Source organism: Musa acuminata, chromosome BXJ2-1 (genome assembly GCF_036884655.1).
Source record: "Musa acuminata AAA Group cultivar baxijiao chromosome BXJ2-1, Cavendish_Baxijiao_AAA, whole genome shotgun sequence".
Classification (NCBI taxonomy): domain Eukaryota; kingdom Viridiplantae; phylum Streptophyta; class Magnoliopsida; order Zingiberales; family Musaceae; genus Musa; species Musa acuminata.
The window spans coordinates 18,145,448-18,217,120 of NC_088338.1; the positions used below are offsets into that span (position 1 = coordinate 18,145,448).

At 40.4% G+C, this 71,673-nt stretch overlaps 4 protein-coding genes across 8 annotated transcripts; 2 read left to right on the forward strand and 2 right to left on the reverse strand.

Annotated features, from left to right (window-relative positions):
- Positions 1-15,639: 15,639 nt before the first annotated feature.
- LOC135599043 (TATA-box-binding protein-like) lies at positions 15,640-27,500 on the reverse strand. Of its 3 annotated transcripts, none has more exons than XM_065093705.1 (10): positions 27,276-27,500; positions 26,865-27,152; positions 25,304-25,391; positions 24,600-24,671; positions 16,936-16,986; positions 16,736-16,780; positions 16,560-16,652; positions 16,059-16,160; positions 15,903-15,976; positions 15,640-15,816 (listed from the first exon to the last, which is right to left on the reverse strand). In XM_065093705.1, coding segments are annotated over exons 2-10 (603 nt in total). In that variant the 5' UTR covers positions 26,942-27,152; positions 27,276-27,500; the 3' UTR covers positions 15,640-15,815. The 3 variants fall into 3 exon arrangements, with proteins under 3 accessions (XP_064949777.1, XP_064949776.1, XP_064949778.1); XM_065093704.1 differs by having other exon boundaries at positions 27,242-27,500; XM_065093706.1 differs by lacking the exon at positions 24,600-24,671 and having other exon boundaries at positions 27,242-27,500.
- Positions 27,501-27,677: 177 nt separating this feature from the next.
- On the forward strand, positions 27,678-42,885 carry LOC135599042 (PHD finger protein ING2-like). 2 transcript variants are annotated; one of them, XM_065093702.1, is made up of 8 exons: positions 27,678-27,986; positions 28,085-28,176; positions 28,275-28,346; positions 30,565-30,755; positions 40,554-40,617; positions 41,011-41,261; positions 41,385-41,423; positions 42,400-42,885. In XM_065093702.1, the coding sequence occupies exons 2-8, from the start codon at positions 28,131-28,133 to the stop codon at positions 42,499-42,501; spliced, it is 765 nt and encodes a 254-aa protein (XP_064949774.1). In that variant the 5' UTR covers positions 27,678-27,986; positions 28,085-28,130; the 3' UTR covers positions 42,502-42,885. The 2 variants fall into 2 exon arrangements, with proteins under 2 accessions (XP_064949774.1, XP_064949775.1); XM_065093703.1 differs by lacking the exon at positions 28,275-28,346.
- A 1,770-nt stretch (positions 42,886-44,655) lies between these two features.
- LOC135599044 (uncharacterized) lies at positions 44,656-54,859 on the forward strand. 2 transcript variants are annotated; one of them, XM_065093709.1, is made up of 5 exons: positions 44,670-44,795; positions 53,015-53,042; positions 53,130-53,240; positions 53,348-53,385; positions 54,404-54,859. In XM_065093709.1, exons 1-5 carry the CDS (start codon positions 44,730-44,732, stop codon positions 54,587-54,589), a joined length of 429 nt encoding a protein of 142 aa, XP_064949781.1. In that variant the 5' UTR covers positions 44,670-44,729; the 3' UTR covers positions 54,590-54,859. The 2 variants fall into 2 exon arrangements, with proteins under 2 accessions (XP_064949779.1, XP_064949781.1); XM_065093707.1 differs by having other exon boundaries at positions 44,656-44,795; positions 53,015-53,240.
- Positions 54,860-57,782: 2,923 nt separating this feature from the next.
- LOC135598138 (inactive protein RESTRICTED TEV MOVEMENT 2-like) lies at positions 57,783-58,736 on the reverse strand. The gene is made up of 2 exons (XM_065091680.1): positions 58,577-58,736; positions 57,783-58,474 (listed from the first exon to the last, which is right to left on the reverse strand). Exons 1-2 carry the CDS (start codon positions 58,686-58,688, stop codon positions 57,891-57,893), a joined length of 696 nt encoding a protein of 231 aa, XP_064947752.1. The 5' UTR covers positions 58,689-58,736; the 3' UTR covers positions 57,783-57,890.
- Between the last annotated feature and the right edge of the window lie 12,937 nt (positions 58,737-71,673).

Consider the following 71,673-nt stretch of genomic DNA (forward strand, 5'->3'; position numbering starts at 1 on the left):
AAATAGAGACTGATCATGAATGTACCTGAAGCTTCTCCAAGCTTCTGTTTCGCCCTCTCTATAAGATACTTTTTGTAGTTCCTCTTCCAATGCCCATCTTTTCTGTAGTGGAAGCACTGGCCTTTGTCCTTTACCAGGTCTTTCTTAGAAACCTTTGTTTTACCTGGTCTGCCCTTGCCCTTGCCCTTGCCCTTTTTAAGAGACTTTTCTGCTTTCCTTTTCTTTCTAGTCTTATTAGTGTAGAGAACTGGCTTCTCTTTCTTGATAGCGTTCTCAGCTGCCCCCAATATATTGTGGAGCTCCGAGAGAGTCACTTCAAGCTTGTTTATATTAAAATTCATTATGAACTGTGAAAATGAATCTAGTAGGGACTGAAGCATAAGATCCACACACAAGTTATCCTCTAAGACTATTCCTAGACCTATGAGTTTCTCTATCCACTCAATCATCTTTAGGACATGGTTCTAAACTAGAGTCCCCTCAGTCATCTTAGAGCTGAAGAGGTTCTTGGATATCTCATATCGTTGAGTCCTTCATTGTTTCTCAAATTATTTGTGGACATATAGGAGAATAGATCTGGCATCCATCTTTTCATATTGTCTTTGTAACTCAGGAGTCATGGAGCCCAATATGTAACACTGAGATCAGTGCACTTCACGTAGCGAGCGATCTCATCCTCGCTTGCCCCTTCATCAGGCGTAGGCATCACTGTATCTGCTCCAACATCTGATTCTCCTGCTTCAATCGATTGACCTTTCCATAATCGAAGTTAGTCTTGCATCACTTAAATACTGATTAAATCATAATTTTATGAATTGATTTTATTATCAAAATCTGATATTCAATAGCTTGGAGAGCACTAGTGTGATAATGATAGGGGATCTGCGACAATAAGTAAGAAAAAGAGAATGGCCTAGTGGATCACAGTCGCTATAAGAGAAGGTGCAGAACTGTTGGGGAAGGGCTTCTTGTAGGTGAAGAATAGGTGCAGCCGCTTATGTGGATCAAACGAGAAGGAGGAGAGAGTGTCAACCGTAGAACTCACACTTGGACTCTCGATAGGGGAGCAGTAGAGGAGGCCGGCTAGAAGCCTTCAGAGCTTCGACCAAAGTGGTGGCACCATTACTCATTGGAGCTGGTGCGATAGTGGTGGAGCTCAAGGACTTTGGAGGTGTCATGGGAGCAACGACAGATTACGTCCATAGGGAAAGTCGATTGTTGCGATAAGACAGAGAAGAGGAGCATTGACAGCGAAGAAGTAATGGTAAGTCTTGCTCTAAAGTAAGAGCTCTGATACTATGATAAACTAGAGTATGGTACAAAAGTTTATGAGAAGTTTATTAATATGTTTCTTATTTATACATATTAGGAGGAAGGATTTCCCTCAACAAAGTAACGAGATTTCCTTGTACAGTTAGAGAAATCTTATTTGTTATTAAATCAAACAAGCAAAAGTGGGGATAAGAAAAAAGTGCAGATTCAATCAATAGATTTTGTACAAAAGTTCATGAGTCTAAGAGTGACTTTATTAAGAGATGAAATTGAAGGTATTTTTGAGGTCAAGCTTCAATAATATATATGGGGTTTTAGATTTAGAGTGACACATGGAGTGGATAAGTTTGGTAGCAATGAATATGTTGTCATGGATATTTTTGCCCATGATGCCCATGATGAAGATAGATTATGCTTGGCCAATAAGATGATTGATATGGATGTTGATTTGGCTTTAAAGGACTTTAGAGAGAATTGTATAGATAACATTATAAAGTACTATTTGATACGGTATATTTTGGTGGCCTGAACACGTCACAGCCGACACAGCATACCAAGTCAGAGCCCTACGCCACACATCCAGTCCCGGGAGCTCGTACTAAGAAGATATGCCACACGTCCCATCCTGGGAGCTCGTACCAAGAAGATATGTCACACGTCCCATCCCGGGAGCTTGGGGCGGTGCCGTCTGATGTTGCTCTGCACGTCCCGAAACGACGATCGATCAGAAGGGTCATCCTATCCCTCAAGGGTCAGCGGCGATGCCAAATCGATGCACCATCAACCCTTGCGCCATAGTATAAAACCCCTGGCTGGCCTCCGTCTAGGGGAGAGGCAGAAAATAAAAGGGGAAAAAGAAAAGCAATCCCTCTTGTTACTAACTTTCTTGTCGGAAGGGCCACAACCAGGGATCACCCGGCAAAGGCCATTTATACAGAAGGGCGACCACTTGTTGATGGCGAGGGACTCGGCACGGGAGCGCCAACCACCTGGCAATGTGGAATTGTTAATCAGCCCCAATCTTAACCAACGCCAATAGCACTCCTTCCCGAGGGCCCGGCCACCTCATCACCCAAATCACCCCACAGTAGGCTTCCGACATTGACCCGCGGACCTAGCCGTGCTAACTCATCGGCCACGGCATATTCGTTCGCTAACATTTTGGCACTAGAAGGAGGGTCATATTGTAGGAGCATATGGCTAGAGCTCTCCCTGAGAGAGAACCACATATCGACCTCCCTTCCATCGAACCCGAAAGTTAGGTCCTCCCCACTCCCGAAGATGGTGGGATTCCGACCTCAACACCAGATCGCTATTGGTGCCTGTTCAATGACCCGGGGTTGTCGCCCCCCGGATTCGTCATAGGACCCTCGGCTGTGACACCTGAGGCATTCCTTGGCCTATCCAAGCAAGTGCAGGCCATGGCAGGCATGATGCAGACGCTCGCTCTGCTCATTCCTTAGATCGTGCGGCTAGCGACTCCCCCGACTAACCTAACCCGGCAGAGGCCTAGCGGGGAGCAGGTCAGGACTGGAGAAGCTCGAGAGCAAGCGACGGACCAGAGAGGTCCGCTCGGACAGAACATACCCGCAACCTGTTGAGTCACCTTAACCCACCTTGAGCCTGACACCGTATCATCTGATTCGGTGGACGACTTGCTTAGGGCCCAACTGTCCCGAGTCAATCAACGCCTGGATGAGTTCCAGCCTGAGTTTCGAAAGTCACGGAGCGAGTCCAATGAAGATGGCTCAGGCGGGTCCCCTTTCACTTAGGAAGTACAGGACAAGCCAGTACCCCTTAACTTCAGGCTGTCGACATTAGAGACATACGACGGCGGCTCCGATCCCACGGAGCACGTCTCTGCATTCCAGGCTTAGATGGCCCTCTATAGCACCTCTGATGCATTAATGTGTCGGGCATTCCCGACCACCTTGAGGGGACCGACGCGAGCATGGTTTAGCCGGCTACGTCAATCCTCGGTCTCATCCTTCGACCAGCTTGCCAGGGAGTTCGAGCAGAACTTCCTTGCCAACATGCGACCTAGGCCTTCCATGGTCACCCTGCTCGCGTTATCCCAACTCAAAGATGAGCTGCTTTCTTAGTTCGTGGCACGTTTTGCCACTGAGATCTGGGGATTCCCGGACGCTCACCCCTCTTTAATTATGCAGGCATTTCTGATGGGTTTGAAGCCTTCGAGGTTTTTCTGGTCGCTGATCAAGAAGTCGCCAGTGACCGTCTCCAAAATTCTCCAACACGCTAACCAATATGTTACCGCCGAAGCGTTGGTGGCGGGGAAGTGTATGGAAGGCAAGAGGCCAAGGGTTGAACAATCCCGGGGAACAACCTCAGCAACCCTGGCGCCACCCCGTCGGGGGCCTAATCGACAAGAGCTACTCCCGAGGCCCCCGCCTCTTCCCCTGAAAACCTCCCGCACCAAGATCTTCCTCCAAATTAGGGAAAAAGGTCTCTTGCGACATCCATGTCCCATGAGGGCCACTCATTAGGATCGGTCCAAATATTGCAGGTTCCACCGAGACTACGACCATGATATGGAGGACTGCCATGACCTCCAAAATCAAATAGAGGGACTGATCCACAAAGGCCACCTCATATGCTATCTCAGGGAACCCCGGGAAGCAACTCCGCGCCCAAGGAACCCGTCAAAAGATAAATCGACGTTATCTCCGGGGGATCTGCGGTCGACAGCAATAGCTCTGCGGCGAGAAAAGCCTAAGCCCGCAGCACGGTCGAGAAGCATCCCTGGCCTGAGCTCGAGCCTGAAATCACCTTCGGGGCTAGAGAAGTCGAGTGCTCCCACCACGATGACGCGTTGGTGATCTCCATCCAAGTCGCCAACGCTCGAGTAAAAAGGGTGATGGTCGACACCGAGAGCTCCGCCGACGTTCTTTACTTCAACGCCTTCAGAAGGCTTGGCTTGACTGAGGGAGATCTCACCCCCATGGCGTTAGCACTCATAGGATTCATAAGGAATTCTATATCCCCGCTCGGGACTACGACCCTCCCTGTCACCATTGGGGAGGAGCCGAGAGTGAAGACAATGATAACCACCTTTATGGCGGTTGATCTACCCTTGGCTTACAACATCATCCTCAGCCGATCGACGCTGAACAAGTTAAAGGCAGTGGTTTCCATTTACCACCGGGCCATCAAGTTTCCGACCTCGGCAGGGATCGGGGAGACTCGAAGCGACCCGAGAGAGTCAAGGCAGTGCTATCTCATGGCGGTTACTCTCTCGGAAAAATTGCACCCCGCTCAGGTCCCCGACCCCCGTGAAGGACCCACAGCACCAATGCCATTGGAGCCTCCCGAACGGCTCACCGAGGTACCCCTAAAAAAGAGCCGACCTGACCAGACTGTCAAGGTTGGAACCGCACTCCCCGAAGCAGACCAGCTCCACCTCATTGACTTTCTGAGGAGGAACGCTGATATATTCGCATGGTCCCTCGAGGAGATGCCCGGGATCAGCTCGGAAGTGGCCCAACACCGGCTCAACATCGACCCCGGAGCTAGGCCGGTAAGACAAAGGCCGAGGAAGTTTACTCTCAACTGATTGAAGGCGATCGGTGACAAGGTCGACCGCCTTAAAAAGGCCAGATTTATTACCGAGGTCCAATACCCTTGGTGGCTATCAAATGTAGTCCTCGTTAAGAAATCTAATGGAAGTTGGAGGATGTGTGTTGATTACACCGATCTTAACCAGGCATGCCCCAAGGACTGCTATCTGCTCCCCAGGGTGGATCAATTGGTCGACGCCACCGTGGGCCACGAGCTCCTTACATTCATGGACGCATTCTTCGGCTACAACCAAATCTGAATGGCGACTCAGGATCAAGAGGACACAACCTTTATCACCCACAGAGGAGCATACTATTATAAAGTAATGCCGCAACCTACCAAAGGATGGTCAACAAACTTTTTAAACACCAGCTTGGGAGGAATATGGAAGTATACATAGACGACATGATCGTAAAGAGCAAGGCCGCAAGTGCACACCTAACCGACCTGGCAAAGACATTCTAGATGCTCCGGCGATTCAACATGCATCTAAATCCTGCGAAGTGCGTCTTCAGAGTCAGCTTAGGGAGGTTTCTTGGCTTTATCATTCACCAAAGGGGGATATACGCTAACCCGAAAAAGGTATAGGCCATAGCCGAGATGCACTCCCCCCGCTCGGTCAAGGAGGTACAACGACTTGCCGGGAGGATGGCAGTGCTCAATAGGTTCGTGTCGCGATCAGGAGATAAGTGCCTCCCCTTTTTTCAAGCTCTACGACGGGCTGACAACTGTACATGGACCTTGGAGTGCGAGGAAGCCTTCCAAAAGCTAAAGGTGTGCCTCGCCCACTTACCCCGACTCACCTCGCTCGAACCGGGCGAAACCCTTAGTCTCTACTTGGTAGCCTTGCCAAAAGCAGTCGGCTCAGTGTTAGTCCAGGAGGTGCCACCTACTCAGCAACTCATATATTATGTTAGCCATATTCTCGTCGGGCCCGAGGCGCGGTACCCCCCGATCGAGAGGCTAGCTCTCGCCCTCATGAAGACGACCCGAAAGTTGCGGCCCTACTTCCAAGCCCACACGATTACGACTAGCTGCTACGACAGATCCTTTCCAACTTCGACGCGACAGGTCCAATGCTGCGATGGTCAATCGAGCTCAACGAATTCGACATTTAGTACTCCCTCAGGACCGCCATCAAAGCTCAGGTACTAGCTGATTTCGTTTCCGAGCTAACCCTTGAAGACCTTAACGTGGGGCAGGACAACAACCAGAGCACATGGACCCTGCACGTGGATAGCTCATCCACTACCGGAGCGGTCGATATCAGGCTTATCCTCAAGGACCCGTTAGGAGAAACCTACGAGAGGTCGGTCCAATTATAATTTTGAGCTACCAATAACGAGGCCGAGTACGAGGCGTTACTCCATGGCTTGCACCTCGCTCTGGAGATGCATGTTAATGACCTTGAGGTTTTTAGCGACTCCCAGTTGGTGACGAGACATGTCAATGGGAGCTACGAAGCCAGCGACCCAACGATGGCACTATATCTCATGGAGGCGAAGCGACTCGCCCACCACTTCAACTGTTTCTCAATCGCTAGAATACCTCAGGCACAGAATGTGCAAGTCAACGTGCTAGCCAGGTCGGCCTCTACCCACGACCCAACGTCGGTCCCAGCGATTGAATCCATAATGGCACCGACGGTGGCGACTCACAAGGTCGCCGAAACAGGTATACTACCCAACTAGATGGAGGAAATCCTTTGCTTCAAGACCGACGGAAGGGAGCCCAATGACCCGATGACCATGAGAAAATTGAGGCAAACCCAAGCCTGGTACTGCGTCGTCGGTGGAAGGCTGTACCGAAGGGCCTTCTCCCAACCTCTCTTACGCTGTCTCACCCCATCAAAAGCTGAGACGGTCCTCGCCGAGCTCCATGAGGGGATCTGTGGGGAGCACATCGGGGGACGAACCTTGGCCTTCAAGATTTTTTGGCAGGGATACTATTGGCTAACCATGCGCCAGGATGCCCTGTCATATGTACAGTAGTGCCCGCAATGCCAAAGGCACGCCCCGACTGCGACACCAGCCAGTGATTCCCCTTACCTTGATGGACGCGGCCTGGCCCTTCGCCCAATGGGGGCTTGATCTTCTCAGACCTTTCCCTCTAGCATTGGGACAACGGCGCTTTTTTTAGTCAGCGTCGACTACTTCACAAAGTGGGTTGAAGCCGAACCCTTGGCCGCCATTACTGAGAAGTAAGTCCAAAGCTTCACATGGAAGAATAATCACTCGATTCGAGATCCCGAAGGCTATCATCGGCAACAATGGAGCTCAATTCAACAATGCTAAGTTCAAGGCCTATTGCCAATCATACTGGATCTAGCTGAAGTTTAGCTCTACCACGCACCCCCAGACCAATGGCCAAACCGAGGTAATAAACCAGGCGATTTTGGAAGGCCTCAAGAGGAGGATCTCGAGCATGCATGGAGCTTGGGTGGAGGAGCTTCCCAACATCTTATGGGCAATGTGGATGACTCCCAAAACCGCCTCGGGGGAGTCTTCGTTCAGCCTCACGTATGGGACTGAAGCGGTCCTTCCGCCCGAGATGGTGTTCCCGACCCTGCGCACCTCCAGTTATGAACAAAGGGCTTCCAAGGAGGGCCTCTGAGCAAACTTAGACCTCCTCGAAGAAAGGAGAGCCAAGGCACATCTATGTACCTTAGCATACAAGAAGGCAACAACCCAAGTGTACAATCGCAAAGTCTGCCCGCGGCCGATCAAAGTCAGGGACCTTGTCCTCCGAAGGGCAGAGGTGAGCAACCTGACTCGAGCAAGAGGAAAGCTTGCACCTAATTGGGAAGGCCCATATTTGAGAGGGGACCTACTGACTCGAAACCATGGAGGGAATCCCCCTGCCAAGAACTTAGAACGCAGCAAACCTAAAGAAATTCTACTTGTGAGAAAAGCAGGTCGGGGTGCGGAGAAGACATGTGAAGTACATGCACATGCGACTAGGAAAAAACCAAGGCAGAATTTCAAAATGAAAACACTTCTTAGCAAAAAAGGCATTACATGAGGAGGTCGGGCGGGACAGCCCCAAACCCGACTAGCAAAAAAGAGGGGATCCATCAACAAAGGAGGGGAAGCATAGCCCCTAGCTCGGGGGGGGGGGAGAGTCTCGGGCCCATCATCGAAGGGGCCGTTCATCGGCATGTCAACGTTCTGGTCCACCAGATTGTCGGCAAAGGGATCCGACTCAAGCTCCAAGTCCGGGTACTTTGCCCAGAAGCGAGCGCAGGCCACCCGGTACCCGTACTCGTACGTGGCCCATCCCGACCGCACTAGGCCACGTTCGAACCTGGCGGATGCCTTATACCCGGTGATCGCCTCCTCAATCCTTTTGGGTAGCCCAGCCGCTCCTTCAGGACCTCCTCAACGCCCCAGGCAGTGGACCTAGTGGTCTCGACGTCATGGGAAAGGGTCAGTAGCTTGTCATCTAATGATTGGATGTGTGACCGGCTTTCTTCCAGCTCGGTCTTCAAACGAGCCACCTCCTTGCCCAGTGTCGAGGCATGCTCCTCAGCCACGACAACGACCTCTGGCCCCCCTCGGGCCCTCAGTTCCAGGTTCTCCTTTTGGAGGGCGACGTCGACCTCCAACCGGTGCCCAATCACGCGTCCGGCATCGAGGACCCGGTCGACCAACGCCATACCATAGTGTTGACTCTGCGTGAAGGTCGGTGTTAGCACGCAGGCAGAAAGGGGTCAAGTAGGAAAAGGAAGCCACCACTTACCCAAACGAGCGACTTGGTTGCTCGCTCTACTAGCTCTTCAGAACTGGAGCCGTATAGATCCTTAGCTATGGATGGGTGGAGCGCCCCCCAGAGGAACTCCTAGGTAGTAGGCCCGTTGCCCCAGATGCGACTTTTGGCCCTAAGGGTCAACCACCGGGTGGCATAGGGGGCCCCTGGCTCCTCGGCAAGAAGATCGACCATACTTGGAGCCTGGTACTACTCACCGTCGACCTAGGAGTGGACGCAACATAGCTCCCGTATCGGCAATGGGTGCAACGGCACCCTCTTGGAAGGGTCGCCACCGGACGACCCAGCCGATCCCTTCCCCTTCACATCCCCCGAGCCCTCACCCTGGGGGGCAGCCCCGAGCAATCCTAGGATGGCACTCGAGCGAGTGGTGGGGCCTGTAGGTGTTTTTCAAGCCAAAGTCTTAGTCCTCTTCGGAGGGCGCCCCTCTATTGGAGATGCCGACACCCTCTTCGGAGTGCCCTCCTACGGGGGCTCCCTACCTCCGGAGCCCTCCCCGTCTCGAGACAGGGGCATGACAGTCTTGATGCTGGCCGTCTTCTTCACCGAACGAAGATCCACTATCACTGCAAAAGAAGACTGATCGGTCAGATAAGTCAAGACAAGCGAACAAGCCATCATAAGCGAATGACCATACCCCTAGTGGCGGGGCTCATCTCTGCTTCAACCATTCCCCCCTCGGTCATCTCCTTAATTGCCTGAGAGGAGGATAGGATACCCCTCAGTTGATCCACGACCACATTTTCCCCATCGGAGAGCATCGGGGGGCAATTATTGATGGTCCGAAAGGCCCACCCAGTGCTGAAGCCCCACTCTTCGTTGTAGCTAATAAAGAAGAAACGCCTCTTTCAACCCTTGTTGTTGGAAGGCGTACCACTGATATTAAAACCGTTACGAGCAGTCAGGTAGTACCCGCCTGGCCCCTTGCCCAAGCGGAAGCAAGCCAGAAAGAGGGCCTGGGACGGCTCGATCCCAGCCCCCCGACACTCCCAGATGAAGGCCACCAGGTATCGCCATGAGTTTGACGACACCTGGGAGGGCAAGATCCCCCAAAGGCAAAGACAGTCCCTAATGACAAGGTGCAACAGGAACCGCAGCCCCGCCTCAAGTACCCCCATAGTCAGCCCAAACCCATCGGGAAACCGATCATACAGCCGCTGCCCAAACCGAGGGACATGTAGACCGTAACACTCCAGGATGTGGTAGCGATCCCGGAGCACTCTCAAAAGGTCCTCGGTCACCACCGAGTCCACGTCATGCCACGACTTGAGAACCTCAAGCATGGCCAAACTCCTTAAGGACTTTGAGGAGGCGCTACCTGAAGACACACAGACCACCTCATCCTGAGAACCCCCATAGGAAGAAGAAGAAGAAGAAGGAGAAGGAGAAGGAGAAGGGGAAGGAGATGAAGACAACAATGAGGACAATGACGGAGATATCTCGACCTCAAAATTGCAAGCAAAAGCTAGGGCGCAAGATGAAGGATGGAAGCAGGAAGGATGACTGAGTTGCAAGAAGGGAGCCGAGGCACGGGACGAGGGGTTGAAGGCAAATGTGATGATAACCACCTTGGGTAGGGTTTATAAAAGGCGGGCTATCCATAGCAAAGTATCAGTTGTGGTTTCCCAAGGAGAGAAATAGTCACCGCATTTAAGACCCGTCATAACCCCTTGGATCCGCCAGATTCGCTTGCCTCGGAACCCGCACCAGAAGTGTCCCATCGCCCGAGGACCACCGACGAAGGCCGTTTAAATAAAAAGTTTCCCGCAAGGCCAAAGTGACACTTCGCCCAGCCCGCCACATGGCACGATGGCATGAACCGGCATCCAGGTAATAGTCGCTCGACCTGCAGGTTAGGCTCTTGCCCGAGTCGCTCCAGATCGCTCTCGACAGGTGACCCGCTGGCACCAAGGTCCGAGTCCGAATATAATCACTCAGCTCGCGATTCCAACTCCTGCCTAGGTCACTCCAAATCGCTCTCGGTAAGCGACCCGCTGGCACCGAAACTTGAGCACGAGCATAGTCGCTCGGCCCGTAAGTAAGGCTCTTGCCCGGGTCGCTCTAGATCGCTCTCGACAGGCGACCCACCAGCATTAAGGCCCGAGCCTGAGTATAATCACTCAGCTCACGATTCTATCTCTTGCCCGAGTCGCTCCAGATCGCTCTCGACAGGTGACATGCTGGCACCGAAACCTGAGCATAGTCGCTCGGCCCGCAGGTTAGGCTCTTGCCCGGGTCGTTCCAGATCGCTCTCGATAGGCGATCCGCCGACACCAAGGCCCGAGCTCGAGTATAATCACTCGAATCACGATTCCAGCTCCTGCCCGGGTCGCTCCAGATTACTCTCGATAGGCGACCTGTCGTCACCGAAACCTAAGCACGAGCATAGTCACTCGGCACAGAAGTAAGGCTCTTGCTCGGGTCGCTCCAGATCGCTCTCGATAGGCGACCCGCTGCCACCAAGGCCCAAGCCCGAGTATAATCACTCGGCTCGCAATTTCAGCTCCTACCCGGGTCGCTCCAGATCCCTCTCGACAGGCGACCCGCCGGCACCGAAACCTTAGCACGAGCATAGTCGCTTGGCCCACAGGTAAGGCTCTTGCCCGAGTTGCTCCAGATTGCTCTCGACAGGCGACCCACCAGCACCAAGGCCCAAGCCCGAGTATAATCACTCGGCTCACGATTCCAGCTCCTACCCAAGTCGCTCTAGATCGCTCTCGACAGGCGACCCATCGGCACCGAAACCTGAACATGAGCATAGTCGCTCGGCCCGCAGGTTAGGCTCTTACTCGGGTCGCTCCGAATCGCTCTCGACAAGCAACCCGCCGGCACCCATTTGAAGAAGAGTGTTCTTGATTTTAGTAATAGAGAAATAACAGATAAGATAATTATGATTAGATAAGGATAATGATGGAAGATTCATGCACAGATCAAGAGGACTGGTATGACCGGGGAGTATTTGAGATTTTTATAAGATGAATTAATTTCTTTCATCTTCTAAGGGTATAGATTATCTGGAAATACTTAATATTTCTGTCCCTCTTATAATTTCATTGAGTCTTAGCTTTAGTCTACTATTTTAAATGTAACTATCTATTGAGGGCAAATAATTTGTTGGAGAGATTGTGAATAGTTATGAGTTCAGAGTCAAAAAGGGGGCAAGGGACTATTTCTACTTGAGTAGTGAAATCTCATGGTTATAGATTTAATCTAATTCTCTAGATTCATACTCTTGAAGAATATAATTCCTTAGATTCCTACTCTTGGAGTGCACTCAACATATAATAGTAGAAGTGAGGGTAAAAAGATCCTTGTGTAAGAGCATCGGGTCTCTTCTGGGGTTGACACTAGTCCAATGAACTTGACAAAGTCTTTGAATTCATCATCAAGAGCCAGTGAGGATCAAACTGATAATTGGTAGAGTTTCTATTGGGTCTTGGGAGGTTATTTAATCTAACCATAAAGGGAGAGTCATTAGAAGCCATCCTAGGAAAATGAGTGATAGAAATACCATTATAAACAGAAACATAAATTTAAGATAATCCTATCCAATCTAGTAGCAATATGTGAAATGACCAAAATGATTGTTGTACTAGGTATATTTAGATTCAGCAAAAATAGTGTATGAAAGATTATTGTTGAATAAGAAATAGTTAAAAATAGAAATTGACAAAGAAAAAGTGAAAAGGTGAACCCCTAACTTTTCTTTAATAGATAGAATTATGATGAAATCTCCACAAGAAGCCATAGTAGACATATCTAATAAGGAGAATAAATTTTAAATTTTATTTTATATAGAAGAAATAGTACTAGTGTATATAGTCAAGAGGAGCTAAGGGGACATATTTATTTCTTCAATTACTAAATTATCAGTTTGCTTGGTTTTATAGATTAGAAAAACTTATATTTTATATTATCTCCATGCCACTAAGATTTTGCTTCTATTAACATTCCTAGCCGATTTCTTCTCAACCAACATAAGAGAAAGATAATTGATGTTCCTACATGTGAGTTTCTAATAAGATGAATATGTCTAGATTATGAATTTTTATAATACTAAAAAGGCATCTTTGATTCCCTTTTTATAATACTTCTATAGTTCTAAGATATCATGTTAATAATTATATATTAATAGAAGATTCAAGAATATAGTGAGATCCCTAGGTAGGGACAAAAGATAACAAGTTTATAATCTTTTGTTTCTTGTTCTTATGGTTAATAGAGAAGAGGGAAAGAAAAGAACTTGAGAAGGGTAACAATACTCTTTAAGAGTTTCTTGCTAGAGGAGAATGTTCCATTCTAGATCTGTCTTTCTATGTCACTTCTCCTTGCTCCTTGACATTGTTCTCCATCATTTATCAAGGAATTTTAAACTTTAGATCTACAAGTATATAAAAAATATGAGGATTTGACTTAGGGTGGGAGTTCTTTACTATTAGAGGCTTCAAAGTTAAAAGCCTCTTTGGATTATCATATATGAATCATGTTCACCTCAAATATTTTTGAGTTTAGGACCAAGAAAGGGTTAGGAGGAGATCATCGAGGGAGAGGGGAATAACCTTCAAACTTGAAGGTAGAGGATCTTTTGCCACTAGCGATGAAGGTTCCTTAGAAGAAGAAGCACCGGTAGTCATAGGGACCATTGCCAGCAAAAAGGTGCCAACTTCAATAATCTCTATTGCCAAGCCAACACCTAGGGTAAAAAAAAAAAAAAGCTTTAGAGGAGCCTCGGGGAAGGAGAAGGGGGGCATTGTTTGGAATAATAATTATATCTAGAGATAAGATAGAGTGTTTAAGAGCTTTCTCCTAACCCCAGAGGGATTAACGATAATAGAGATGAAAGGTGATAGAATATTGTCTGTCTTAATTATCTCTGCTATCACGTTTCTACTTAGGGCTAAGGAGAAACTACTTTAGGAGTTGATAGAAGTAGAGCAATTTTAAGAAACTTTGAATGAGGGGTACCATGCTAGATACATAAGAACTTGGAGGAACCAAATTTGGGTCTCTAGGTGACAACCTTATCCGGGATAACTTTTAGGGCCAACAAGACATCTAAATAGATCAAATTTTGTTGCATAATACTAGGTGGCTCAACAATTTGGTCAAAATGATGTTAGACTAGAGTATTTTGTCTGTTGCATCTTCTATTAGGCTACTTTTGGACCTTGACCAAAGGTCTATAGGTCAAGTCGTCTTCTACCTCCGAACAAGGCTTAGGAACCCTAGAGGCGGTCTTAAGATTTGGCTGAGTTTTTGAGGAAAAAGTACAAAGGTCAATCTTATGATCCACCCTACTATATTTAAAGTATATATTTAGAAGATTCAATAAAGCTATGGATCGAAAGAACTGAGAACTTCCCTCCTTAGTTTAGGAGTCCTAAGGAAGAGGGTGAGAGAGATAAAAAAGAATGCAAACTTTTACAAACTTATCGTAAGTGCACAAGAGAGTTCATCGATTTTGAGGAATTGGATAATTTTTTAGGCAATTTGGTAGAGAATGTTAGGCTATAACTTTCCAAGATGAAGGCTAGGGAATTGGATCTATGTGATAGTTTTTTAAAATTTTTTAATAATGAATTAAAAATTTGACTTTCAAGGGATTAACGCTAGGGCTTACCCTTTAATGAACTAGAGGTCACCAAGGAGGACATAAACCTTTTTTGTCTTAAAGTTAAAATAAAAATAAAAGAAGTTGACGGCTAGGTCAATGATTTGACATTTCAAGGATAAACCCTATAACTTAGGAGAAAAAAAAACTTGAAAGGAATGATTTTACTAAGAAACTTATCATAAATTGTATTCTTTTAGATCCTCCCGAATAAAGAAAAGTTCTGTCGGGTCAAGTTCAATGGTTAGGGAAGACATGATTTTCTGAAGCTAAGCCTCAAGGGCAAAGTGCGGCCCCAAGCTCCCACACTATGGGCTCCTCAAAAAGAGTCCACAAAACTATAGCCGAAAGGAGGGACTTGTGAAGGTATTTTAAGGAGGGGAGGCTTACGAAGGAGTAGGGACTTGTGGAGGACCGAGGGAAGTAGCGGGAGGTTTGTGCCTAAAAAAGTCTCACTCATGAAATGAGAGCCAAAGCCATTATTGAGGTAGTTTGAGGCTTCCAAAGGACTCGGACTTATGGAGGACCGTAAGAGTAGTGAGGGATTCAGGCCTTGAAGGGGAGACGTTACCAGGTCGGGAGCCAGCAGGGCTGTAGTTCAAGGAAGAGGGCGAAGTGACTGAGGGCAGGAATTTGAGAACAATGGGTTGTGCAGGGAGAAACGGAGGGTTTCGTAGTGAGAACTAACCATGACCTTTTACCCAGATTTCGTAGTGAGAACTTTGGAGGGTGTAAAGGATGAAGACATTTGAACAAGGCAAAGATATCTTTATATGAAGCCGGAGATCTAGACATGAAAAAAGTCTGTCACCGAGGGCAGAAATAATTAGAATAGAAAAGCAAGAGAGAGAGAGAGAGAGAGATAGTTGTCCCCGTTGAATAAGCAGTGAACTTTGGACCTAAGCCCTGAGCATGAAAGGACGGGGGAAGCGAGGAAGAGGAAGGTTCCGCAGGCAGCACAACTGCATGAAGTTGTATCAGCACATCACTTTATTTCATATTGCTGCAAATATACACTTGTTTGTATGTCATCTCTTACCTTCAGTTGGGATCTCAACATCCTTCCTTTCTTTCAAAGAAGTACTAACAGTATACAAATCCAGATGATAATGTTGAGTGAATTCCACTCGCCAAAAAACGAAACAATCCTGAACGAATACAAACAAAATTTGCCAACCTGTGAGCTGCACTATTAGCAGTTCTATGTAGATATTTTCATCCAACAAAATTCCAAGAGTTAACATACATCAAAATACTCCCGATGAAACATCAAGACTTAACTGAGGAATTGGGACATGGATAAGCTATCGAAATTAGTGAACAACAACGAGCAAACCTACCTAATGATCTCTGGCCAGACCAAATATTATGCATACATGGAAAGAAACCCTGCAGATGTGGAAATAACAACACCGGGGGAAACATTAGATGATAGGTTTTTATTGACGTTATGCCTTGGAGTTTCAGAATGGAACATGCTGTTTTACAACTCAAGCAAGGCAAAACCTCGGATACAACTCAGTACAGGTTCCGGACATCATCTTTATGTACAGATCTGACTCCAGAATATTAGCACCAAAATGCAACAGCATCTGCACGGAGAACACATCTCACATCAATATAGGCAGGGTGGATTGAGAATAAAAGGGTGAAACAACTTGTATATGCATGGATATACCATTGCTGGCTTTTCCTGAACTCTGTTAGAACTGGATATATGTTCTCAAATGCGGTGTATGTCTCCTCTCTCACCTGAGATGGAAATCCAGTATATGTAATAGTCATTACCAACTTAGCTAATAGGTTTGTAAAGAGTGTCATGCAAAGTTTTAACCTTAGCTCCAGTGATAACAATTTTTCCTGAGACAAAAATGAGGAGCACAATCTTTGGTTGCTTCATCCGGTAGATCAGACCCGGGAAGAGCTCTGGTTCATACTGTTAGAAGTAACAATCATCAATAGAGAATGTTAAAAACATTGCAACTTGGAAAGATCACAAGGTTTCTGCACAGGTGATTTGAGGAAAAATTTCAGCGAAGAAATAAAAAGAGTCATGTGCTTTGTCGGTCCAGCTAAATCTACTTAACTCAAAAGGAGTGTTTTAAGACAACTCAGTATTAATGATTGGCTTTACAAGATCGAGCATAGCTTCTTCAACCAAAGACGATTAAGCTTATTTTTTATTGAACTTACTAAGATGAGAATTAATACAAGTAGATGATCCAACATAGAGGAAAAGAAGAAAATTGAAACAATTAGAGATCAAATAGTGCAAACACCTGCAAAATCAACTAAAACCAACAATAGAGCTGAGCCACATAGATCATTTACATACACTGCAGAAGGCACCATGAGAGTATGCAAGGCCTTCTAGTCTTATTGGAAATTTGACGTCACATGAACCAACAATATTCTGAATCTTGAAATCCTAGACATCACATAGAATGTCAGATAGAAATATGCATAAACAACAAAATGACATAGCAAAATGAAAAACCTGTGAGCAATTACCTTAAATTTAGCAGGAAAACCAAGTTTCTGAATTATTCGAGCATACTGAAAAAACAAAGATGTCAAGTCAGATTACAATTCCAATTGCGGTGGCACACACGTAAACTCATACAATACATAATCTTAATACTCTGCCAATACTGAAGTAAAGCTTTAGAGCATTCAATACAAAAGACGGTCACTTGTACAAGTCATCAGACCTTCCTTGCTGCAAGTTTGGATTGATGCTCGCTCTTAGCTCCGGTACATACCTGCCACGTGGATCTAGAATGTCAGCAGAAAAATCACAACCAACAGATGTGTTCAGAAGTTTGCAAATAGAAGGCAACAATGATAGAATAATGGTTGTAAAGCCAATTTAACTACTCCACAAGATAATGGATGCAAAATTATACCATTGCACTCAACCCTAGTTTAGACTTCAGATAATGCAGGTAGTTTAAATAACTTAAGATAGCGCATACATAAGACAATTGACAAATAAATATTCACTTCTTAAAAGATCTAATACAATGGGAACATGACTACACAAAATGCGTTTACGCAGCTAATAATCAGCAGCATGATGCATTTTACTTGTGATATACAATAAATAGTAGGCAATCAGATATTGCTATTCTCCTTAAAAGAAGGTACAATGTAGGTGCTATTAATCCACTTAAGATATTGCTAAGAAAAAAAGTAACAATTGAGACTTGTACAGCTTCTAATCTGAAGTCCTTAATAACGAGAGGAACCATCAGCACGATAAAGAATTTGAGGATGATAAACAGTCAATAAGGTAGCAACAATAGCAGTGTATGACAACACAATAAAGCTCACATCATGCTTCCATTCTCAAGACCAAATGTACCATATTTTCTTGACCTTCCAATTGACAGTGGATATTGAGAATGAAAGGTGGAGTCTCAACTGTTGAATCCCGTATTTTGATGATGAAACCAATTGATAAGTGTTTATGTTTTAATATGCGTTTTGAGTGACGCAGGATGCTTCGATCAGGATGAGACAATTAAAGCAGGAAGAATCATGTTGTGTCGGAGGAAAACATGTCAGAAGATTGGACGTCGGGCCGGAGGATCGGTCGACGTATCGACAGAAGGCTTCGGGCATCGGGCCAAGAAGAGCGGATATTGCGCCAAGAATATCGGAGTTGCAGAGTCAACTGGCCGATTGGACAATAGGCCGCAAGAGAGGATGATGCGCCGAAGAATCGGACGAAGCGTCGAGGGACCAATGACATACCGGACAACATGATTAATGCTTAGCATTAATTGTCTAGATCGAAGTGTATTTTACATGTGCAGGATTAATTGCGATAGCAAGGCATGAAGCAAAATGAAGTCCCGGAGTCAAGGACGCAATTTCGTTGGGAGTTCGAGAATTCTTCGGAAGTCCGGACATTCGTCGGAAGTTCTGGCGGAACCAGCCGAGAAGTCTCGGAGCTTGCCAGAGAAGCTCGTCGGAACTCGCCAAGAAGATCGTCGTGAAGTCCAGGAGCTTGCCGGGAGTCCGCCGGAACATTGCCGGAAGATCACCGGAAGCTCGTCGGAAGAATAGACTTACGGACTTGTGTAGCTCAGATTATGTCTTAGATTTCGTAGTTAGCACGTAATTGGGTTTGGATTTGGGCCAACCTAATTAGGGGCCAGCAAGGCCCATATAAGGACTGTGTTGGGCCCAATGAGAGGCGCAAACAGTGCCCCAAGAAGTCTCACTGTCATGGCACAATCTTCGAGACTATGTCAGGCGGTGGTACCGCCAATCTAGGCGATTGTACCGCCCCTGGCAAGGTGCCAGGTGGTGGTACCGCCCAGACTGACACTGGGCGGTGGTACCGCCCAACGCAGGCGTGGTACCGCCTGTGCCCAGGAAACCCGAGATGAGATATTTTTAGGCTTCAAGTTTGAATCAACTTGAAGCCTATAAATACCCCTCTCATCTCTGATTAAAAGACACAAGCATAGAGAGTTTAAAAGTAGAAAAACGCTGTAGAAATCTCTTGTGAGAATCCTCCTCTAGTCTAAGTGTTAGAATTCTGTAAGAGAGGAGTGAGTGCTTGTAAGGGTTGTCTCCTAAACCCGATAAAAGGAGAAGAGGGGTGCAAGAAGGAGGTTGATCTTCGCCTATTAAAGGAAGATCGATAGTGGATGCCGGTGGCCTCGATGGAGGAGGAATCGGCGGAGTGGATGTAGGTCACGACGATCGAACCACTATAAAATTGGCGTGTTCTCTGGTTTGCATTTACTTCCTGCCATTTACATACTGCAGACTGAATCTTTACTTGCCTACTGCGTTCACTTCATAAACGTACGCTTTCAAAGTTAAGTTTCCGAAATCGGTTTTCATCGGAATCAGTTTTAATCGAAACGAAAAGTTTTGAAGACGTGATTTTACCGCTGCACTAATTCACCCCCCCCTCTTAATGCTGACCCTGATCTTAACAATTGATATCAGAGCCTCGTGATTTCTCAGTTGGTTTAACACCCAAGAAAAATGACTCTTTTCGACTTTCAAGAGGGTCACTCTCTCATTCGTCCTCCCTTTTCCAATTGGATGGACTACATATATTGGAAAACTCGAATGAGAGTTTTCTTGCTTTCTTTGGATTTGAACTTATGGAACATTGTTGAATCCGATTTTAAAAGGTCTTCTCTTCCAATGAAAGATTGGAATGATTTGGAGAAGAAGACATTTTCTTTAAATGCTAGAGCTATGAACACTCTATTTTACGCTTTAGACAAAAACGAGTTTAATCGGGTTTCTATGTGCGAAACAGCTTTCGACATTTGGCACACTCTTGAAATCACACACGAAGGTACTAGCAAAGTTAAGGATTCTAAAATTAATTTTTTAATGCATGATTTTGAACTTTTTCGAATGAAGCCTAACGAAACCATTGTTGATCTGTACTCCCGTTTTACGGATGTCATCAATGGTTTAAAAGCTCTTGGCAAATGTTTTTCGGATTTTGAACTTATAAATAAGATTTTGGGTTCTCTTAATAAGAGTTGGGATTCAAAAGTAACGACAATTCAAGAATCAAAAAATTTGAATACATATCCGATTGAAGAACTAATAGAGTCTTTGATGACCTATGAAATGACGTGCAATGCACGTAAAGAACTTGAGAACCACGTTCCAAAGGACAGGAAGGATTTCGGACTAAAAACAATCGAAGACCACTCGAGCATAAGCTCAAGTGATAGTAAACTTGAACTACTCATGAACTTTAAAAAGTTAATAAAATAAAATTTAAAGAACAAAAAGAACGCAACTACTTGCTTTGAACGCAAGAAGAAGAACACACTTTGGGATGAATCGAGCTCCTCCGAAAATGAGGAGAAAATCAACAAAGGCGAGGTGGCAAACTACGCCTTAACGGCTTTCGACGATGAGGTAATCAAAATGCCTTTAGTTTATTTTGAAATTACATAATGCTTCTCATGACTTATTTTTAATTTAGTTTAAGAAAATTAAATATTTTTTTGAATTGTATGTTTAATGAAAATGCAAAAATAAAATTAGATCATGCTTACCTTTCTAATGATTTTAAAAATAATCATGAAAAATACATATTTTATGATAAACAAACAAAATGATTTTGATTGAAAATATGAAATCATGCTTGATGAAATAATGTAATAATACTTAATAAATCTATATTTTGAAATTATGCTTGATGATCCTTGCGATATATGGATTATCGATTTTTACCATAATAAAAGTGGTTTTTTTTCGGTTTTAAATATGATGCATATTTCTGTTTGAAAAAAAAAAAAAAACAAAGGCATGCTTGTATGAAACAAACTAAAAAGAGGAAACCTTTCTCCTTGAAAATTTTCTCTATTTTATTGATTTTTTTTTTAAAAAACGAGATTAATGAATCTATTTGTATCACTTTTTTGAATCTCTTAAAAGTAATGTTAAGATTTTCATGATTTGAATTTGAAATGAGTTTTATCAAAATTATGATCTTGATTTCTTGAAATAACATGAGATTACCTTTGATGATCATTTTGATTATTTTGATTCATGGAATTTTTTATTCATGACTTGATCTTTCATTTGTTTATGAGATGATTGAAATCTTTGTACCTTTGAATTCTTCCCTTCTCCTTTCAATTTTTGAAATTATGCATGTTATATGTTGGAGATTTGAAACCATGTTTTGATATCATGTATATCCAAGAAATGTTGATTTGACAAATTGAATGAATTGAAAATGAATAATGATTTTTCTCTTGATTATAACTTATGATATTATGAATCATCATCTTGATTTCTCGATATTTGATACATGAAATTTTTCTATGAATCAAGATTTTTTCATGCTATGATTCTTCTTGGTATTCACTAAAAATGATGTATTCAAATTAACCATGATATGCTACTTGACATCTTGATAATTTATGACTTGGATTTTATTATGTAAAATTTCTTATATTCATGAAATGTTTATCTCATCACGAAAATTCTCTTGATATTTTGAATGTGATGAAATGAAATTAAGCATGAAATACAAATGAGAAGTTAATGATCATGCATGATAGGATGTAATGAATTTTGACATTTAGATACCATCATTTGAAAAGCTATGATCATATTGCCAAAATGATATATCATGAATGCTTGAATATCATGTATGATATGCCCATAATGATGATTGATTTATTTGTATCATGCATGAAGTAAGGATACAAATGTAAGGTTTTGAAATTGTGCATATTTCAAGTTGAAACCATAATGATGCACAAACATATTGAAATAAGATTGATAATTTACCTTTGTCATAATCTGAAAATTGATATAAAGGGTCTTCCCTTCTTTTTGACAATGACAACGGGGGAGATAAAAGATGCTAGCTCGCACAACTCAAGAAGAAAGCAAAAAATTGCACTTCTCAAAAGAGAAGAAAGAATTTGCTTCTTGAACATCTCAAATTATTAGCTTCCATATTGTAAAATAATGTAACATTTTTTTAGCTTTGCAAAGGAAGCAAAAATAATCGAACTTCTCAAAAGAGAAGAAATTGCTATCTTAAACATCACCAAGAATTGCTAGCTTGAAATCTCAAGAAGCAAAACATGCTAAACCTACATATCTAGCAAAATTTACAAACTTGCAAAACTCAAAATTTTCACTAGCTTACATGATGATAAAACTGGAGATTATATTTTTCATGCAATGATTTGAACTTGTATGCTCAAACACATGAGAATTGAACTTCTCCTTTTTGTTGATGACAAAGGGGGAGAAGTATGTTGATGTCATGCATGATTTGATCATGACATGTTGCTTGGATTTTTGAATCCAAGGGTTTCTATCAATATGGCATATTTATAGGGGGAGTTTGTTTAAACTCCGGGAGTTAAGGTTAACTCCGTCATCAATTGTTTGTCATCATCAAAAAGGGGGAGATTGTTGAATCTCGTATTTTGATGATGAAACCAATTGATAAGTATTTATATTTTAATATGCATTTTGAGTGACGTAAGATGCTTCGATCAGGATGAGACAATCAAAGCAGGAAGAATCATATTGTGCCGGAGGAAAACATGTCAGAAGATTGGACGTCGGGCTGAAGGATCGGTCGACGTATCGATAGAAGGCTTCGGGCATCGGGCCAAGAAGAGCGGATATTGCGCTAAGGATATTGGAGTTGCAGAGTCAACTGGCCGCCGATTGGGCAATAGGCCGCAAGAGAGAACGATGCGCCGAAGAATCGGACGAAGCGTCGAGGGACCAATGACATGCCGGACAACATGATTAATGCTTAGTATTAATTGTCTAGATCGAAGTGTATTTTATATGTGCAGGATTAACTACGATAGTAAGGCATGAAACAAAATGAAGTCCCGGGGTCAAGGACGTGATTTCGTTGGGAGTTCAAGAGTTCGTCGGAAGTCCGGACGTTCGTCAAAAGTTCTGGCGGAACCAGCCGAGAAATCTCGAAGCTTGCTAGAGAAGCTCGTCGGAACTCGCCAAGAAGATCGTCGTGAAGTCCAGGAGCTTGCCGGGAGTTCGCCGGAACATTGCCGGAAGATCACCGGAAGCTCGTCGGAAGAATAGACTTACGGACTTGTGTAGCTCAGATTATGTTTTAAATTTCGTAGTTAGCACGTAATTGGGTTTGGATTTGGGCCAACCCAATTAGGGGCCAGCAATGCCCATGTAAAGACTGTATTGGGCCCAATGAGAGGCCCAAACAGTGCTCCAAGAAGTCTCACCGTCATGGCACAGTCTTCGAGACTATGTCATGCGGTGGTACCGCCAGTCTGGGCGATTGTACCGCCCTTGGCAGGGTGCTAGGCGATGGTACCGCCCAACACAGCACCCTAGGCGATAGTACCGCCCAGTGCAGTGTCAGTCTCAGACTGACTCTGGGCGATGGTACCGCCCGTGCCCGGGAAACTCGGGATGAGATGTTTTTAGACTCGAAGTTTGAATCAACTTGAAGCCTATAAATACCCCTCTCATCCCTGGTTAAAAGACACAAGCATAGAGAGTTTAAAAGTAGAAAAACGCTGTAGAAATCTCTTGTGAAAATCCTCCTCTAGTCTAAGTGTTAAAATTCTGTAAGAGAGGAGTGAGTGCTTGTAAGGGTTGTCTCCTAAACCTGGTAAAAGAAGAAGAGGGGTGTAAGAAGGAGGTTGATCTTCGCCTATTAAAGGAAGATCGATAGTGGATGCCGATGGCCTCGACGGAGGAGGAATCAGCGAAGTGGATGTAGGTCACGACGACCGAACCACTATAAAATTGACGTGTTCTCTGGTTTGCATTTACTTCCTGCCATTTACATACTGCAAACTGAATCTTTACTTGCCTACTGCATTCACTTCATAAATGTATGCTTTCAAAGTTAAGTTTCCGAAATCGGTTTTCATCGGAATCGGTTTTAATCGAAACGAAAAGTTTTGAAGACGTGATTTTACCGCTGCACTAATTCACCCCCCCCCTCTTAGTGCCGACCCCGATCCTAACATCAACAATCATTTAAAATTACAAATATAATAGATCTTCGCTTCATTTAGAACTTAGTTCCTCCACTGGAAAATGAACAGTCAAATAGTCTTCTGCAAGAAAAAAAGAACAGTCTTTTATTACATTAAAAGGTTTATTAGTAGCAATCCTCAACATTTATACGTGTACATGCTATAACCCTTCTTGTTACATGCAGTTTAAGACAGTTTAGAGGTCAGCTCATGCCCAATCTGAGTTTCTAGCATGTATGCCTGGAAGTATCTAAATCAATCATTATAACTAAAACCACAAATGCAACATCACATTTGATGTGTATTTTTCACTAAAACCACTGACCTGATACACAGAAAAAAAAATATAAATCCTTTTCAGAGCATTCCACATGTTTACACATGATGGCTATTCAATATATCTAATTTCTTGCATAATCACATTTTCCTACAGTAAATAAGAAAAATAACATTTACAACTTTACAGAGTTGTAAATAAGTATCTACAGTACCAGAATGATATTCATGACAGATTCTGAATTTAAATAGGCATCTGTAATATTTACAACTTTACAGACTTAACTGTGACAATATAAAAAAACTGCGATATTATGTGTGAACAAAGGTACCTACAAGATTTGACAAAATAAAATATACTGATGATGCAAAAAAGCAATAGTTTTCTATCAAGAGAAAAAAATATTAAATACACATCCTTCGTATCATTTGAAGAAAAATCTGGCAATCAAGTCTACAAAAAAGGAAAAGTACAACATATGAGATCTATAAATGTATCAATTGACTAGTAGAATAAGTTGATGCACATCCACTATGCCTATGAAAGCCTTCCAACATATAGAGAAAATAAAAATAAAAATAAAAATGTTTACCATTTTTCCTGATGCAAATATCAATGCAGTAGTTTTTGGCTCTCTTATTCTCATGATAACTGCGGCAAAACGCTGCACACAAGGCCATATGCAAAAATCAGCAGTCAACCTCACATCAACTTTTAGAATTGATATCAATTTCCAACATGGCACATTTAAGCAGATGTAGTTTGTGAGAAAACTTACAAGCCAAATACAAGATTTTATTCTTTTAAAGAAAACTCCAGTTGTTGCAGTTTAAGATCATGAGATTGACAAGCCCTTGACTTTAAGAGCTTGAAATTCACTAAGGCAATAGGATGAGCTTTCTTATAGAAACAATGTTCATCTCAAAGCATGGACACAAAAGAGATAATTATGTGAGACATTTATATGTACTTCAGGTTACATTCAGCATGTCACTGAAAGTTCATAAACATCTCAATATAGTGTGTATTGAGTTTTCTATACAAGGCTTGCTTGTTCAAGTTGGTCCTTTATGATCTCAAAGTTCCTCATCTGATTTTAAATTAAGTTACAACATGAAATACCGATTCCATATGCTGATCATTAATTGTGGTTGATCATGACTTTAGAATCATGTGTCAGGAGAAATTAAAAATAACAAGATGAATGACAGACAACAACAGTGAGACACACAATCCATAAAGTTCGGGAACAGCCCCTGCATCTTAAGAGGATCAACATCTAACTTTACCTCATACCTTGGGATTGTACTCAGCATTACGAGCTTGCAGAGCAATTGCTTTGAGATCCAACTTGCAGTCCAAATTAACAGTTGAAACAATATTCCTGGTGCCAAAAGAAACTCAATGTAAGAAGAACCACTATGACTATGTTGTTACATTGTCAACCAACAGCAATAAATACAAACAGGTCTCAGGAAGCAATAGTGGCTCATAATAATCAGTTCACATGCTCAGCAACCTCTAGGCAACATAAAGAACCTATATGTGGATATCAATATTGAGTTTCAAAACAGCTAAGTGTTAGTCTTTGCCAACTGTCAACAATTTGTGCAAGAAAAAAATAAAGGACTGAAACAAAACATCTGGAAATTCATAAAAAAAGTTATATTTATGCTTCCTTTTAACACATAAAATTATCTAAACTACCAATATATGACATCAAAGTAAATGGAAGAATTCAAGCTAATCAATAGGTTAAATAACCAACAGTTTGCCCCCTCTCATATGGATGGCACAAAAATAGGACTGAATACAAGCCAAACCCAGTAACTGTTTTAGGTGCTAAAAGGATAGTTGAGTTTGACAGAGCACGCAAGGGATAATTGAGTTTAATTTATCTCTCTAGGTTATTAACTACTAGAAAAATCCTTGAGAAAAACTTTTAGCTGAGTCAAGTTGTGACATAATCTTGGAAGCTGAGCCTGCCTAAGTTCCATTATTTTTTTAAGCTGAGCCTCATATGAAGCTTGATTCATCTTATTTAGGAAATAACAAGAGCTCGCCTGCCCGAGCCACGTTCTATTATCTTTCTTCCACACAAACTTGCAACTGCTGGAATTAATTCATCCACAAAATCTCATAACAGCAGTAGCACAAATTTTACATTTTTGGAACATATTAACTGAAGCAAATCACATATGATGACGGTAAAAGAAAGTATGTGGTACTTAGTTACATATTTCAAGAAAAAATATATATCATTATAAAAGTTCCTTATAACACAAACAAGAGTGAAGCAATCACCGAACACCGATTAGACAGCAAATGCAGTAATTCTTTGAACAACTCCCAGGCAAGCATGAGATCAATTCCCTATCTTCACATAATTTAAGAAGCTATCACAGATCAGCTTGATCGCACTCAGAATAAGTTATGAAAGAGGAAGCAAACATTTTTTTATTAACTAAAGGCTTGGAATTCCATGGAAAAAATGGTTCAACAGTCCTTTGATAATTTCAGAAACAAAGCCCCAGGACATCAATTAAGCTGACAGTGTACCACAAGTATACCAATCCTCAGTCAAACAGAAAGCTCAAGGGCTTCATTTACAATAATCATGGCAATACTGTATACAACCACAGGCACCTGGATCACAAATCTCTTGACAGAATACTAAAACACAAATCATAGCTCCATTAGTACCAGACTGCAGGTTGAGTATGCCTATGTAGTGGGAAAAATCTGGACAATCAGACTCAGAGATACCTGGATTAATTTTGTGTTCTTACATAATATCTAACATGCAAGTTCAGTCCAAGATATTTCTTTAGGAACAATACAGAGAAGAGAGAGTTACTGAAGCGTGGGAACAATGCCAGATGGGTGCTTCGAGAGATCGACCGGTTGGCTCCCCTCAAGGCCCTGATCAGCCATGATCCACTTTCCAACTCCTGAGGTGTCAATTACAACAAAAAAATTCAAGTATATTTGCTCGCTTCTCTTCAAAACCGCATATTGTACTCAAATTCCTTCAAATAACTTGACTTGATCTATAGATCACCGATCTTTCGAATATTTTTCCACTGAACGGGTATCACCAAATACTTGCCGCTCCAAATCAACAACAGGTCGAATAAGGGCGAATCTGATAGGAAGCAGGCAAAGATACTAACATCAGAACGATTTATCGGTGTCGTGACTTCTCGCAGACCAGAATAGAGGACATAAGCAAACCGTCGAAGGATCAAGGCAGAAGTATAGATCTCACGATCGGACCCAATTCATCATCGTATCCGCCGGCACCTCGACGAATTCTAGGTCTGCCCGGATGATTGGAGGTCGGCAAAGGTCGGATTAGAGCGGGAAATGGCTGAAAACTGCATATATAGGCCGACAAATCCAAAAAAATCGGCCTTTTATAGGGAGAGGAACAGATCTGGCGATAAATAGAGGAGCGGAGACGAACAAATGGGACGAGGCGGATGGAAGAGTTCAATCCACGCGATCATATTTAGGGCTTCTTCTTGCATATAAGCCCCCGGAGAGTAGTCTTTTTAAGTTTCTCCTGTGAAGATTCCAGAAAACTTGAATTTGACATGAGCGCAAAGCCTCACGGAGTCACCCGTGAAACATTAAAATGCTGATGTGGTCATTAGGTACTCCATGCAAGCTTGTGGGCCATCGCATTGTTATTAAGGGCAACATCACCCCTGATAAATTTCTCGCGTTATTCAACCATTCTGTCAAAGGTTTGTATCTATTTTGGGCATTATTTTGAGCAAGGTGTAAGAGTCTTGGGAGTGGGAACTCGTCCTCGCCCTCGCCATCGATCGCCGCTTCCACCGCAGCCGCGATCGGCCGCCGCCCCACTATTTCTCATCCCTCCGCGGCCTTCGCCGCCGGGCCCGGACTTGAAGAGCGCGGTGCGTCGATCCACCGCAATCGCCTCTCTTCTTGGCTTCGTCGTTTTACATATTTGGTAACCGAACGTTTTGATTCGTACAACTTTTGATTTCCTAAAATACCCCTGTCGGTTTGCGGTAACCACGGCGTTAACCTCCGGAATACGAATTGAAGCCCCCTCGTCCCCGATACGGAGAAGTAACCCTAGCCTGAAAGATAGATGGCAATCGCGAGGACCGGGGTCTTCGTCGACGATTATTTGGAATGTAAGCGATCTATTCTCTCTTTGCTGATCGTTTTGACGTAGATTTTTGTATCTTTTCTTCTGTTAAGAAAAACCCTTCTTTTGGTTGTTTGAATCAAGATTCGAGCACGTTGGCGGCAGAGCTCCAGAGGCTACTGTCCACCATGAGAGAACTCGACGAACGAGCTCATGGTGTGTGTTTGGTCCTCCCGAAATGATCTCCTCATCCTGGTCATCCAGATTATTCTTGATATGTGATTTATGTGTGATTATGTGTGAATTATAGCTGCTTTTTTCCTTGTCTGGGAATGAAATGTTTGTTCGGATTAGTGAATGCTAAAACGAATGATCCCTTCAGTTTCTTATTTAGCTTTGTTATGTATCCTCTGATTCAAGCTGTCATAATGAGCTAAAGAAGATGGAAAAGATCTCATATTGCTCAATGATGGATGTGATAGTTCCCTTTAGTAGCGTTACACCTTTGATAGGCAAGAAGATTTTACGTGTATGGACAAGAAAAGAGAAGTATAAGATTGACTATAGAAACTAATATGTTATGCTTGTATCAGTAAAATATGCATCTTGTCCTTTGATATATATCACAATAAGGAAAATCATTGTAAATTTGTTTTTACTTAAATCCATATTACAATTAAGGTTAGTTTTCCATGGGTTTAAAAAGAATATCTTCTGTCCTAGGAATTTGTATCAATTTCTAGTACTGTAGAGAATTTCAGGTTGATTGCACAATAACAAATTGCTTCTTTAAGTTGATGATGTATGGAACAGTTTCTTTATCCATTCCCATCAAAATTGAGAGGGGCCGCAAAAACATGGAGAAGTCAAACTCTAATTGTAGGTTGTAGGAACATATATACAAGTACCTGATGTCCTTAGGTACCAGACCTGATTATATTTTATAAGCAATAAATAGTTGTTGATCTAAATGAATGCTTGAGACTATATGTCTTATTTCATGAATCTCAAATGATACAGAGAAGAATCTGCAGTTCTTTTGAGTAAAGGAAAAAAATTAAGTGTGTCATGTCTTGTTTCACACCACACATGTTCTTGTTTTGCTTGACAATTAGATATCAGCAGATAGGTTTCTTCAGTTTAACTTCTTTGAGAATCTTAAAAAATGTAGATGTTTAAGATTTAAATGATCAGAATTTGTGAATTGCCAATCCACTATTTATGAAACCCCGATCAATTGTCAGCTACAAGTAACATGGTGGCACGGTTTATTTCACCTCCAGTAACAACATGGTTCAATTTCACATTTGCAAGACTATGCAAACGATTTGGTGGAATATATGGAATTTCTAACTCATTTTATTTTGTTTTTGTAAATGTTTTCATCTGTAGGTGAGAATTGATATTCTAAGATGAGTTTGTTAGCATGCACATACACATTGTAGAAGAGAATGTCTTAGGAGCATATATTAACATGAAGTTTAGTAGGCAGAGCACCAATAACCAACATTTTTAAGAAGGTTCTTCCTAGTTGGTACTATCTACACAACGTCCTGGTAAGAAGCTGACTTAATGATAATGTGAAATATAGGAGAAAAGAAATTGCTTAAGTAGATAACCTATATTACCTTGTTATAAATGTAGTTTTGAATTCAAACTGACTCCCTACTGATTCTTTTATATATATAGATATATAAGTATATGTATATTATCAAGTTTTGAATTCCAACTCACTTACTACTGATTAAGCTATGCTATTCTGTTCAAAATTTACAATTAATTTTTATTTGTCTCTCATGGATGCATATTTTAATTTTTTTTCCCTAATCCTTTTATTAGTATGCTATATAGTTTAAATAAATATGATATGTATGTGATCATTTTTTGATATCTATGCTTTTCTATTTGAATATTTTTACATACATGTGTACACACACAAACACAAGATGAATTCTGATTTTATGGCTTATAATTATGTTTTCTGAGTACCCATTACTCTTTAAATCTACTAGGTTTTCAAACAGAATATCTTTAGAGATTTGAAAAGTATATTGAAAGAAAAGCATATCAAAGAAGTACAAATACAAAAAGATGATCATACTATGAATGGAATAGTTGATGAACTATTTTTCCCTGTAGTGACAAATGCTTATATTTTGTTCCAGTTTATTTAGTTCTTAATTTTAATGTGCATGCAAAATCTGCTGTTATAAAATGTGCTTTCCAGTTACAATGGACCAACCTTCCCTATTAGTAATCTTTGATGTATACAGGACCTGGTATAAAATATCCATTGTAAGGAAGGCAAAGCTGTTGAATATTATTTTCTTAATAACTATTTGTGTATAGTTCCAAATTTCAGTGTATTGATGTTATCCTCCTTTCTTTTTCTAAATATCTTCAGTTATTCTTGTACACCTGACTTTGTATGCAGGTATTATAAACCAGACAAAAGAACAGACAAGGTATTGTTTAGGAATGCCTTCTCACTACTCGAAGAAGGTAATCCATGAAGATGATGAGGCAGAATTCGAGAAGATGAAAAAAGAGATCGAAGCTAGCCAGGAAAATGCATTGAGCCTGTGCACAGAGAAAGTTTTGCTAGCCCAACAAGCTTATGAACTGGTAACCAACCTTTTGCTATGACAGGAGTTCTCGAAATCATCTCAATAGTTAACCCTAGTTTATTGCTACAAGTACATGGTTTTGTGTATGAAGCGTTCTAAAAATTAATAGCAAAGTTTTCAGACCATTGACCAGAACTGACCTGCCATGAACTTAGAAGACTAACTTGTGACCTACTTTGTTAATCAACAATTTATGATATGTTGATCCTGATTTGAAAGTGCCTAGATGAAGGGTGTTACAAGCTTTATATTGGAATAGTATCAGTTTCAATTGCTCCATTGTAAAACACTGAATTTCAATTATGAGACATCTTAATCTGCAAACAGATTCGTTAAATCTCCTCTGGACTAATTTATCATTCAGCATGTTTAGACCAAAGCCCTACAGTGTTCTCAGAATCCTGATTTGCTTTCCTACATTTACTTCATTTCTATACAATCTAGGATATCTGAAGCATATCAATAGGATCAACATGATTGTCTGTTTATTTGCAATATAATTTGCAAAGTAATGGACTCTAGAAACAAGAAATTGTCTTTCATTGTATTACTCTTCTTTATTCCTTGATTTCATGCACTATTGTTAGTGAGGGAAGATAATTTGCATAGTTGTACTTGTACTTTGGTCACTTTTATCATGCAAACGGGAAATTGTCAAGCAAAAAATAATTACAACATTTGCAAAAGAAATTTGTAAAATGTGCAGACTAAAAAGGTTCTTGGCATCTTGACAAACTAATCCTTGCTAGTTATCTTCATACATCTCCATAGTGGCACGCATTGTTAAGAAGGTGATAGCTGCCAATCTCATAAGTGAGTTATCTTCATCAAGTTGCTTACCTGCCTGACCTATCCCCTCAGTCTATGAGCACCTTCATCTTCATAGGTTTTTTTCACATACATCTCTATATATAGTGCTTTTTATGCTTATTTAGGGAATGTGCTTTGCCATAAAACCTAAAAGAATAAATTTTTGACCACCTCACTGTGTTTCTGATACAATTTTGCATGAAGTATAGTCCATACTCCATGAACACCTAGGTAAGATTCAGGGTATCGAGAAAATGTGGAACACATTATGTGCACAGAAGAGGATCAAAGTATGCTTCCCTAGTCTCCATTTGAAGATTTCAATCCCTGGATGTCTAACCAATGGAATGCACTTAGTTTAGTAAGAATCCACCAAACTGCATTACTTTTGAGATTTTTTTTCTTAACATGGAACATATTATTGGCACAGAAGAGAATAGAATGTTAGGATCAAGAGCGGCACTAAGAGGGGGGATGAATTAGTGCAGCGGAAAACTTTCGTGATTTCAGAAAATTGTTCATTTCGTTTAAAACCGATTCTGACGAAAATGGTTTCGATTCAATCAGTTTCGGAGAGAAGTTGAACTTGAAAGCTTTCGTAAAAGTGCAAGAGAAGATTAAGGAGGTTTGCAGTAAAGTAAATTGCACAAATGAAAAGCAAACCGGAATTTAGAGTGGTTCGGTCAAGGTGACCTACATCCACTTTCGGATTCCTCCTCTAACGAGGTCACCGGCATCCACTAAAGGCCTTCCTTCAATAGGTGAAGACCGAACACCTCTTTACAGCACTTTCTCCTTTTCTCGGGTTTAGGAGACAACCCTTACAAGTCTCACTCCTCTTTCTTGGATGGTTACAAGGCTAAGAGATGAAGGAGGAAAACTCTAACTTTTACAACACTTTTATAACTCAAAAATTCAAGATTAAGCCAATATTTTCGTGCCTTTTCATGTAGAAAATGGTGGGGTTTTTATAGGCCCCAATGGCTTCAAAATTTGAGCCAAAAAGTATCACATCCTGGGAATTTCGGGTACTAGCGGTACCACCGCCGTTACTAGGCGGTACTACCGCCGCTGATCTGACTCTGCATGGTACCACCGCCCAGAAATCCAAGGGCACAGCCTTCCAGGCGGTGCCACCGCCGGCCCTAGCGGTGCCATCGTCGGCCATGTTTTCAGGGGCTGAATTGGGTGCTCAATTCGGCCCAATTCAGCCCTGTTAAGAGCCCAGTTGGCCCCTAATTAAGTTAGTGGGATCACCTCCCAATCCTAACTTAATTTACTCTCTAACTACAATAATTAAGACATAATTTACAGTGCTTCTTGTTCCGGTGCGTCAATTGCTCTTCCGGTGAGCTTCCGGCGTACTTTCGGCGAACATCCGACGAACTCTCAGCAATGTTTCGGCGGACTCCCGGCAAGCTCCTGGACTTTACGACAATTTTCTTGACGAGTTCCGACGAGCTTCTTTGGCAAGCTCCTAGACTTATCGGTTGGTTCCGGTAGAACTTCCGACGAACGTTCGGACTTCCGTCGAACTCTCGAACTCCTAATGAGATCTCGATCTTGACTCCGGCACAACACCTGCTTTATGTCTTACTGCTATCGTAGTTAATCCTGCACACTTTTCTCAACATATAGATTAGATCAAACAAATTACAATTGACTTCATAATCAAAATCCGAGATTCAACAATCTCCCCCTTTTTTATGATGACGGAGTTAACCTTAACTCCCCCTATCTCGATTTTGACTCCGAACTCTCGAACTCTCGAACTCCTAATGAGATCTCGATCTTGACTCCGGCATAACACCTGCTTTATGTCTTACTGCTATCGTAGTTAATCCTGCACACTTTTCTCAACATATAGATTAGATCAAACAAATTACAATTGACTTCATAATCAAAATCCGAGATTCAACAATCTCCCCCTTTTTTATGATGACGGAGTTAACCTTAACTCCCCCTATCTATATGTCGTATTTGAGAAATGACATTCTTGAATTTAAGACCTTTGAATTCAAGAAACAGACCGATAAGATAAGTTAATTAAACTTATCAACATGCACATCATGATTCCTATCATGATCTATCATTCTCAAAATACGATGCCAAGTATTTCTCAAAATGATGTCAAGGCATGACATCCATTTTCAAGTATGATATTTCAAATATGAAAGATGACAAAGATAGCAATTCATCATTCTATGGCAAGATATCAATTACAAAATAGCAAGTGAAGCTCTAGATATCTTATCATAATGAAAGAAATTTATCAAGCAAACATTTCAAGTATATATGATGAAATACATTGCATATATTTGTCATCAATTTACCACATTTTGGTATTATTTCTCCCCCTTTGTCATCAACAAAAAAGAGAACAATTAAACAATACAAGTGTGGTAAAAAAAATCAAGCAAGTTTCACACTCAAAAGTTCTCATCATTAAATGTTATCAACATTAAAATGATAGATTCTAACAACTTCTCCCCCTTTGTCATCACATTTTGCATAAAAAAGAGAAAAGAAGGTAAGGAGGGAATCCATTAAGAACTAAATTTGTGAAATGATTTGAATCAAGTCGAAAAACGATAAATAAGTTTTCATTAAAACATGCTTTCATTTTGACAAAGAGAAGGGATTCATGAAAAGGATCGAGATATCCATATGAAATCAAATGCCCACGAAAATTATCACACTCGTGCTTTTATTATCACACACGAGAATTCATCTTTCAAGGATTAATATATCCATTGGAATTCCTTCAATTTTCATAACAAGAATTCATGGGAGAGGAGTATCACATGAAGGAGAAATTCACCAATAAAACTTCATAGTGAGAAGAGCATTACATCAAATCTATTTCTCATTAAAAATTCATAAGAGTGGAATCCATGAGAGATGCATTTGTCAATTACTTCCATGTATCAAACATCAAGATGTGTATAAACACTTCATGCATTTATAAAATGTTTTGTCATAGCCTTTCATCACTACTTGCATGAGGTAATATCATTAGTGCTAGTAGCACTCAAAAGTTAAGAATCCGATGTATGATTAAAACTTCTCAATATTCAATAGAAATCATAATCATCAAAGTAAACATGATATTGCATCATTGTATGATAACATACTCATCATTTAAAGAGATCACAACATCATAAAAACTTTCAGCATCAAAGCACAAAATTCCAACATCAAAGTAAACATTTTATTGAAGCACACAACCTTATCATCATGTAAAATTTGCATCATAAAATTATCAGCACAGAATTTAAGTGAGTGATCCAAAGAATCAAGAAAGTCCGAAAACGAAATTTAACAAATTCATGCATTCGGACAAATTAACATTCCTAACTTCGTAAATGATCATCAAATAATGAGTCAGGTTATAAATACCAAAAGTTGAATGTATCAAGGAATTTATTCATTTAAAAGATTTATTAAGTCTAATTCTTAGAGTGATACATTCATCAAAGTAAACACAGAATTTCACCATCTGAGTAGGCAACATAAGATTACAACATAAAAGAGATTACAACGAAATTTTTGCATCAAAGTAAGCAGTATTTTAAGATTACAAACAGCAAGGTAATCAACATAAGATTACAACATAAAAGTAAGCATAATACAATAAAGAGATTTCATCTCTTGCTCATTCAGGTGGTGGTAAGTTAAAATGTCTAACAAGGTATTAAACTGTCGGTGAATCTGTTGCAACTCAGTTAAGATTTAATCTTAGCATTGTTGAAGTCGATCTTGTCATTGTTCAAAACGATCCATCCGAGTCCCTATGTCGTCGATAGATGAGGGGGGAGGTGCTTGCTCTACTGGAGGTGATTCCTCAAAGGGATCAGTTGGAGGAGATAGATTACTCCTAAAAATTGGTGTTTCAGGTTCTGGTTCTGGTTGGAGGGGATCAGTCCTTCTAGGCAATCTAGTTCATATACCATTTCTGAATGTACATCTCATCCGTCGAAATATATTTCTATTTATGATACTAAATCTGTCTAGTTTTATAACTTCTTCGTCGGGTGGAATAGCAATATCATAGGCATGGAGTAGTCTTATGATTAAGCCACTATATGGAAGCATCATGTCCTTTTTTGATAGTTCAATCATATTTTGTTGGATTAGGTAACCAAAACAATTGTTATGTCCCTTCATAATCCAATACATGGTACCTAGTTCCATATGGCTTACTTCATCATGATGATATTGCTTTGGGAGAATGATACTTATCAGGATGTAATGAAGTATTTTGGTGCTTAAAGTTAGTAAATGTTCGCAGCTTTTTGGAAGAATCGTTAAGTTAGGATTGCCAAAAATTGTTCCTAAGGCATCAACGTAAGTAGTCCCAACTGTTTCATCATCCCATTGTCCTCTTAAATAACATCCTCTTTCTTTTACTGGAATTCCTATGATGTTACAAATGGTTCTATCCGTAATTGGTATATGATGTCCTAATAGATAGGTAGATACCCTTTCATCTTCATCTATATGTAAATTGTTATAAAATAGCCTAACAAGCCTAGGGTAGATAGGTTCATTCATTTGAAGGATTGGGAGAATGTCTAGATTAGCAAACCATTAAATAGATTCCAAATCACTTAATTCGTCTAAATCAACATATTTACCCTTATGAACATGTCTAGACTCTATGAATGAAAATTTTAGGGCATGTTGATTAGAATCAAAAAGTAGGGAGTCATAATTTTCATCTAATCTCCTCTTCCCTTTGTCCCTAAAGGATCTTCTAGAAGCCATGAGACTAAACACATAAATGATGAGAGAACTACACATAAGAGGCAAGATCTATCAATAAATTGAGAGAAGAGGTTTGAGAATTACCCTTGCAGTAATCTTCTTGAAAGGTTGAGATTGATCCTTGGATTTGAAGAAGGGGAGGGTTTCCTCGAGTTTCTAGAGGAGGATCAAGGAGAATGAGGGGTGGAGAGGTGTTTAGAGGTGTGAGGAAGGAATGTAGGAGGGCTTGGGGTCGGTTCTATTATCGACCATAAGTGCCTTTTTATAGGGCAGAGTTATGGGCAGTGCCACCGCCTACAACCAGTGCCCACTAGCGGTGCCACCGTCGGTGCACTGTTTTAAACCCTGTGGCTTCTCAATAGAAACAGTGTCATTGCCAGGGCACTATTTTCCTCAACTTATCACTTTTCTTTTTAAAGCATTATGGCTTCCCAATAGGCAAGAAGTCTTGCTTGCTCTTTCAAGCAGCATCATAGTCATTTTGTGGTGCGAATACTTGTTCGCGTGAATCTCGTACCAAGTCAGTTTTCGTAAATGGGAGGGAGAACTCTTATTGAAATTATTAATTCATAAAAGATCAATCATATCAATGTTCCATGAATCATATTTGTAATGAGAGATAATAGCAAATGAAGACTTATTTTTCAAATGTCAAGAAATCCAGAAATTGTGAGAAAGGAACTCATGTATAAAAATTCTCAAGTTTCAAATATTGAGAGATTATGATCAAGTGTTTATCACTTAAGATTTCAAATAATAATTGCATCATCAAGTCATCAAACATGATCTTATTTTAATTCTAATGATATTTTCTTAGTGTGTTTTCCTTTTTTTTTGTTTTTGGCTTAGAGAGCTTTATGAGATATTTTGGATCTCTGGTCATAAGCCTTGAGCATCCAAAATCAAAGTATCATCTCTTGCTCCTAGCTTGTGATGGTGCATTTTTCTACAAAAAGAGATGATTTTTAGGTACCCATTTGACCTTGGGTGCCTCAAAAATCGATTTGCATAGCTTATCATGTTGCATTGAGTCATTTGAGATTCTTTTAGGAACCCGAATCAATTTATGTGGACTATATTTCTTGAATGGACATTTGTACGCAACATGTCCAAATTTGCAACAAAAGTTACATTTGGTGTGAGGTGATACATGCAAGGTAGGGGGCCTTTAATAAAGGTGGTTGGATTTTGGTGAGAGCTACTCACAAATCCGATTCCGCCTTTTTTTATGAACGTGACCCTTATTGGCAAGGATCATGTTCAAGGACTTGTTACTAACCTCAAATTTCTTCAAGGTTTCTTTGAGTAGCAAGTTTTCCTTTTGAAGTATTTTTAGTTAATGACATTTTGTGCAAGAAGCTAAGCTATTTTCATGCTCAATCTTTACTCTATCAAAGTCGCTAATAAGAGAAGCATGTTCCTTTTTCAAAGAGTTGTACTTTTTACTTAAGGTTCTACATTCATCAAATAATTTATGAAATGCACTTAAAAGCTCATCAAAAGTTAAATTTGCGTCTAATGAATTTGTTACCTCATCTCCAATAGCCATTAGCGCATAGTGAGCAACTTGCTCGGTGTTTGTTGGCTCCTCTTCTTCAGAAGCACTTGAGTCGTCCCATGTAGCTTTGAGAGTCTTCTTCATTGGTTGCCTCCTCTTTGCTTGGAGACATTCACTCTTGAAGTGTCCCGGCTTCTTGCATTCATAACATATCACTTGTTCTTTCTTAGGTTCAAATTTATTTTTAGTATCATTTTTAAATTTATTTCTTTTTATGAATTTTTTGAACTTCTTTGTTAAGAATATCACGTCATCATCAAAGTGGTCTTCTTGTGTTCTCACTTGAGTTTTCTTTCAAGTGGTCTTCTTGTGTTCTCAGTGTCATATCCTTCTTATTCTTTGGAAGGGTGTCCTCAATCTCTTCATGAGCTTTACATATCATTTCATAGGTCATTAGTGACCCAATTAGTTCTTCAAGAGGAAAATTATTTAGATCGTTGGCCTCTTGAATGGTCATTACTTTAGGATCCCAACTTTTTGGAAGGGATCTTAAAATCTTATTAACAAGTTCAAAATCTGAGAAACTTTTACCAAGTCCTTTTAGACCATTGACGACATCCGTAAATCGGGTGTACATGTCTCCAATGGTCTCACTCGGTTTCATTCGAAACAACTCATAAGAATGCACTAAAAGATTAATTTTTGACTCCTTCACTCTACTAGTGCCTTCATGAGTCACTTCGAGTGTGTGTCAAATGTCAAAAGTCATTTCACAAATCGATACTCGATTAAACTCGTTTTTATTTAATGCACAAAACAAGGCATTCATAGCCTTTGCGTTTAAAGCGAAAGTCTTCTTCTTCAACTCATTTCAATTGTTCATTCAACAATATTCCATAATTCAAAATTCATTGAAATTAGGAAGATCCTCATTCTAGTCTTCCAATATGTGTAATCCGTTCCATTGAACATAGGCGGACGCGTAATTGAATGGCCCTCTAGGTTGCCAGCAAATGTCATCTCTCTTGGGTTTAAAACCAAATGAGAGTGAACCTTGCTATGATACCAATTGTTAGGATCAAGAGCGGTACTAAGAGGGGGGGGGGGGTGAATTAGTGCAGCGGAAAACTTTCGCGATTTCAGAAAATTGTTCGTTTCGTTTAAAATCGATTTCGACGAATATGGTTTCGATTCAATCAGTTTCGGAGAGAAGTTGAACTTGAAAGCTTTCGTAAAAGTGCAAGAGAAGATTAAGGAGGTTTATAGTAAAATAAATTGCACAAATGAAAAGCAAACCGGAATTTAGAGTGGTTCGGTCAAGGTGACCTACATCCACTTTCGGATTCCTCCTCCGACGAGGTCACCAACGTCCACTAAAGGCCTCCATTCAATAGGTGAAGACCGAACACCTCTTTACAACACTTTCTCTTTTTCCTGGGTTTAGGAGATAACCCTTACAAGTCTCACTCCTCTTTCTTGGATGGTTATAAGGCTAAGAGATGAAGGAGGAGAACTCTAACTTTTACAACACTTTTATGACTCAAGAATTCAAGATTAAGGCAATATTTTCGTGCTCTTTCATGCAGAAAAGGGTGGGGTTTTTATAGGCCCTAATGGCTTCAAAATTGGAGCAAAAAAGTATCACATCCTCGGAATCCGGGGTACTGGCGGTACCACCGCCGTTACTGGGCGGTACTACCGCCGCTGATCTGACTCTGGGCGGTACCACCGCTCTTTCATGCAGAAAAGGGTGGGGTTTTTATAGGCCCCAATGGCTTCAAAATTAGAGCAAAAAAGTATCACATCCCCGGAATCCAGGGTACTGGCGGTACCACCGCCGTTATTGGGCGGTACTACCGCCGTTGATCTGACTCTGGGCGGTACCACCGCTGGCAGCATTGCTACCGGCGGTACCACCGCCCAGAAATCCAGGGGCACTAGCTTCCAGGCGGTGCCACCGCCGGCCATGTTTTCAGGGGCTGAATTGGGTGCTCAATTCGGCCCAATTCAGCCCTGTTAAGGGCCCAGTTGGCCCCTAATTAAGTTAGTGGGATTACCTCCCAATCCTAACTTAATTTACGCTCTAACTATGATAATTAAGACATAATTTATAGTGCTTCTTGTTCCGGTGCGTCAATTGCTCTTCCGACAAGCTTCCGGCGTACTTACGGCGAACATCCGACGAACTCTTGGCAATGTTCCGGCGGACTCCCGACAAGCTCCTGGACTTTACAACTATCTTCTTGGCGAGTTCCGACGAGCTTCTTTGGCAAGCTCCTGAACTTCTCGGTTGGTTCCGGCAGAACTTCCAACAAGCGTCCGGACTTCCGTCAAACTCTCGAACTCCTAATGAGATCTCGATCTTGACTCCGGCACAACACCTGCTTTATGTCTTACTGCTATCGTAGTTAATCCTGCACACTTTTCTCAACATATAGATTAGATTAAACAAATTACAATTGACTTCATCATCAAAATCCGAGATTCAACATAGAAGACCCGCTATGTTAAGCTCATTTAAATATTTCATTACTTGGATATTTAGTACATGGAACTCACCTTAGTCTTCTCATATTTCATTACTCTAGAATGTGTTATCTACTTTTCAGATTTTGGCCAAGATTTATAGAAAATTAGCATGATGCTACTTTCCTGTTTCTATAATTTATTTGAATGCACTTAGATGTAGGTCCTCCTCAGCTAAGTTGGGATGTCATGCAGATAGAGGGCCATTTGAAGCGCCTAGATGAGGATTTGAACCAGTTTGCAGAAGACTTAAAGCAAGGTATTGTAATTTTTCTTGGCAGTTATTCTGATTAAGTCCTAGTTCTCTTGTTTAATCTGATGCTACCTGATGGTAATCTAACCATCAACTGGGCCCTAGCCTAGTGGTCAGTTTCCCACTTCATCTTGAAGAGTTTCCATGTCTGAATTCTTGTGGATGTCATGCCAAGTATTTGACATGGGTAGTTCTCCAGGAGTTGGCACTGCTGAATTCAAAATAGTTGCATTTATAATCATATTTCTGCAACTTATGTAAAGGTTACTCTGGAAATAATTAATCTTTTTTGTTTACTGACTTAATAAATGTGATGCTTTGCTACTAATTAGAAGGCTAATAGAGTTTTCTGTCCTTTAAATTGGATAACTCAACCAATACTTCGTTATTGTTGAACAGAAGGAAAGATTCCACCAGATGAACCAGCTATTCGTCCTCCACTTCCTATAGTGAATAGGGATGAAAAACGCAAGGGAGGTTATTTAACTCCTCAACCAAAGAGGCTCAGAGAAAGGGATTGGGATAGAGACCGGGATATGGATATAGAACTTATGCCTCCTCCAGGTAGTGATAGAAAAAATATTCCAGCATCTGCTGACGTTGATCAACCTATTGACCCAAATGAGCCAACATATTGTGTCTGCCATCAGGTTTCGTATTGACCTTTATAGACTATCTAATACGAGCTGTTCATAAATGTAGTTTTTCTTTCATAACGACGTCCATAATATTATGATATCATAAATGAAACCCTTTGCTTTCTCTATTTCCAGGTGTCATTTGGAGATATGATCGCATGTGACAATGAAAATGTAAGCTTCCAGGCTATTTGGTTTATTTCTTGCATTTCTGGACATCACCTTTTAGAACATTTTCTTCCAAGAGGCTTTTTGCATGTCAAGCTTTTTGTTTGCTTCACCTTTTATTTGTTAAAAAAGCTTCCAATCAATGAAGTGCCTGACTTAATCGCAGTGAAGGTTGATTTAAGAATTTATGCTAGCACACTTGTTCTTTTTCTATTCTCCTCTTCTGATTTTTCATTTGAAAATGTTATTATTCCCACGTAGCATTACATCCATTCATTTTTAGGTATCCCTCCACTGCTCTAAAGCATTAAGTTTGATTCCATAGTCATTTAGTTGTTTTCATATCTTCATATCGTGCATAATTTTTTTATGCACCTTGAAGCCATGGAGCACATTTCCGTAAATGGATATCGGGTTCTTAATGTTACATCCTCTGGAATTTACTTATCATATAAGTGATTTACAAATGGTGCCAATGCTAACGAACCAGCCTTCTTCTCCTCCATCCTAAATTGGTAACATACATCTGAAACAAGAATTTGTTTTACTTGTTCACTTATTTTTCACATTAAAAAACAAATAATGCCATATTGGAACTCTTTTGATCGTTCCATTTTAGTCTGTTTGTAACATTCTCCTACCAGATGAGGAAAATCTACTTAAACAATGCGAATAACCTTGTAGTTGGTTTCTTAGTTTGTGTTTTGTAGGTGGATGCAAGATGTATATTTGTGAAATTATATTATGGTGGACATACTGATGGATTTCCATGTTCTGCCACTATAGAATATTTTCTTATATGTACCCCCATTCCACCTTTATTATTTCTGATTTACTATATAAATTTAAAAGCACATATTTGCATATTTTTTAGTGTATCATCTCTTTTGAAATATTGTTAACATTTTTTTGCATGTCTAATGTTACTTTGATCATATATCTGTCATTTTCAATCTGCAATTTTTTTTTCGTTGGGGTCCAGTGTGAAGGAGGTGAATGGTTCCATTATTCATGCGTCGGACTCACTCCAGAAACAAGATTTAAAGGGAAGTGGTTCTGCCCAACCTGTCGGAATCAACAATGAATTCTAGAATAGTCGGCCTGGGTAGAAAGAGGTGGTCTCCTACGAGTTCAACAGCCCATCAGCAATAGCCATTCTTTTTTCTTTTTCCTGCAACATTCTAAAGCTGTGGGAAACACCTTGTTGTATCGATGTATATTGCACGATAGTTAAGTGGCATCTTCTCACTGAAGAAGCTCTTTTCTGAAACGACATGAGCATAACTGTGCCGGTTATGTTTGGCACCAGTACTGGTTTCTGCTTGTCCAGAAATTATCATAGATGTTGGCCCAATTTCTTTCTTCAATTATCGCAAAACTGTGCTCAACTTAAATGTAGTCGTGTATGACGTTGGTTCTTCAAATTATAAGAGTTATTAAGCTCAGAAAAAAGGAGTGGTTCCCCTTACAGCTGTGATTATTTCCATGTATAAACTGCTCTTGAAAGATGAGACTGGTGGGTTTGCAGTAGTATTGTCTCTCGGAGAGGATACAATCAACATTTGGTATTGCAAAACAATACTAGTTTTAAAGAATTGTTATAGGACAAAAATGTGAGTGTGATCGGAATTTTGTTCGATTAAATGCGACTCATGGTTTCTACATTGCAAAGTTTCGATTAACTCAAGAAGCTGAATAGTTTGTACTCACATAACAAAAATTGTAATTCTTTTTTCTATCTATCCAAAGTGTCGAACCATGTAAATTCTATTTTTATTATTTATATTTATATTAATGATTCTTTAGATTATATTTTAGAATCGACAAGTCTATCATTGTAAGAGACATTTTGTTCTTCCTCGGTTTTCTTTCAATCTTACCGTTCCGACAGGGAGGAAGGTCGAGAGTAGAATCTGTTGGAGGAATGTTCAGAGCCATCAGACCAATTCAACGGAGAAGAAATTGCCTCAAGTAGTGAATGACAAGCCATCAGGATTGAGAACAGTGTTTAGAACCACCTCTTCCTCTTTCCACATTTCTGCAAGGAGAGATGGCGTAAGCTATGTGCGGTTGCTTCAGTGACACTGGCACCGGTGCTCTTGGCAATTCTATTGAATTCCAAGAGGAAGATGCTGGTTCACAAAAAAGCTTATTAATCTGTATTTTCTGTTGGTACTATTTATTGTCTTTGTCATATATATATATATATATATATATATATATATATATATATATATATATATATATATATATATATATATATATATATATATATATATATATAACACTAGGTAGAAAAGGGATTCGGATACTGGTGGCTCATGTTTAACAATTGATAGGGCGTATTTTGGCCCTATGTAAACCACTGATAGACGCTACAGACCGACGTGATATCGTATGCCTCCAGAAGCGCGGGGTGCACGCCACGTCAAGCTCCAACGGTGCGACTGCACAGCCTGACCACCTCAAGAGCTAGGGACGGTGTCATTTACTGTTAGGGCAGTGCCATCTGACGCCGCTCAAGCACCCCCGAAGACACCATCTCATCAAAGAGGTTATTCCGCCCCTAGAGTCAACGGCTATGTTGGACCAGGGCCCAACCAATTCCCGCACGTAGGTATAAATACCCCCGACCAGATCTAGGAAAAAGGAGAGGAAGAAGAAAATGGAATAAAATCCAATCTAACTTGCTCGTCGGAGGGGCCAAAGTCGGGACATACCCGACGAAGGCCTTTTTGCAGGGAGGTGGTCGCCATCAAGCCGCAGGCGCCTTCACCCCGAAGTCGTCTCCCAATACGCAGAGGAGGGCGACCTAGTGGCTTGGATTCGACAAGTGTCAGTCTTGTCTCTCATTTCAAAGAGGAGCCCGCGTGGTGAGGAAGGTCGCCATCTATCCTAGAGACGAGCGGACACGTCTTCCAACATATAGAGCTCGAGGTCGACGGACCTTGAAAAGTCAACCCTCGCATTCTCACCAGAAGTTCCCGACGTCGACGCGTGGGCTTAACCGTGCTGACTCATAAGAGTCACGATACCTTTGTTAAATAACAACTATGTTTGAACATATTATCTAAATATCTTGGCTTATTATTTTTATTATTTTTCTAAGTAGAATTTAGAGTACATTGGTACATAAATCCGACTCGGCAAGAAGACCCGCTCCAAAAATGAAGGGTGAGATGCGACCAACTCAGTTGAACAACACATCTCAACCGTTAGATCACAACTCGAGGGCATTGTGTGTACCGTGGTCAACTCGGGATCGACAGCAACCAGGGAGAGGGAGAAGACACAGAGAAGGGAGTCGCGTCCATGGACAATGAAGGCCGCGACGAGGAGGAGGAGAGGGGGAAGTCTGCCGAGTCCTCACAGCCTCCGGTCAGTCGATCTTCTCTTCTCTTGAAAACGACTAGCTTTGTCATCTATCGTGGATCTTTCATCTGATCTTATCCATCTCTTGTGAGAAGGATTACATAATCTTTCATAGGTTTCGTAAAATTGAACTCAAACAAGAAAGGTTTACGTAATATTTAACATGTTTTGTATTGAATTTAAATGGTGTACTCGAAAAATTCTCTCTTGTTACTGAGATTTTCCATTTAAGGGGGTTATATTCATCATGCCAATTGGTAGGAGAATGGAGTTGCAGATCAAATGCTTCGATTTCCCCGACATTTTGTCATCTTAGATTTCCCCTTTCCATGATGTTAATTAGTGATCTAAAAGGTACTGTTGGTGAATCTTTACGCCGTGGTCGAGGAATCAGCGCGCCCAGGTGGAGAGTCGGGTGGAAGAAACGAACGTCGGGTCGGGTTTAGCTGTGGGCTTCACTGCTCGCTTCTCATAGCCAGCCCCTGCACTCAGGATGAGGACAGGAGGGGGATTTTCATACTCGGCCCCTCCAAAGCTAAAGTTAGAATGAAGTGGAATGATAGAGAGTTTAGTGTTTGATCCCCCCTCATTAGTCAGAGGGTTGGCTTTTATATCTGCTCTGGGGTGGTCGGTCGTACATAGTCCTTTAATGGTCGTTAACTCCTCGGAAGGCTGACTTGTACTCTGTAGGCGTGCGCCGACCAACCCATATTAGTCGACACCGAGGGGCGCCACTCGGGTTGGCACCGTCCCGAGTTTTGCAGAATGACTCTAGGGTGTCCGACATCGTACGGGTTGGCGCTACGCGATGTCGTTCGGGTCGGCACCATGCGGCGCCATCCCGAGTTTTACGGAGCGGCTCCGGTGTGTCTGGCACCAAGCGCCAACTGACTCGTACTGGTTGGCACTGAGGGGCGCCGCTTGGGTCGGCACCGTGTAGCGCCGTCCCGAGTTTTGCGGAACAGCTCCAAGGTGTTCGATGCTGACCTGTACGCCTCGTCCAGGTCTGAGGTGTCGCTCTGCGTCAGCCCGGTGGCCCTCTGTCTGTTGCCACGTGGGGGGTGTCAAAATATGTCGTATCATCCTCCCCCCGCAACATTGCTCGGATCTGCCTTTGATTGAGCAACACTACTGGGGATTGGCCTAGCCGAGCGGCATGGCTTGGGCATTGGCTTGGCCGAGCGTTACTACTCAGGCCCATGTTTGGCCGGGCAACTATTCGAGTGATGACAAAGCGCAGCATCGATGGGCTGCCTATGACTGACCGAGCAACACTACTCGAGCACTAGTGATTGGCCTAGTTTAGCAATGTGGCTCGGGCATTAGCTTGGCCTATCAACACTACTCAGGCACTTGGTTGGCCGAGTAGCTATTAAAATGATGATTGAGCGTAGCGCCGATGGACTGCGTGTAGCTAGCCGAGTAACACTACTCGGGCACTAGGGATTGGCCTAGCCGAGCCACGTGGCTCTGGCATTTGTTTGGCTGAGTAGTACTACTCAGTCACTTAGTTGGCCAAGCAGCTGCTAAAATGATGACTGAGCGCTACGTGTGATTGGCCGAGCAACATTACTTGGGCACTGGGGATTGGCATGATCGAGCAGCACTACTCGGGCACTAGGGACTTGTTAGGACTCTAGCTAGGAGAGTCTTAATTGAGAGGGACATTCATATAAAACCTACCTAAGTCGACCTCTATTAAAGAGATGAAGAGGCCGGCTAGGGTTAGGAGGTTGTTTCTTATAGAAGAATTAGGAGTTGTAAAGGAATATGAGTCATGAGTAGGAGTCCTATTAGGAGTTGGTTAGAAGTAGGAGTCTTTAGTAGGAGTTCTATTAGGAGTTTGGATTTCGAAGCCCTATACATAGCCATGTATTCCTCCTCTTTTCATAAGCAATCGATGAATCTCTTTTGCAACCTTTGAGCAGCAACTTGGAGGGAGGAACCCCTATAGAGTTCCAAGGAGGCCGATCCTCTAAAGAGATCAACCCCAAGTTAAGAATCTGTAAGGGTTCTAACACTTGATATCAGAGCAGCGTTCTTAGCGTCTCGTTGCCCTTCTACAGCCATCCACCAGCCCTCCACAACCACCCAAAATAATTCCCACAATTGCTTAAAAGATCGTCGCCAAATTCCGTCGTCATATCCACCATTGCAGATCATCCTTTGATCCTCCTGTGAATTGCAACAGGTTCTGGTTTTCTACCTTACTATTGCTGTAATTTAGTTATCCTTATTCGAAAATCCAAAAAAAAAATTATTCCTATATTGCTGCATAAACTTTTCGTCGTAAAGTTTTCATCTCTACTACGAAAGATATATTGCAGAATTCCAGCCGCATAGCACAGTCTGTTTGATCTTCCTACTGCATTTTTTCTATCCAAATCTTTACGAAATTTTTATGACAACTTTAACACTTCCTAACAGTAGATTTCCCTTTAGTTTTGTAAAAAAATTCTCAATATAAACCATTGATCTTTTACGTCTAAACTGCTATACTTGAAAATCTGCACTGTAAAATTTCAGCCGCAGAGCATAGTTTGTTTGATCTTGCTACTACGTTTTTTCTGTCCAAATCTCTATAAAATTTTTATGATAGCTTTGACACTTCCTAATAGTGGATTTCCCTTTGGTTTCGTCGAAAAATTCTTAATATGAACCACTAATCTTTTACGTCCAATCTGCTACACTTGAAAATCTGTGCTGCAGAAAATTTCAGCCGCATATTGTTGCCTTAACCCATCTATTTACAATCTTTTTTGAATAAAATTTCTTATACACTTCATAGATCATCTTGGCTTCTATCTAAGATTGATATATTGAGGAATTCATCTCTAAAAACGATTTTGTGTTGCTGCAAATTTTCGTTGTAAACTGCTAAAATTTTTCAACGAGAATTCTGCTATCGCAACTTGCACCAATTTCCTTGCTGTTATACTGCCAAAATTTTCTTGATTCAATTGGACATCCTTGCTGTCATATAAATTGAGATTTTGCTGTCAATTCCCTCCTCAAATTTCTCAAGTTTTTGGTGAAAATTTCATCGAGAAACTGTTGTTTCTTCGACGACAATTCTGCTCTTACAAGACAACACATACCTGCAGCAACTTCCATTGATTTCTATCAAACCTTTGCTGCCATCTACCACAGATCTAAAACTTTCATCCACAGCCCTAAAATTCCATCAAACCACACCCTCAAACTGCACCCAAAACAGCCACAAAACAAGCCTAAACCGCAACCTACATCCACCAATCCACCAACCCTTTCGACCATCACTTCTCTCAACCTATACATGCCTTTAACCCGACAATAAAAGAGAGATCTTAACATCACAGATTTGGAAGCATATACTATGGCATTTAAGGAGGCAATCAATGCTAAATTCGAAGCTTTCGAGGCGCGAATGGAAGATAAGATTCAGACTCTCTTTACTGAACTCAGTTTGGGCCGACCACCAAGCCCGAAGAAATCATATCAAGGGGAGAGCTCTAACCAATCGCACCAAGCCCGAAGAGATGACTTTCAAGAGAGGGGAGGTTCTATAATTGATCCCAACTATCCACGCATGAGGGTGGACTTCCCTAGATGGGAAGGAGTCCCAATTGGTTGGATTTCGCGCGCGAAGCGATATTTTCGGTACCACAAAACTGCGGACGCATCTATGGTAAAAATTATGGCTATACATCTTGAAGGGGATGTCATACAGTGGTTTGACTGGTTTGAACACACTCATGGAATCCTCTCATGGTGACAATTCAAAGAAGGACTGCTGATCCGCTTTGGACCAACTGATTACGAGAACATTGACGGACAACTAGCAAAGATCCGACAAACCTCCACCATTCAGGAGTACTAAACAAGGTTTGAAAGGTTATCTAATCAAACTCGTGGCTGATCTCAAAAACAGCTATTGGGGACCTTCATTGAGGGCTTGAAGCCGGAGATCCGGGGAGAAGTTAAAGCGCGACAACCGTACACGCTTATGGCAGCCATCTCTTTCGCACGACATCAAGAAGAGCGATTGAACCATGAAGCTCGGAGGACTAGGGTCGCTCCTGTACCAGCAACACTGAAGCCCTCAGCCCCCCCACTGTCGATCGAGTCCTTGCACTAAAGAGGTTGACAAGAGAAGAGCTTCGAGAACAATATGTGAAGGGGTTATGTTGGCATTGCGATGAGCCGTGAGCATCGCTGTAATAAAGGGAGACTTCTTATGATTGAACCAGTAGAAGAAGAGGTCATTGAACATCCAGAAGAGAGCCTTGAACATGAAGAAGAAGATGCAGAAGAAGAGCCACAACCGACCGAAGTTACGGTACATGCACTAGCCGGCTACTCAAACCCGTAAACGATGAAAGTTGGAGGTCTTCTCAAACAACAATCGATCACTGTTCTCATTAACACGGGCAGTACTAATAACTTCATAAATAGTAAGGTTGCTGTCCGGATGGCCTTACCTATCGGGAATTGCAGTAGGTTTGACGTTAAGGTCGCCGACGGATGGATTTTGAAGTATGATCGTAGGCGCTCGCGAGTGAAACTGTTGCTGCAGGACCAAAAGATAATTGTATATTTCTTCTCCTCCCTCTTGATGATCATGAGGCCATGCTCAGAATTAAATGGTTGACGACATTAGGTGATGTTTCTTGAAATTTTATGCAACTAATTATGAAATTTTACAGTAAGGAGAAACAAGTGATGCTGCACGCGAAACATGGGAGCGACGTAACGACGATTTGCACACAACAAATGAAGAAGGTTTTGCATAAAGCATGCAGCGGCTTTTTGGTATAACTTGAGCAGCAAACTAAGGGAAAGCCAATAGAATTTGAAGATCCAAACCTACTTCCTTTGCTTGCTGAATTTTCAGATATATTTGACGAACCGCACGACCTACCTCTTACCCGTCGGCATGATCATTATATAACGATTCTTCCAGGCAAACCTCCAGCAAATACTCGGCCATATCAGTATCTACATCTCCAGAAGGATGAAATAGAAAGGATTGTAAAAGATATGCTCGAAACATGAGTTATTCAGCCAAGTTACAGCCTCTACTCTTCACCGGTGCTACTTGTACGCAAGAAGGACGGAACATGGCGAATATGCGTTGATTACCGAGCTCTCAATGACATAACTATTAAGGATAAATACCCTATTCCAGTAGTAGATGAATTGCTAGATGAAAGGGAGCACAAATCTTCAGAAAGCTGGACCTTTGATTCGGGTTTCATCAAATACGAGTGTGTGAAAAAGACATACCGAAAATCGCCTTTCGAACACACAACGATCACTACGAATTTTTGCTTTTTTCAACAAAAGGTGGAATATCTTGGGCATATCATATCAGAGGAAGGTGTGATGGTGGACCCCTCTAAAATAGAAGCAATGCAGAACTGGCCGACCCCGAGGAACATAAAATTGCTACATGGCTTTCTGGGTTTAATAGGCTACTACCGCAAGTTCGTGAAAAACTATGGAAAGATCAGTGCACCACTTCCTTCCTGAAAAAAGATGTCTTCCAATGGTCGGACAAAGCCTCCACTGCCTTTGACAAACTTAAGGTAGCCATGACGACGACGCTGGCGCTAACACTACTAGATTTCAACCGACCCTTCATTATTGAGGCCGATGCATCTGGAGTCGGAATTGGAGCCATTCTCATGCAAGATGGTCGACCACTCGCATACACTAGCAAGGCATTGTCTCCCTCCCATCAAAATATGTCAACATATGATAAGGAGATGCTCGCCATTGTGCACGCAGCAAGGAGGTGGAGACCCTACTTAATCAGCCGACGATTTCAAATTAAAACCGACCATAAAAGCCTCAAGTACTTTTTGGAGCAAAAGATATCATCCCCTGAGCAGCAAAAATGGGTAACAAAACTTCTTGGATTTGATTATGAAATGACTTACAAAAAGGGGAAAGAGAATGTTGTTGCAGATGCGCTTTCGCAGTTACCCGAGCAAGCTGAATTTTCGGTCGTTTCACTTTCGACCAGCAACTTCCTTTAGGATATTAAGATGGAATGACAGGAAGATCCGGAGACCAGTAAGATCATAAAAAAATTGGAGGAAGCACCAAGCTTCATAGCTCATTACAATTGGGACTCAAAAGAATTACGCTATAAGGGTCGCATTGTGCTTATGACAAATTCTACTTGCATCTTCATGAGCAAATTTTGGATAAAGTTATTCCATATGCAGGGTACTAAATTGAAAAGGAGTAAAGCATATCACCCACAAACCGACGGCCAGACGAAAGTTGTAAATAGGTGCTTGGAGATAGCCCAAAGCCACCCACCAAATATGACTACCCAAGGAGAACTCCAGACCCAGCCAAGTGCCATTATTGATCGACGGATCATGACTCGACGACGACGACCCACTACTGAAGTGCTAATACAGTGGGCGAACCTACCAACAGAAGATGCCACTTGAGAGAACTATGACGACTTGAAGATCAAATTCTCAGAATTCATGAATCGTCGGTCTCGAGGACAAGGCTGATTTGAAGAGGGCGGGTCTGTTAGGACTCTGGCTAGGAGAGTCCTAATTGAGAGGGACATTCATGTAAAACCTACATAAGCCGACCCCTATTAAAGAGGTGAAGAGGCCGGCTAGGGTTAGGAGGTTGTTTCTGAGAGAAGAATTAGGAGTTGTAAAGGAATATGAGTCTTGAGTAGGAGTCCTATTAGGAGTTGGTTAGAAGTAGGAGTCTTGAGTAGGAGTCCTATTAGGAGTTAGGGTTTAGAAACCCTATAAATAGCCATGTATTCCTCCTCTTTTCATAAGCAATAGATGAATCTTTTATGCAGCCTTTGAGCAACAACTTGGAGGGAGGAACCCCTATAGAGTTCTAAGGAGGCCGATCCCCTAAAGAGATCAACCCCAAGTTTAGAATCTGTAAGGGTTCTAACAGGACTAGCCTGGCCGAGCAACATGGCTCGGGCATTTGTTTGGTCGAGCAGCATTACTCGGTCACTTAGTTGGCCGAGCAGCTGCTAAAATGATGACTGAGTGCAGTGCTGATGGGCTGTGTGTGACTGGCCGAGCAACACTACTCGGGCACTAGGGACTGGCCTAGCCGAGCAACTGCTAAAATGATGACTGAGCGCAGCGCCGATGGGTAGCGTGTGATTGGTCGAGTAACACTACTCAGTCACTTAATTGGCCGAGCAATTGCTAAAATGATGACTGACCGCGGTGCTGATGGGCTACGTGTGATTGGCCAAGCAACACTACTTGAGCATTAGGGACTGGCCTGGCCGAGCAACTGCTAAAATGATGGCTGAGCGCAGCGTCGATGGGCTGCATGTGACTGGTCGAGCAACACTACTCAGGCACTAGTTTGGGCAAGAAGGTATCCGATCTCTACAAGATGTCTTTGAGTGGGAGATTTTGAATTTTTGGCCTTTTGGAGAATGGAAGAAAAGCCGGCTTCGACTTTGGCTTTGGCGGGAGCTCTAGTTCTTGATTGGGTTTCGAATCTTTTGAGCAGGATTCTCGAGTCCTTTTGCATATCTTCCCGTCGCCTTGCCTGGGAGTTTGGGCCTGGGCGCTCCTTCTCATGAGCCATTATAATGAAATGAGTTGTCTTCCTCTTTTGAGTAGGCAAAGGGTTGCTTCGGGTAGTGGATTTTTCTTTATAAGTCCCCCTGCCGGCTCCATTTTTCTCATTCGCTTTGTGGTTTTCCTAGTTCTCTTCCTCAGTCATCGTCGTCCTCAGTTTTTCCTTAGTTATTTAGCGGTTCAGGTTGGTCGGGATGTCCTCTTCTTCTTCCTCGTCCTCCTCCTCTTTGTCTCCTTCTTCTTCTTCAAGTAGTCCCGGGGGAAGTAGCCCGTTGTCGGGTGGGGCCTCCCCAGTGAACGAGAAGGTCGTGCGGGCCCTTCAAGTTTCGAAATCGCTGCATGATTTCGATTCTATTGTGACCAAGGAACTGCTTGGCCGCGTCTGAGAGCGCTATAGCATCCCGGCCGATTATGAGCCTCATGCTCCTCTGTTAGGGCAGTTGTGAAATTGTGAAATTGGGCAGATATGAGACGCATATGAAGTTCGATAATTTGCTTATTGTGAAATTGGGCAGGATCACCATGGTTATTGTGCTTAGCATATTGTATACTCTGTTGACCTTCCGAGGCTACACTTACGACAGATGAAATGTTTCTGCTTTCCATCTGTATTTCTATTTGTTGTATTGAACTTCTCTCTTGGGACAGTTTTTGGAGGTTCTTTGCAGGAGCTCAGGTAAGGTTAGGAGGTTCGCACATGGAACCACTGCTGGATATGCATTGTATGTGATCAATTGTAAATTGGATATCGGGGTTGCCCCAGGCTTGCATATTGAGGCTGTAAAGGAAGGGGAGGAACCTGTGGTCTTTGGTCCTAATTCCATTCTTGTTAACTACGGGAAAGGTTGGAATTTGCAGACTGTTACTGATGAAGGTATATAGTCGACACTGAATTTTACAAGATTCAGTTGTATATTAAACAATTGTCTGGAAGTTGATATTACAAATGTGTTTCTTATAATTATATTCTTATAATCTCAGGGCATGACAAATCAATAGGAATGCTGCAGAATTCAAAGGTACTTCCAGACATCACTATATGTTTGTTTGTTAATCTTCAGCCATGCTTTCCTGAAACTATAGCAGATTATAATATTGATTGTATTGCTAGAATATTCACTAAATGTTACTTCTTAGAGTCTTGTGGGCAAAAAAATAACAAAGAGGGTCATATTGAATAATCTAAGCAAGAGAACATGACAAACCAAAAGCGATGGTTTTTTTCAAGCTGTCAACTTTTTAGTTTTAGGTTTATTTTTCCATGGGCTTACTTCTGTGGCATAAGTTGTTATCATTAGTGGTAATTCCATGCTATTTCTCCATTGGCTGGCTTCATGGAGTAGGTTGTTATCCATAGTGAAAGTCATTTAATGCCTTTTAGGGGATTATGAGGTTTACGGTGTATTCATCTTTGTTAAAAGAAAATTCACATTAAAGACCTTTTGAAAAAGAGATACGTTGAAGCCACAGGAACAGAAAGATTGATTTGATGTCTTGAAGACAGCTTAGATCTTCATATTCCAGCTCACAAAAAGTGCATTAGAGGTGCCATTTGGAGATATAATAGATGAAGGCCGAAAGGGAACTCCTAATAGGTCTCTTAAAATTTCTATAGCACACATCATCTCTGGAAAAATTTGAAAACTCTGCACTACATGGTCTTAGTATTATCCTGTTAAGTAGCTAGTTAGCCTTGCTAGCATGCTTTACGTCTATACAATCCCCAAAGTAGTAGTGGTTTTCTAAAGCAGAACTCGGCTTATGACAATTGAACGGTATACTTTTGTCCTATCTCGAAACTAAAATGCGAGAAATTATGAAGAAATAAGAATATGTATGATAGCGTCTTGCCAGAAAAATGCCATCAGGACCTGCTTAGATAACTGATATTTATTATCAAAACAAAAAGTTCTACTGCTGCTAAATTTTCAAGCGGCCTGAATATATGATTTATTACTCATTTGTGTAATCTTCTGTTATTATTTTGTAGACAAATTGAATGAGTGCATCTTTGCTGTCTGTCTTGGAATTTTGCAGAAATCACCCAACTTCCAATCCTTCAAGAAGCCAATGACTATGAATCAGCCAAATTCAACTATCAGTTTTCAGTATATTGGGAAGATACTACTAGCCTTTGCCTTCATGTTCCTGCTTGGAGGAATATTCACCTTCTTCTTGGAAAACCTCCCAGCTATGAACCTCTCAGCTGTATCAAGTCTATAACTTGATCAACTGTGTTGTTCTCTAGCATTCAGTTTGTGAATTATTGGATGTCCAAGCCAGCTCTCTGTGGAGTGTCATAAAATCATTCCTAACATCACCATATATTGGATTATTTGTATTTCTTATCTTTAGTTTTTGCAAGGATGAACATGTGGAAGTCTTCCCTCATAATTAGCCTTAGAAAACATCTTGGTTTACTTGTCTTTTGGACATTTTTATATGCATATTCACAAGGAAAATGTTGGTCTGAATTAAAGTTTTATTTTTGAAGTTTGTATTGATGATTCTCTTGTACCAAAAAACACTTCTACATAGCCTGAAAACTGTGTTAGAGGTGGTTAACTGCAGGGTATGTTTTGGACTTGTACATTGGTTCTAAGTGCAGAAAAATTTGTTCATTCAAAACTGTAAATATTGTGTTTATTTGTGATATGTTGGTTGTTTGTGGTGGAATGAGGAGAGGGGGTGCTAATTCGAACTGGAGCAGCACAATGTCATTTGTTTGGTGTTGACTTTAATGGAGTTGGTCAGACATGATAGATTCTGATTCTCTTCATCCTAGTTAACCAAAGAATTGTAGATGATTAAGTTGCGAGTATAATTTATAACCTTAGTAATGCTAAAACTCCACCTCCCCATCATCTGGAAGCACAATATCATGTTCCAATTATGAAAAGACAAAAAAGAGGCTCTCATGAATGCTTGCTCAATGTTGTCAATCAAAAAAATTCAGATGCAAATGAAGAAAGCAAAATCAAAACAAAATGAAGGATAAAAACTGCAAAAGAGAGAAGGAAACTAAAAGGCTTACACCAGATGGAAAATATTAATCACAAATATGCAGAAAACTTTAGCTGAGAAAGCTTAGATTATTTGTATACTCTTTATACTGCTGGCTACCAACTTCAGGATTATGTTCTTAGGTCATTATTTTCTCCATTTAATTTGAGACAAAAGAATTTACATCAGCCAGAGATTATGTGGCAGTTAACAAGATTTACTATTTGGTCTTTTGATCCATCATCAACTATAGCTTCTCCTAGTAATGTAATTATGTTTAAGATAAAATAGAGCTGTAAACACTTTACGGAGGATATAATGATGTTGATCATCCAACAAATAAGGCCAAGGAAAAGTTTGCTTATGTGATAGATATATCCAAATATCTTCTCCAATTCATATAATCCAATCTTAGGAATTAGATGCTGCACTATATCTCATTCCATTTCATATAATGGCAGTTATTATAATACTTCATTAGAACACTACCACTGATCCATAGAATTTGCAGATAACCTGAACGATATTATTATTAACATACACTTTAATGTTGCTACAAGCAAAAGCAAAAATGTTCGTCCCCAAATGATGTGCTCTTTGTTTTGGTATAATCACATCAACATCATGCAATACTACATAAAGCCAACTCTATGACGGGAGAAGATTGGCGCCCTCTGGACAATTTAATGATACAAACTAATTAATCTCATGCAGTTCCATATTACTCCCTCAACTTTCGATGTGAAAGATGGAAAGAAGATGAAGAACATGGAGTCAGAACATTGCGGGCAAGAATGTCCCCCAAGAAGTCGCAGCGCCAACCAAGAACGGTTCGCTCTCCTCGGTGCCCCGCTACCTTAGCCGGCTGCGAAGGCATCCCAACTCATCGACGAGTGGTGCGAGCTCGGCCAAGAAACCGTGGCGTCAACAACGAAGGGCTCCTCGACGGTGCCACACCGCTCAAGACTGTCCTCCTCACTGCTCCGGTGGCTGCAGTCGCCTACGGGGGTCTCCACAAGTGAGGACGGTCCCCAAGAAGTCGTTGCACCGACCAAGAACGGTTCCCCCGCCTCGGTGCCCCCATTGCTGCTGCTGGCCGCGGTAGCCTCAGCCCGCGCTTGCGCCAGATCCTCGGCGCGAGCAATTGCTTTACGCCGGAGCTCCTCAAGAAATCTCAGTCTTCGGACGGGATCTTCCATCCCCGTCGCCTTCACCGAGCCACACTCCTCCCTGCCATCTTGATTGCCATCGTGTTCTCGCGCCAGGCGGAGGTAGCGACGGATGGCGTCATCGCCAAAGGAGAAGGCCTTACCGCAGGAGGTAAAGGCGACGACGGCGACGTCGGCGCTGCAGACGGCACCGAGCTCCTCCGCCTTGGAGAAGAGGCCTTGGCGCCTCTTGGCGAAGATGACGCGTCTTCGTTTAGCATTCTCTACAACCCTCATCTCCAGATTCCTCCGTTTCTTCTTCGACGACGAGGAAGACGACTCCGGAGACATCAAGAACCTATGACTTCTCGAAAGCAGGTCTGCGGAAACGTCGAAGCCAATGGGGGTTTGTGGTGGCAGTCTCCGGCATATCAGTACACCCACACCCGCGGGCCCTCTTGATGGGCCCACTATGTTGGTCCAATCACAGTAACCGACCCGCGGCGGGTGTGACATGTATTAAGGTTAGCAAAATTAAATTAATAAAATTTGTCCGAATCTTGATGAAGATTTAAATTAATGAAATTGTAAGATTTAAATTAAGATATTTATTTTCATATATTTCTTGTTAATTTTTGAAGTCCAGTATGTGTACTCTTGTGAACCTAAAAACATGTTTACATGACTTCATAATTAATCTTCATAAATTGATCAACATTTGGCACATTAATATCCTCTAAAAATGCTTATGTTGTAAAAATGTTAATTGTTGTTTTTTTTTATCGATATCAATATATTTGGAAGATCTTAATGTATGTAGGGATGTTAATATTTGCAAGGGTATATGCATCGTTTCAAAAATTTACAAAAATAAATACGTAAAACACTCCCTCTAAATATTCAGCATTGATAACTACGAAAAAATAATTTGCATGATCAAATGAAACTGAGAGACGGATATAAATGATTGAAGCCAAAAAAGAAAAACTTGATTGCAGACACTGTGAAAACCATCTGTTGCAGACGGTGGCGGCGTGGCCCCCTTGTCATGAAGTAGAACTATGTTCTTCGACCGAGAGGAGTAGTGGCTCTAATTCTAATGCATACATGCATGCGAAGAATAGCAATCTCAGACGAGGTGTTCTTCTACCAAAGATCACCAGTCCAATCAAAAAAAGGTTTGTCGAATGATAAAGGCTACTGTGACAAAATTTATCACCAGTTCACAGGTTTATATCAATAAAGGCAAAAAACACATTGTCACATACAATTTTAAGCAACAACTGCAACTTTTATCTTCGTCTTCTTAGCAAGTGTTATTACAAATTACAACTCATGATGCATTCATTCGATATGAGGAGGAGACACAACGCTCAGCTATCTTTGGGACTCGGTTTGCAGTGCAGATACAATCCCAGTCCCACCGAAACCACCATAGTCAGAACCAAGGCTTGTATGACCTGCCTTGCTTGGTACGTTCCCGAGTTCAGCTTGCCTATTTTAAGCTTAAGGTTCACTAGCTTGCGTTTGCCACCACAATAGCTTGCTGGTGTGATTGCTGCTTTCTTCCCTGCATCGATCCTTTCGGTGCCTTCCTCACCATCTTCATCTCCATCCTTGCCTGCCACCTTCTCCGTGCCTTTCGGCTCTTTGAGCTGATCCTTCTTATCTTCCGCCACCTTCTGTGCATCAGATTCTTGGTTCTTCTTCACATCCTGTTGCTTCACGGCCTCCGCCGGCTCATCTTGCACGGCGGCCATGCCGGACGACTTTGGCAGCGTGATTTCGAGAAGTCCGTTGTAGAACTTGGCACGGATGCGGTCGAGGGTGCTGCGGTCGGGCACTTGGAATTCCTTGTGGAAGCGGCTCCACTTGGTGTCGGTCAAGGGGCGCTCTCCGGTCATTTCTAGTTTCCCATGTCTGTTGAACTTGACCTTGAGCTGGTCCTTGCTGAAACCTATGTGGAGAAAGAAAGAACAACAAAACAGCTTCTTATTCTCAAGAAAAATGGATGAATTTGATGTGTTTAACGACCGAAATCTATAGCAGAAGAAGGTGCCTGCGACATTAACGACGAGGATGTCCTCGTCTTTCTCCCGAAGCAGTTCATGCTGAGGAACGAAGTCCTCGTAGACGCGCTGTGGGAGGGTCGATCTCTGCCTTGTTTCCATGCGAGGCTGTTTACGTAGGTGCTGTGTTGGGGGTCGAACGCCTGCAGTGCGATGGATCGGACGAAAATGATGGACACAAAACAGTGCAAGGTCGACTATATATAGATATGTATACTTGTACAAGATAAGGATACTTTATCACCGGTACATTGTTCCTTGTGGTCTAGTTGTTGTAAAGGCTGGGCTATTCCATCTCCATGGGGCTTCTACTTAGGTCGCCTCATAGCATGGGGAAGGGAGGTTCCTTGTTTGGTCTCCACTCTTCTACTTCCCCAGCTTAAATTAATGGCTATGTTTCTTGGATCATAAGCCAGAAGTTCTTGTAATGTAATGAACCATTACATTGCTACAGTCAACATGAGACAGAAAGCAATCCAAGAAACACATGTTAGACCAGCCATTGCCTTTCTCTCATACCGTTCCTGCTTCTCATGTTCTAGCAGTGTTCATGACCAGCTCACAAAGCTTGTTGAGCCTTTTCCCTTCTCTGATGTATCAAAATCCAGAATGACTACTATTTTGAGACACGGCAATTTTTATTCAACACCTCATGTCATATGAGAAGTGTATTTATTTAGGTTTCAGTGGTAATTCTACAAGAATTTCATGTCTAATCTGTAATTGCATTTATAAAGGAATAATGACATGAAGAAGCATCGTTGACACCTCAAACCCATATAGTCGATACCTCAACATTAAATGATGACACCTTAGTATCATACTTTAGTATCATATGATCGATATCTCTCGCATAATTGACTCATAGTATCATGAGGCCGATATCTTTGTCGTCACTTTACTATCATATTGTTTGTACAACTTTGTCTTAAAACATTACGACCTTACTCATGATTGTTATATTATTCGAAATTGGTGTGACACGATTGTACCTAATATCAATATAATTATTTCTATCATCAAATTCATGATCTTGAGCATAATATTTTTAAGTTACACTGTAAAAAGGTCTCTCGAGTGTCTTACGAATCTAATTCTCTAGTACATTTAGCTCTTACAGATTTGATATTCAGTTGACATTCTTAAATCGAAAGTTAACTTATGTTTTACTGAATATACTTCAAATATAGTTTTGTAGGATTTTTGACATATTCTGAAGTATATAGATTTAAAACATTTGAATTTAACATCATCTGATATTGAAACAAACATGAAATGAATCTTGATTGACTCCGAATATTTTCAGCATATTTTTACTTGACGAACAACCAAAATGTCTTATAAGAGGTTCGTTTCCATGCGTGATCTACCATCATTAGCTGTCTAATATACCCAAGCGGCGCGTAGTTGTTTTTTTTTCTCCTAAATCTTACACCAATACAATTCTCTTTTGCTATTGCTGCAGCCAGCAGTGTCTCATCATGGTCATCTACCAGAAAGAGATGGTAACCATACACACATATCGGTATCTGACCTTTCTGGCTAGCTTCTACATGTGGAAAATACACATTTCTTTTTGGTTTTAATTATTAAATCTATATCTATGTGGACAAGCTGCATTTGATAAACTTCTCATTCATTGTCTTCCTCGTTTTTATCACTAGTATCATACAGTAAGAAACTGAAGCTGAGATCTTGTGCTAGTTGCGATAAATAAAATCAGATCTGCGCGCAGATTTGTCGTAGACATTTGTCATAGTAGTCCACGGGAATGAACGGATCTGCACACACCATCCGAGACTCAAACATGACCGAATCTCCTTTCGGAAGTCAACTGTCCTTCGCCAACATAAAAGCAAGCCCAGAAATGATAGAGGTAGAAAGCCTCTCGATCTCACCTACTTCCCCTTCCCTCTGTTACATCCTGGTAGCTCCTTTGTTTCTTTAACCAAAGCTCGAGCCAACAGATCTTCTCAATAAGGCCCGAGCCAACAGATCGGATAAGTGATCAACAGCAGGTATATATTCTGTTTGATGAGATAAAAAAAATTGGATTAAAAGTCTATAGAAGGATAAGTCAAATTGATTATTAATTCTTGAAAAGGTTTCTTAAAAGAGAATGATTTATCTTGAATACAATTAATATAATGTATCTTTGGGGACTATATAAACCCTATATTGGGTCATGAAGGGAATAGAGTTTCTAAAATTGTAAAAGTGTTTTTCTTGAGAGAAATATAGAAGATTAAAGCTTGTCCTACTCTTCTTTTTGATAACTCCATCCCCTCTTCCTATTAAGTTCAACATTTGGTATCCGAGCATAGGTTAAGCTATGACCTCTTCCTCAAGTACCATCCAACTCTAGATCCCCAGATTGACAAAAGAAAATTATGACATATGGTGCATCCAAATGAAGGTTCTTCTAGGCTCCCAAGATATATGGGAGTTTGTAGAAGATAGATTTGCTGAACCAAGTCTAATAGAAGGAGTAATAAGGAACAAAACAACTCAAAGAAAGAAGGAAAAATGAGAAAAAAGCTTTGTTCACGATCTACCAAGGGCTTGATGATACAATGTTCGAGATTATCGCTCCAGCAAATACTTCAAAAAAGGCTTGGGAAATGCTTCAAAAAGCATTCGGTGGTGTTGATAAGGTAAAAAAACTTCGTCTACAAGTTTTACGAGCCGAGTTTGAGAAATTACAACAAGGTACTTCTGAAACTATTTCTGATTACTTCTAAAAAATCATTTCTATTGCTTATCAAATGAGACGAAATGGTGAACAAGTAAATGATCAGAGAGTAATAGAAAAAATATTGAGATCTCTAGATTCGAAATTTGATTTTATTACTATTGCGATCGAAGAATCTAAAGATTTGGAAAAAATATCTTTAGAAGAACTTATGAGTTCCCTTAAGTTCATGAACAAAGGATTACAAAAAGAGGAGAAGACAAAACTATGGAACAAGCATTACAAACGAAGCTTACTCTTGAAAATAAACGAGAATCAAATTCTCAAAGAGGAAGAGGATGAGGACAAAGAGGAAGAGGAGGCAGAAATTAGACCAATCAAGAATCTCCGAACAGTGAAGGTGGTGGAGAAAATTCTAGCCAAAGAGGCTGAGGTTATGGTCGAGGACGTGGTCGAGGCTATAGACGTGGCAGAAACTCTAAAAGGTCTGAAATACAATATTATGTTTGCAAAAGGTATGGACATTATTCTTATGAATGTTATTATAATCCTAACAATCAAGGTGATAAGGCAAATTTTGTTGAGGAAGAAAAGAACGTAAATCAAGTTTTACTAATGAGTTATGATAATTTGAAAGAGGATCAATCTATGACATGGTATCTATATACATGAGCTTCAAATCACATGTGTGGCATCAAAGAGCTATTTTCAGAAATAGATACAAGTTATTCCGGGAACATTACATTTGGCGATTTGTCTCAAAGACTAGTAAGAGGCAAAGGTAAAATTCTCCTTGAACTTAATAATGGCAAGGAAGTATGCATTTCAGATGTTTATTATGTTCCTGATATGAAAAATAATATTTTAAGCTTGGGACAATTACTTGAAGAAGGTTATGAAATTGAGATAAAAGATATGGCTCTCTCAATTCGTGATAAGAATAAAACACTGATATCACATGTGAAAATGGCAAAGAATAGAATGTTTCCTCTGCATTTAAGTATTTTTTATCAATCAAATTATTTTAAAGATAATATTTAGGATATTTCTACACTTTGGCATCTTAGATATGCTCACTTAAATTTTGAGGCTTTGAAACTTTTAGAGAAGTATGATATGGTGACAGGAATGCCAAAAATTGATCGCCCAGCAAAATTGTGTGAAATATGTGTCATGGGCAAGTAAGAAAGAAAGTCTTTAAAAGTGAGAAGGATAAAAAGAGCATGGAATCAACTTGATTGGTGCACTCAGATGTTTGTGGCCCTATCAATCTAGTATCACTTAGAGGAAGTAGGTATTTTCTTACCTTTACTGATGATCATAGTGGCAAAACTTGGGTTTACATGTTAAAAGAAAAGAGAGAAGTTTTAAGCAAATTTAAAGAATTTAAGGATTTGGTTGAAAGACAAAGTTGTTATAAGATTAAATGTTTAAGAACAGATAGGGGTGGTGAATATATATCAAATGAATTTGAGAATTTTTGTAGAAATAATGGAATTCTACATTAATTCACCATGCCATACACACCTCAATAAAACGGTGTCTTAGAAAGGAAAAATAGGACTATCCTTAATATGGTCTGATGCATGTTAAAAGAAAGAAAAATTCTTAAAGAATTTTGGGGTGATGCTGTTGCTTGTGTAGTTTATTTGCTTAACAGGTTTCCGACAAAACGAATTGGTAACGTTACACCAGAAGAAGCATGGAGCTTACAAAAACCAAGAATTGATCATTTGAGGATTTTTGGAAGTGTTGCATTTGCCAAGATACCAGAAGAAAAGAGAACAAAATTGGAGGATAAAAGTCAGAAATACATTTTACTAGGTTATCTAGAAAATTCTAGTGGTTACAAACTCTACAATCATATCACAAATAAAGTTGTGATGTCAAGAGATGTTGAGTTTGATGAACAATAGATTTGGAACTGGAAAAGTGATGAGCAACATAAGAAAGCTGTAGTTTCAGAAGAAGATGATATAATACAAGCAAGCACCGAAGTTGCTTTGCCAGAATCATCACCTAGATCAGCTAGGTCACATGATTCAAGAAGTCCAATTATAAGAAGGACAAAACCGATTCAGGACCTATATGATGTGACTCGAAGGATTAATACTAACAACGATGAACTTTCTTTATTTTATCTTTTTACATGATATGATCCATTAACCTTCGAAGAAGCTTATAGAGATGAAAAATGGCGACAAGCTATGAATGAAGAGATTCATGCAATTAACACAAATAATACATGGGAGCTTACTACACTTCCAGAAGACCACCAAGCTATCGGTGTTAAGTGGATCTTCAAAACAAAAAGAGATGCAAAAGGAGAGGTGGAGAAATATAAGGCCAGATTGGTTGCGAAGGGATATAAACAACAATATGGGATTGATTATGAAGAAGTATTTGCGCCAATTGCTCGATTGGAGACAGTAAGATTACTTACCTCTCTAGCAGCTCAAATGAAATGAAAGATTTTACAAATGGATATCAAATCAGTATTTCTTAATGGAGTTCTTGAAGAAGAGGTATATATTCAACAACCCCCTAGTTTTATTATTCAAGAACAAGAAGACAAAGTATACAAGTTAAAGAGAGCTCTTTATGGGCTTAAACAAGCCCCACGAGCATGGAATTCTCGAATAGATACTTATTTTATTCAAAATAATTTTTCTAAATATCCACATGAATATGCTCTCTATACGAAATCTAACTCTAATGGAGATATTTTGTTTGTATGCCTATACGTAGATGATTTAATATTTATAGGCAATAGTAGCTCTATGATTAAAGATTTTAAGCACTCTATGAAAAAGGAGTTTGAGATGATCGACTTGGGCTTAATGACTTATTTCCTTGGTATCGAAGTTATACAAGATAATGGAGGAATATTTATCTCATAAGAAAATTATGCAAAGGAGGTTTTAAAGAAGTTTTTCATGGAAGATTGTCATCCTACATATATACCTGTTGAATATGGCACCAAGTTGACCAAGGAAAGTGAAGGTAAATACATTAATCCAACTTATTATAAAAGTCTAGTTGGATGTTTAAGGTATTTGACATGCACTCGACCTGATATACTATTTGGAGTTGGTTTAATAAGTAGATATATGAAAGTTCTAAAGACACCTCATTTAAATATCGCTAAAAGAATTTTACGATATATCAAAGGAACAATTGAGTTTGGAATGTTCTATTCATCATCTAAAAAGTCAGAGCTCATTGGATATAGTGACAGTGATTGGGCCGAAAGCTACGATGATCGGAAGAGTACAACTGGATTTGTATTTTATTTTGGTGAAGCTACATTCACTTGGTCTTCAAAAAAGCAATGAATCATTGCCCTATCAAGTTGTGAAGCAGAATATATAGCAGTTTCTTCTAGTGTTTGTCATGCAATATGGCTAAGAAGATTACTCCAAGAACTTCATATGTCACAGGAGAAGTCAACCAAGATTTATGTTGATAACAATTCAGCTATTGCCTTAGCCAAGAATCCAGTCTATCATGAAAGATCGAAGCATATCGATACAAGATTTCATTTCATAAGAGATCATATCAAAAATAAAGAAGTGGAGATACATCATGTCAAGACAAGTGAACAAGTGGCTGATATACTTACAAAACCTCTTAAATTTGAAATATTTCAATAACTTCGAAAGAAACTTGGTATGCTGGATGGAACAAGTTTAAGAGGGGAGAATGTTGGAATTAAACTTGTTCAAGTGTCATAAAGAGGTCCATTGCATCAAGTGAGAGAATCATTACATCAAGAAGAAAAAATGGATTAAAAGTCTATAAAAGGATAAGTCAAATTGGTTATTGGTTCTTGAAAGGGTTTCTTGAAAGAGAATGATTCATCTTGAATATAATTAATATAATGTATCTTTGGGGACTATATAAACCCCATATGTTGGGTCATGAGGGGAATAGAGTTTCTGAAATTGTAAAAGTGTTTTTCTTGAGAGAAATATAGAAGATTAAAGCTTGTCCTACTCTTCTTCTGTTTGATAACTCCATCCCATCTTCCTATCAAGTTCAACACCACTCAGTAGCAAATATAAAAAAACAGTCTTCTCAATAAGGCCTGAGCCAATAGATCGAATAAGTGATCAACAACAGGTATATATTTTGTTTGATGGGATAAAAAAAATTTGTATACAAATAAATACAAATAGGCGATAATATGCAGTAGAATTAAATGAAAATAATAATAATATAGAATATCAAGATTTACGTAGAAAAAATCCTCCAATGCAAAAGAAAAAAAATCACATGCAAACTAAGAAGTAGATTTACTATAAAAATAATAAACGTATAAATCTCAGAGTCTCTTACATAAAACCTAAGTAATAATCACAAGAAAATAATATGGATATAAGGATTATATTACCGTGTATAATATTAAAAAACTTCTCAAGTGATCATAATAAAAATCTATTACAAATATGATCTAACATGAGGTGAGAACACTACTTAGATGATTGAGAATAACCTCGGCATTATCTCCATCTTCTTCTTTTGTTCTTCTATCCTTAACCACCATTGATATGGTTTCTCCCTTTTTCTCAGCCATGTTCATAGTTGTCACTGTCCTCTTTTTCTTAGCCCTAGTCACCACAAGTTTAGGTTACAAAAGTTATGGTTTTAATTATGATATAGGTTGTGGGTTATTAAAGCCCACTATTGACTGAACTAATGAGTCATGTGCCCAACAACCTTCCCCTTCAGCCCATAAGGGAGGTTGTCTCATGGACTCCTCAATATGAAGGTATATCGACTAGTCATTGGCATATCTCATGTCTTTCTTTCAGTAAGCTTTTTATCAACATGTCTACCTTGTTATCATCTATATGAATATATGAATTTTCTGATGTTGCAATTACTTCTTATCAAATATTCAAATACATTTCAAGTTCAATGGTATCTGATATTTATATGCTTTAACTTGGAATGAAAAGTTGAGTTCTTACCTAAATGGATGACGCTCTAGATGTCACAATGCACTACATAATTTTTCTATTTTAGTTTCAATTCTTGTAAGAATTCTTTCATCCATAATATTTATTTGCAAACATTTATAATAGTAATATATTCTGTCTCTATGATGAATAGAGCAATGCACCTTTGTAATATGGATTGTCATGACACAGCTTCCCCTATAAAAGTGAGTATAAAACCTAATATGAACTTCCTAATATCAATATCTCTTACCGTATCTACATCTATGTAACTTGTCAATATAAGGGATCCACCTCCAAAGCTTAAACAAACTTTGAAGCTCTCTCTAAGATATCTAAAGATCCACTTCACTGTTACATAGTGCTCTTTTGCTTGAATTTATAAGAAATATACTACCAACATCCATTGCATATACGATATCTGGCCTCGTATATACCATCGCATACATTAGACTTCTGACTACTGAAGCATAAGGAACCTTTTGCATTTTCTCCTTCTCACCATTGATGAACTCTACTTTGAATAAAACTTAAAGTGACCTGAAAAAGGAGAATCAGCTGACTTTGCATTGCTCATACTAAATCTATCCAATACCTTCTTAATATATTTCTCTTGTGACAATCAAATCTTCTTATTTTTTTCTATCATGGGAAATCTACATGCCTAGTATTTGCTTTACTAGCCCCATGTCATTCGTTATAAAGGACTCACTCAATTCCTTCTTTAACCTATCAATTGTAGATATATCTTTTCTAAGGATAAGCATATCATCAACATAAAGTAAGAGAATAATAAAATTCTTACCAAACCGTTTGATTTGATGTACATACAATGATCTAAAATCATTCTTTTTATTTATTTTCAGTTATAAATGAATCAAACTTTTTATACCACTGTCTTGAAGCTTGCTTCAGCCCATACAAACTCTTCCTTAACTTACAGATAAAATTTTCCTTACCTTTGATTTTGAAGCCTTCTAGTTGCTCCATATAAATTTTCTCCTCCAAATCACCATAAAGAAAAGCTATCTTATCTAACTATTCAACATCTAAGTCTAGACTAACAACAATACCAAGAGCAACACAGATGAAAGATATTTTAATAACAGGAGAAATAATCTCTTTAAAGTCAATATCTTTCTTTTGACCAAAACCTTTCACAACCAATCTAGCATTGTACTTTGGTTGAGAATATTGTTCCTGAGCCTTCAACTTGAAAACTTATTTATTCTTTAGGACTTTCCTTCCCTTTGGTAGATGTACCAAATCATATATGTGGTTTTTTTTTGTAGAGCATCTATATTTTCCTGTATAGCAATTAACTATTTTTTTTTCTACTCACTTTCAAATGCCTTCTAGGAACTCTCTAGTTCACCTGCATCTCTAGTTCAGATACTCATCTGTAGAGTATTTTCTAGAAGGTTGACGTTGTTTGGAAGATCTTCTCAACTTAGGTTATGCGGAAAGTTGCTCCTTATCTTTTTCCTACTTAATATGTCCTGTAGGTAGATCAATATCGACCTTTACACTATCTTCCTAGACATCTCTCCCATCACCCTGATGCACTAGAGGAATAACGAGGTCATAGTTTGCTAATCCTTTTGTAGAAGTCTTGGCTGGCGCCTCCTTCAAATCCTTAAGGGTTTGATCATAAAAAAGACCAAGATAACCAAGTTAACTACATGCCTCACATTCTTAAGTGCCAACTTGCAGTCAAGGTTGGTCTTTATATGGATATCAACAATACTAATGATGTCTGCAATGCTATAGTTGTCCATCTTGATAACACCAAAATTTCTAGACTTGTAAGTAGCAAAGAAATCCCTTTGTGATGTAGCATAGTAAGAAGCACCTATGTTAGTAACCCACTTAAGATTTTAATATACATAAAAAAAAATATCAAAAGAAGATAAAGTCAAATATTCACCACCCTACACTATAGCTATGGTATTCTCTTTTGACCCTATAAACTCCAGTTCTTTTTTTTTTTCTTTTTCTTCTTAGGTTGCTTGCATTGATTCTTATAATGTCCTTTCTCACTATAATTGTAGCAAACAATATCTTTTTTTTTTTTATCTTGACTTGCTTCTACTTGAGCTACTTCTCTCATTGGACTTTGACCCTCTATTCTATGAAACAAGTGCATATGAATCAATTTGAGTTATTGATGAATTCTTTCTCTTCAACTCCTTATTCAACAAAATACTTGTTACTTGACTCATAGTGATACTACCATCTAGCATAGAATTACTAAGGGATAACACTAGTGTCTCCCAACTTTCTAATAATGAACTAAGAAATAACAATGCCTGCAACTCATTATCAATAGACATTTTCATATAGAATAACTGGTTAGTAATACTATGCATTTCATTTAAATCATCAGTAATAGAAGTGTCCTCTTTGTATTTTAGGTTCACAAATTTTTTTATCAAGAAAGCCTTATTGCCGGTCCTTTTTCTCTTATAAAGACTTTCCATTTTTTTTCAAAGAGAGTATGTAGAACTTTCAATATAAACATGGTGAAAGATACTGTCATCGAGCCACTATCGAATAAACCTAATTGTTTTTCGGTCTAACCTTTACCCACTCATCATTAGGAGTTGGTTAGAAGTAGGAGTCTTGAGTAGGAGTCATATTAGGAGTTATGATTTAGAAGCCCTATAAATAGTCATGTATTCCTCCTCTTTTGTTAAGCAATAGATGAATCTTTTCTGCAGTCTTTGAGCAGCAATTTGGAGGAAGGAACCCCTATAGAGTTCCAAGGAGGTCGATCCCCTAAACAGATCAACCCCAAGCTTAGAATCTACAACGGTTCTACCAAAGGATAACTAAATTGTAGCAGTAGTAAGGTAGGAATTAGAACCTATTGTAATTCACGGGGATATCAAAGGATAATCCATGATGGTGGAGATGACGGTGAAATTTGGTGATGATCTTTTAAGCAATTGTGGGAATTACTTTGGGCAGTTGTGGAGGGCTGATGGATGGCTATGGAAGGGCAGCGAGATGCCAAGAATGCTGCTCTAATACCAGGTGTTAGAACCCTTGCAGATTTTAAACTTGGGGTTGATCTCTTTAGATGATCGACCTCCTTGGAACTCTATAGGGGTTCCTCCCTCCACGTTGCTGCTCCAAGGCTGCAGAAAAGATTCATCTATTCCTTAAGAAAAGAGGAGGAATATATGACTATTTATAGGGCTTCTAAACCCTAACTCCTAATAGGACTCCTACTTCTAATCAACTCCTAATTAGACTCCTACTTAAGACTCATATTCCTTTATAACTTATAATTCTTCTCTAAGAAACAACCTCCTAACCCTAGTCGGTCTCTTCACCTCTTTAATAGGGGTCTACTTAGGTAGGTTTTACATGAATACCCCTCTCTATTAGGACTCTCCTAGCTAGAGTCCTAACAAGTCAATGGGCAAATTTGGTGGAGGAAGAACTCAAAACTTCAAAAGTTTACGAGGCGATGCTCGTTAAAGCTCCAATAAGAATCCACTCAGTTCAAGCAGCATGAGACATTTGGGAGACTGGCACATAGTAAGGATGGTCTTTTCCTTAATCTGAAGGATCCGCAAGAACCAACTAGGGTAAACACAACTCAGCCAACCCCACACTAGAGTCAGAGTAATTAGCAAGTTGAAGCAGCATGGCGGATCAAAAGTTTGGCTACTCAACAACAGCAGTGGAGAGTAGCTAGGAGCCAAGAGGCGTATTGTAGTTGGAGCAAAAGATTGAAGACTCAGCAAAGGTGATGAGTTGTAGTGTCGGTAAAGGCTTTGACGAGGACGTCGAAGGAATAAGCGGAGGAGAATATCACGGACAAAATTCTAAACAAGATGTTTGATATAATGCTTATGTATGTTTGTATCTTTTGGTTTGTTCATGCTCTGCATAGCATGTAGAGGGACGGTTGAAGGCTTAACAACCCCATTTTAGTTAGGTTTAGTGGTCTTTTTAGGCTTATAAATAAATGTTGTGTCATGTGGACACTTGTGAGAGATATTCGGTCTGTAGTGGACCATTTTGACCCTTTGTTGTGCAACCATTCAGAGCTTGTAAAGTTTGTTTGTAATTTGCATTGGCTATGAAGTATTTTCTGAAATGATTACTTGTAGATCCTAAGTGAGGCACTTTCTGTAATCACCGATAATTTTTCCCTTAACATAAATTAATTATTATAAATGATGTATTGCTTTACTATTAACTTGTACTATAGTTAAGGAAATAATTAAATTTAGTTTCCTTAATTACATGGATAAGTTAGAAATTCTACTAATCAATTAAATTATTAATTAATTAATTTTCTAATGAGTGACTTGATATTTAGGAAGTAAATAGTTTACATTCCATTTCATGTGTGAACTATAAAAAATATTATATTTCTCTCTTTGTGTGTGAATGAAAAATAAAAATAAATTAAAATTAAGAATTAAATTATTGTGGAGATCTCATCTTCTCTTATATAACGGGGACTATTCCTTTCTCATTCCTCACTGAGCTTAATAATGGGAGGATTGAGGAGAGAACTTCCCGAAAAAATGATATCGAGGAAAGGATAACCGAGGAGAGGTATTTTAATTAGCTTTGATTTATATTTCAAAATTTTGATGTTGAGATTATTATAATTTTATAATGCATGATGATGTTTTAATTTCAAAATTTCATGATTAGTAAATAATAATAATTGATTTGTGATGTTAGAATGATTATTTGATTTATATTGATCTCTTAAGTTTAAGTGAATTTTAATATTAATTTAATTATTAAAATTCTTATTTTTGGATTAGCATAATAAGTCTAATTTATTTAATTAGATATATCTATGTTTCAAGAATTATGTATGAATTTCTATAATATAATTAGTTTTAAATTTAAGATCATGAATTTAAAGTTTTAATTAATGGATTTGAGTCATTCTTTAATAATTTTAAATGTTGAAATCTAATTTGATAAGAGGAATCTAATTGGGGCCTGACTTGAGTGAAGTTGATCGACAAGATCGAATCGACTCAGCCCATGTGACCAAGTACAACCTAGCCCATGTGACTCGGCATAACCTAACCTATGTGACCAGGTAGGAGCCAGCCCATATGGCAAGGTACGACCCAACCCATGTGGCCAAGCATGACCCAACCCATATGGCTAAGTACGATCTAGTCCATGTGGTCATGTATGACCCAGCCCATGTGGTAAGGTATGACCCAACCATATGGCTAGGCATGGACAACTCACGTGGCTAGGTACAATCCAGTTCATGTGGTCATGTATGACCCAACTCATATGGTAAGGTATGACCCAACTATGTGGCTAGGCATCGGTCAACTTATGCGGCTAGGTATAACCAAATCCATGTGGTTAGGTACGACCCCAACTCATGTGTCTAAGTACGACTAACTCGCAAGCCAAGCATGACCTTGTTCAATGG

Coding starts and splice junctions, on each gene's coding strand:
- LOC135599043 (XM_065093705.1), bottom strand. CDS start 26,941: ATGGCTGATCAGGGCCTTGAGGGGAGCCAACCGGTCGATCTCTCGAAG. Junction 25,392..26,864: donor GGCATTGTTCCCACGCTTCA/GTAACTCTCTCT, acceptor TTTTGGCACCAG/GAATATTGTTTCAACTGTTA. Junction 16,987..24,599: donor TATTTGCATCAGGAAAAATG/GTAAACATTTTT, acceptor TCCACGTGGCAG/GTATGTACCGGAGCTAAGAG.
- LOC135599042 (XM_065093702.1), top strand. CDS start 28,131: ATGGCAATCGCGAGGACCGGGGTCTTCGTCGACGATTATTTGGAAT. Junction 40,618..41,010: donor TGCAGAAGACTTAAAGCAAG/GTATTGTAATTT, acceptor ATTGTTGAACAG/AAGGAAAGATTCCACCAGAT. Junction 41,424..42,399: donor TCGCATGTGACAATGAAAAT/GTAAGCTTCCAG, acceptor GTTGGGGTCCAG/TGTGAAGGAGGTGAATGGTT.
- LOC135599044 (XM_065093707.1), top strand. CDS start 44,730: ATGGACAATGAAGGCCGCGACGAGGAGGAGGAGAGGGGGAAGTCTGCC. Junction 44,796..53,014: donor CCGAGTCCTCACAGCCTCCG/GTCAGTCGATCT, acceptor CTCTTGGGACAG/TTTTTGGAGGTTCTTTGCAG. Junction 53,241..53,347: donor GCAGACTGTTACTGATGAAG/GTATATAGTCGA, acceptor TTATAATCTCAG/GGCATGACAAATCAATAGGA.
- LOC135598138 (XM_065091680.1), bottom strand. CDS start 58,688: ATGGAAACAAGGCAGAGATCGACCCTCCCACAGCGCGTCTACGAGGAC. Junction 58,475..58,576: donor CCTCGTCGTTAATGTCGCAG/GCACCTTCTTCT, acceptor TTCTCCACATAG/GTTTCAGCAAGGACCAGCTC.